This window comes from Lotus japonicus, chromosome 6 (genome assembly GCF_012489685.1).
Source record: "Lotus japonicus ecotype B-129 chromosome 6, LjGifu_v1.2".
NCBI lineage: Eukaryota > Viridiplantae > Streptophyta > Magnoliopsida > Fabales > Fabaceae > Lotus > Lotus japonicus.
In genome coordinates this window covers 17,068,900-17,140,988 of record NC_080046.1, presented here as the reverse complement: position 1 = coordinate 17,140,988, position 72,089 = coordinate 17,068,900, and the positions used below count along the sequence as shown (strand labels likewise).

The 72,089-nt window shown below is 38.1% G+C and overlaps 2 protein-coding genes and 2 long non-coding RNA genes across 10 annotated transcripts; 3 read left to right on the top strand and 1 right to left on the bottom strand.

Annotated features, from left to right (window-relative positions):
- Nucleotides 1–35,201: 35,201 nt before the first annotated feature.
- LOC130726235 (uncharacterized) lies at nt 35,202–38,314 on the bottom strand. Of its 7 annotated transcripts, none has more exons than XR_009014754.1 (7): nt 38,225–38,314; nt 37,961–38,043; nt 37,111–37,145; nt 36,925–36,992; nt 36,660–36,799; nt 36,226–36,352; nt 35,202–35,589 (listed from the first exon to the last, which is right to left on the bottom strand). It is a non-coding gene; the product is annotated as an uncharacterized LOC130726235 (long non-coding RNA). The 7 variants fall into 7 exon arrangements; XR_009014755.1 differs by having other exon boundaries at nt 36,925–36,978; XR_009014751.1 differs by having other exon boundaries at nt 37,111–38,043.
- Nucleotides 38,315–39,990: 1,676 nt separating this feature from the next.
- Nucleotides 39,991–42,562, top strand: LOC130725017 (uncharacterized). Its single transcript, XM_057576281.1, has 3 exons — nt 39,991–41,174; nt 41,286–42,065; nt 42,152–42,562. Exons 1-3 carry the CDS (start codon nt 40,161–40,163, stop codon nt 42,560–42,562), a joined length of 2,205 nt encoding a protein of 734 aa, XP_057432264.1. The 5' UTR covers nt 39,991–40,160.
- On the top strand, nt 42,559–44,282 carry LOC130726230 (uncharacterized). The gene is made up of 2 exons (XM_057577464.1): nt 42,559–42,826; nt 42,904–44,282. The coding sequence occupies exons 1-2, from the start codon at nt 42,579–42,581 to the stop codon at nt 43,169–43,171; spliced, it is 516 nt and encodes a 171-aa protein (XP_057433447.1). The 5' UTR covers nt 42,559–42,578; the 3' UTR covers nt 43,172–44,282.
- A 3,227-nt stretch (nt 44,283–47,509) lies between these two features.
- LOC130722783 (uncharacterized) lies at nt 47,510–48,423 on the top strand. Its single transcript, XR_009014100.1, has 3 exons — nt 47,510–47,547; nt 48,103–48,194; nt 48,309–48,423. It is a non-coding gene; the product is annotated as an uncharacterized LOC130722783 (long non-coding RNA).
- The last annotated feature ends 23,666 nt before the right edge of the window (nt 48,424–72,089 follow it).

Here is a 72,089-nt window from a genome sequence, read left to right as displayed (position 1 = left end):
ATTAGAGGCTTGTTGGTTTCTGAATTTTTTGCTGCAGTATTTATATTTTTAAACTTGGTGCTTTCATTGAGTCTTGAACATGGAAGAAAACACTCGTTTGAAGGAATTGGCTTTCGATTTGAAACGAGCTTCCGAGACGCTGGAGGTTCATGAAAATCCGCACAAGGCGACCCAACAACATTTGGCTCGTGTTGAGAATACGCTATCTTCTGTTCAACACACCCTTGATTCTCTCACCCGTGCTATTGACCGTCCTTCCGTCTCTTTGCCGATGGGAACATCGAACCCACTGCACAGGCCTTCGGTGAAATTGGATTTTCTGCGATTTAACGACACAGAACCTCTCAATTGGTTATTTCGAGCGGAACAATTTTTCTCATATTATGGAACTCCTGATTCGCAGCGACTCACCATTGTTGCGGTACACTTCGAAGGATCGATGGTGCCATGGTTTCAGATGTTGCAAAAGTCCAACCAGCTATCTACTTAGGCTGACCTTGTACATGTTGTGGAGGAGCAATTCAGACCATCTCAATTTGATTGTCCTCGGGCTCGTCTTTACAAGCTCACGCAAACTAATACCGTCGCCGCTTTCTACAGTGAGTTCATGATATTGGCTAATCGTGTGGACGGCTTGAGTGATGATGCTTTATTGGATTGTTTTATTAGCGGGTTGAAAGAGCTAATTCGTCGGGATGTGATCGAACAGTCTCTGAAATCGTTGTTGCGGGCAGTCTCGTTGGCTAGACTCTATGATGTGAAAGTTAGTTTGGGTTCTTCCACACGGGTTTCCCGTCCAGCCTCGCTTGTTTCTGGTAAACCTTCCTCATTTGTTTCATCTACCTCGCATTCTTCCATCGCTGGTTCAACCTCATCGTCTACACCACTTTTCCCGACACCAGTTACCAAACCGTTGAGTTCGATCAAACGGATATCTTCTGCAGAGATGCAAATTCATCGTGAAAAGGGCCTTTGCTTCACATGTGATGAGAAGTACACTTGGAATCATAAATGTCCTAACAAGCATCTTATGTTGCTCTTTACAGATTCTGATGATTGTGCCCAAGACTCTTCTTTAGAGTTTGTACCTCATATTGAGCTCGAAGCTTCAGGGGAACCTCCGCCATCGCTGTTAGATCAAGTTTTGATCTAGTAGTACAACTCTATGTTTTGATGATTACATGTTAACTATTGTGTATGAACAATTGTGGTACTCTAACGTTGTTTTCTGGGTGTTCTAATGACAGGCTATGACTCTGGTCTTATTTCACATAATTTAGAAGCACTTTGCTAAAAGAGTAACCTCCGCAACGCTTTCGCACTTACTATGTTCAATCTGAACAGTAGATTAAGCTTCAGAAGATCTGAAGATTATAAAGCTCTGATATGGATTCAGCTCACTAGAAGCTCTAAAGGATCAGAAGCTCTGAAGGATCAGAAGCTCTGAAGGTCCAGAAGTTGAGTAGTGAAGATTCTGAAGTCCAAGAGTAAGCTGGCTCTGAAGAGCAAGTACTTCTCCTCTGAGTCCAGAAGCAGAAGGTACAAAGGTCAGAGGATCCAAGCTTCCTTCTGACTCTGATCACCAAGCTTCACAAGTTCCAATATGAAGCATCACTCTAATCAGAAGTCAACTAGGATAAAGGTCATGTCACTATCCAAAGTACAAAAGCAATCGTACCATTCCTGACGACCTTACCTAACTTATTCAGCCACAGCAGAACCTGGAAAACCCAGATCTGCCCTCCAACAGTAGCATTCCATGCAAACTTCCAAACCTAATTCCTTGGAGTATATAAAGAGGCTGAAGATGAAAGATGCCGCCTGAAGAAACTTTGTCGAAGCTCACGCGAAATTCAAATATTCTCTCAAGCAATCTTTCTTCACATTGTACTAATTGTGTTTACTATTAGCTTTCTAAGAAGCATTTCCTTGTAAACCAAAACTTTCAAACAGTTGTTTGTTTTTCCTTAAGGAGACCAAGGTTGGTCGGTGTAACACCCCGATTTCGGTGGCGTCACTTTAGTAACCAAAAGAAAATACTTTAAGCGGAAAAACGTGAATTATTTTTTTTCGACAACATAACTAAAGACAAAAAGCAATAAAACTCCCCAACAAAAGATAAAAGGAACTACTATACAACTATATATACATGCCTCGTGTCGGGTGACAGAAAAGAGTAACGCCCGAAGGCAATATGTACAGTCCAAGATGAAGATACTGTGTCCGCAACACTAACCTACAAAAACTGAGAGCAAGTTGGCCCAGCGGCCTAAGAAAAGACCCCCTAAATCCAACCAGCTCTCTGTGATCTCCATAGGAAACCACACAAAAGCTACCGGTAGGAAAACTACCCTGTCCCCAAAACGGAAGCATGACGGTCAGAGCATCGACACAACTCCTACACTATCCCTACCCGAGGAGCCCACACTAGCACTCGATCCTACATGCTAGCGCGGTCGTCATCCGAATCTGCATCCAGGACGACTAGGTCGACGTACTCAACACTGCCCTCTCTGTCCACCCTAATGCGCTCCCGCACTGGACTCTCGGGCTCGGGGCCCGGAACGAGATCCGCAACGACAGCAGCAGCAGTAGACGGACTAGACTCCGTCGAAGCCCCACCTACTGGCAACTCCTCAGAAGGGTCCTCATCATCTGAAGGAGATGGTGGCGGTGGAGGTACTCCCAAGCCGGGTCCACAGTGTACTCCTGGAGGCAGGTTGAAGCTCACTATGTGCCTCCTCATCACTCCCTCCGTCAAGCGTCCGAATCGATCGACACGGTCCTCCATGATCCGACCGGTGTAGGTCGCACGGTGGCCCTCGGGATCGACCACCCATGCACCTGGGTCGTCTTGGTCAAGCATCTCGTACCTGGTCCCCCCTGACGGGCTGACCATGGTAAACCAATCCCCCATACTCATCTGACAAATGGCGTAGTCCGCCCAAACACACACAGCAGACGCGAGGGTCAACTCCAAAGAATTATATAATTAATAAAACCAGATATAATTATAGGATAATAAATACTAGCCTCTCAGGCTTATAAGTTTTGGGATAGCTTCCTAGGGTTGCATGTATCACAATAAATATAAAGAGCCATAAAAACAAGTAGCATGCCTCAAAAATAGGATAAACAGTTACCAATCACACTCAGCAACTAAGTTAGCATGTATGTTGCATGAAATGCAATGCTGGGTAACAAAATGCATTCCGGAAGAAGGATGGACATCAACGAGACGGCCCTAACACCAGCCACGGTGGGTACCTTCCTGCTCGCGTGTCTCTTACACCACACAAAAGTAGTCAGATCAGCAGTGAACCCGTAGGTCTGCCATTCCGTCTGCTACTGAGGACCACCGTAGTGTCCTAAATATGGAAATCCGGGTCTTATGACCATTTTGGAATCCACCGAGGTCCGGTATCACGCCGTGTATTAACCTCAAAATGAGTGCATGAATGCAAGTGATTAGCCAAACAACGTCTCCGACCTCACCCGACACGTCGCCACGTGTTCTAGATTAACTTAAAGTCTCTAAAAGAATACCCTAAGGTAAATGTCGATTCTGCGACAAAATACAATTAATCATAAACAAAAGAGTGCAACCACTCACGACAACTCTTCGAGTCATCAATGCTCTCACGAAGTCTCACGCTTCTGTGGAGTCTCACACATTCACAAAGTCTCACGCTTCAGTGAAGTTTTATGCTTTCACAAGGTCTCACGCCTCAGTGAATTTACACACTTGCACGAAGTCTCACGCTTCAATGAAGTATCATGCTGTTCACGAGGTCTCACGCCTCAGTGAAGATCCATGCTTTCCACAAGGTCTCACGCCTCAGTGGAGTATCACGCATTCACAAGGTCTCACACCTCCGTGAAGCTTCTCGGCTCATCCCTTGGATGGCTAAACAAACTGCTCCCAGAGCGAATGAGTATCAACATACCCAAAACTCGAAATCTTCCCAACACTTGGATCCGACGACACTTCTCATTTTCCAAAACTAAACTTCAATCCAAAGCTTGCATCCGAGATTGTTATCTTTATTTAAAGGTTTAGAGGTTGTTTAATATCTTATGAATTTCTTTATAAAAATAGCTCTTTTTAGTCTTATCGTATTCCCTATGAGTTCAAAGTTCCCATAAACCCAAGTAATTCCCTGAGAAGGTCTCGATCCATTGGAGCATGACAAGGTCCGAACTCCGTTCGTCCTTTTAAAACTCTCTCAAAATCTCATAAAAATTCGGCATGACCTGCCCGTAATCCTCACTTTTCAGAATCTCAGGTACAAGTGGAATAGCATCATTGAAACAGCTCAACCAAAAGACATAAACAGCATATTCCAACACATCCTAAGTTAACCATGTAGCACATAGCATGTGAATCATTTAGCACACAATATCATGGCATCAAGTACTCAACAAGTTCGGCCGAAGCCTCAGAAATCATTTCAGACATTTAGCAATTAGGTGCATAACACATAAATCAAGTCGAATTTCATCGACACCTAAAGCATTATCTAGTAATTCAGAGAGTAGCCCTCACCGGTGGGTCTTCCAGCTTCCTCCTCCAAATGTTCTTCAAGCTCTTCTCCTTGGTTTCTTGGAATCTCCTCAAACGAACCTTAAGCAAAAATCACAGAAATCAACACCAAGAGTCAGAAACTCAGCAATCAAAGAGTCCTAGGGTTACACAGTACACTACTACCTCCGTGGTACGACAATCTAACGCGTTAAGACAAGTTTTCGAAAAATCGGATTCTCCTCCCCCCTTGATATAGCTCTCGGCCACTTTCCTTAATTGGGAGGGTCGATTTTTCTTCGATCAAACTTGGTTCCTAGGTTAACATAAGCCGTAACTAAGACGGTTCTAGGCTCGGAAAAATTTTCGGATCGAAAACTGATATAGGGGTAGTTTGGTCATTATTTTTAGCTCAGAATTTCAAAATTGGATTTTTGAAAAACAAATTGGATGGGGACGTCCACAACGACGTTTATGACGACAAATCCTACTAGCACTAAGCCAAGTCGATAGATTAGAGCGTAAAGGTTGCGACTTTGGCGAAAAATGGGTATTTAGGGTAGAAATTGATCCCGGCGGCATTTCGTCGACATTTGACAAAATCTAATCCGCAGAACACGCTCAGGAGCATGCAGGGAAGAAGTTTAGACGCTGAAATCAACTGATTTGAACAGTTTTTCAAAAACCTCAAAATTTTGAACTCAGAAAGTCGCAGGAGAAATGGACAGAAACGACGATTCGAAGGAGAGTATAGATTACCTACCTCGAGGTCTTCGATTAGTGACGAACGGTGAAGCAAACGGGCAAGAATCGACGAAGATCCGGATCTCTCTCTCTCTCTAGAAACTCGCGGCTTTGGGGGGTGGGGAAAATGGGTTTTGTGAAAAAAATCTAATTTTTCAACTATTTATAGGTTTTGGAAAAAACGGAAAAATGATTTTTTTGCGATTCCGATTTTTCCTGCGCGTTCCTTTGCGCATTCTAAGATAGGTTCTGGCGACAGAATTCCAGAACTCAAAATAGAATTCTTGGAATTAAACCAAAAGATCCAAAATCGGCATAAGTCGGTGTAAGTCGGTTTATCCCGAAAAACTACTTTTTGCAGTGATCGTCGGATGAGAAAACTTCCTTCTGAAGAAAGATTAGGAATGATGAGAGATGTAGGAGAACGCGGGTGGAATCTTCGTTTGAGTTTCCGGATAGAAAAAGTCTTCATCGTCTGTCGATCTTAGGTTTTCCGAACTATCAGGGATTCCGTTTCGGCAAACTTCCGAGAATTGGAATTTGACGTTCGTACATTCCAGGATTTCGCATCGAAATGGTTGTTTAAGGACGGAAAAGAGAAGTTCTAACATTTCTCTGAGGATTTTTGGAATTAGTTTCCATCGTGTCCTAAAGCGTAAATTAACTATTCACTAATACCTTCGACCTAGGATTAAGCGTATGTTAGTCGTGCTATAACTCTTTCGGTTTTTCGATACATTCTTGGACTTTTCCTGAACCTCTTTCCTTCCCAAATTTATCTTAATCAAATAACTTATTTATTTTATTCACTTATCCAAAGCGTTAAAACTTGGGCCTTACATTACTACCCTCCAAAAAGAAAGTTTCGACCTCGAAACTTAAGGGTCAGTAAAAAGTTCTGGATACTGTTCCTTGATCTTTTCCTTCAGCTCCCACGTTGCATCACCGGTGTCCTTGTTCCAAATAACCTTCACTAACTCGATCTCTTTACCCCTCAACTGCTTTACCCTTGTGTCACCAATGCTGATTGGCGGTGTCTCGAAAGACAAGTTATCCTTCAACTCAATGTCATCCAGCTCGATGACGTGCATCGGATCAGCAATATACTTCCGCAGTTGTGACACATGGAATACATCGTGAACGTTTGATAGAAAAGGCGGTAGTGCGATCTGATAAGCTACCGGTCCTACACGACGAGTAATCTGATAAGGTCCAATGAACTTTGGCGTCAGCTTTCTTGACTTGATTGCTCGACCAACTCCTGTAGTCTGGGTAACTCGCAAAAACACATGATCCCCTTCTTCAAATTCCAGGGTTCTGCGCCTTTGATCTGCATAGCTCTTCTGTCTACTCTGAGAAGCCTTCATCTTTTCCCTGATCTGTTTAATCTTCTCAGTTGTCTGTTGCAGAAGTTCCGGTCCTACTAACAAATTCTCTCCATCTTGATACCAACATAAAGGTGTTCTACACTTGCGGCCATACAATGCCTCATACGGTGCCATACCTATGGTCGTATGAAAACTGTTGTTATATGTGAATTCAATCAGTGGCAATAGGGTGTCCCAACTGCCCTTATTGTCTAACACGCAAGCTCGTAGCAAATCCTCCAATGATTGGATAGTTCTCTCAGTTTGCCCATCAGTCTGTGGATGATAAGCAGAGCTTAATCTCAGCCTCGTTCCCAAAGCCTCATGAAGAGCTCCCCACAGATGTGAAGTAAACTTCGGGTCTCTATCGGAAACGATACTTGTTGGCACTCCATGAAGTCGCACAATCTCAGCTATATAAATCTCTGATAGCTTATCCACGTTGTACGTAGTTCTCACCGGTATGAAATGAGCCGACTTAGTCAGTCGATCCACGATTACCCAAATCGAGTCATATCCTCTTTGAGTTCTTGGTAATGCCACGACAAAATCCATCGATATGCTATCCCATTTCCATTGAGGTACATCCAAGCTTTGTAGCATACCCGCAGATTTCTGATGTTCCACCTTCGCCTTTTGACAGGTCAAACATGCAGCTACATATTCTGCCACTTGTCTTTTCATTCCTGGCCACCAAAAATTCACCTTCAAGTCCTGGTGCATCTTTTTCATTCCAGGGTGAATGCTCAGCTTACTTTTATGACCTTCGTCCAGTATCAACCTCCTTAGGTCAGGGTTGTTGGGTACGCAAACTCTACCCTTACACCGTAGGATATTGTCACTTCCTACCTTGAATTCCGGGTCCTTACCCTGAATTACCAAATTCCTTTTTCCGAGTAAAAATTCATCTTGTAACTGTTGGTCTCGGATTTCTTCCATCAATCCATTGGTAATCCTGATCATCCCGAACCTCAGTTCTCCCTCGGATAATCTTACGTCCAAACTCAAATCTCGGAATTGTTCCAGCAGTTGTAGCTCCTTCACCATCATTGACGAGATATGCATTTTCCTGCTCAATGCATCAGCAACAACATTAGCTTTTCCAGGATGGTATTGTAAGGTAAAATCGTAATCCTTGAGAAACTCCATCCAACGTCGTTGTCTCATGTTCAACTCCTTCTGGTCAAACAAGTACTTCAAGCTCTTGTGATCGCTAAATATGGTGAAATTGCATCCATATAAGTGATGTCTCCAGATCTTCAACGAAAACACAATGGCAGCAAGTTCTAAGTCATGAGTCGGATAGTTCTTCTCATGAGTCTTCAGTTGTCGTGAAGCATAAGCCACCACTTTCCGATGCTGCATCAGCACACATCCCAAACCTTGATGCGAAGCATCACAGTACACTTCATACGGTTCCTCTGGTTGCGGTAAGACGAGTACAGGTGACGTCGTCAAACGTTCCTTCATTGTCTGAAAACTAGTTTCGCACGCTTCGGTCCATGCAAAAGGTTGATCCTTTCTCGTGAGTTGAGTCAAGGGTCCAACGATCTTGGCGAAATTCTCAATGAAGCGACGATAGTATCCCGCCAAACCGACAAAACTCCTGATCTCAGTCACGGTCTTTGGCCGTTCCCATGACAACACCGTCTCTACCTTTGCTGGATCCACAGCTATACCTTCTTTAGAAATCACATGGCCCAAGAATTTTACCTCTTCGAGCCAAAATTCACACTTAGAAGGGTTGGCGTACAACTTTGTCTCTCTCAACACTTGTAAAACCTGACGCAAGTGCCCTTCATGATCTTCAGCGTTCTTTGAGTAGATCAGAATGTCGTCGATAAACACCACGACGAATCGATCCAAGAACGGATGGAATGTCCTGTTCATGTAATCCATGAAGATAGCAGGTGCGTTTGTCACCCCAAATGGCATCACTAGATACTCATAGTGTCCATAACGAGTCCGGAATGCCGTCTTCTGGATATCCTCAGTCTTTACTCTAATTTGATGGTAACCCGACTTCAGGTCTATCTTTGAGAATATCGCAGCTCCTCGTAGTTGATCCATCAAATCATCAATTCTGGGTAGCGGATACCTATTCTTGACGGTTACTTTGTTCAGTTGTCGATAGTCGACACAAAGTCTAGATTTCCCATCCTTCTTCTTCACCAATAAGACGGGTGCTCCCCAAGGTGAAACGCTTGGTCGGATGAATCCTTTCGACAGAAGATCCTCAAGTTGAGACTTCAACTCCACCAATTCCGCAGGTGCCATCCGATATGGTGCAATCGAAATCGGTCCTGTTCCCGGTACGATGTCAATAGCAAACTCAATGTCGCGTACAGGCGGCAAACCAGGTACATCGACAGGAAAAACATCCGCGAAGTCCCTCACAACTGGAATATTACTCACTTCCGAATTTCCTTTACTCTCCAAGCTCAACAAAACTGAATACTCTTGAGATCCTTCATTCAGAGAGACATTAATATGATTGGCGGATAGATACTCGGAAAGGTCCGAGTCAGGAAATACCACTCTCTTTCGGCTACAGTCCAGAAGACAATGGTAGTGAGACAACCAGTCCATCCCTAGGATAACATCTAGGTTCTTGAGAGTTAGGCACACTAGGTTAGCATGGTAAACTTTATCCCTATAGGTTACTGGGCAATACATGCATGCAGTATTGGCAAGCAGAGTTTTGGCAGGTGTGGTAACTATAAGATCGAAACTCAAAGCAGTAACGGGAAGTTTTAATCTAGTAGCACATTCCCTAGAGATAAAAGAGTGCGTTGCTCCGGAATCAAAAAGTACAGTTAGGAGATTACCGTCAATCTCGCAATCTCCCCTGATCAGACCATCAACATCTTCAGCTTCTTCACCATCCATGGTGTAGACTCTTGCCTTGGCAGCAGGACGCTTCCCACGAGCAGTGTTTACAGCTGGTTCTGTCTTAGGTGCTCTGCATTGAGCAGCAGTATGCCCCAACTTGTTACAGTTAAAGCATTTGGGCCTCATGTCAGTACAAGCATTGGCATAGTGCCCAGGCTGCCCACATCTGTAACAGGTCATCTCCCTGTTCACAGTCTGACCTCCAGAACCTCCAGCAGTACCCACCATGGGCCTATAAGATCCTGAAGCAATTCCTCTACCTGCAGGACGTTGATACGGCTTCCTACTCTGAAATCTCCCTCTGCCTTGAAAATTTTGAGAGCCCGACCTCATCGGCCCTCCTGTCCCAACACGGTTCAGTCTCCTGTTCTTCATTATCTCCACCTCAGTGGCTTTCTCAACCAAAGTCTGAAAACGAGTGATCCCCAACGGTTTCACCGAGTCTTCAATATCGGGCCTCAGCCCATTCACAAAGCGCTTGCACATGTAGGGTTCATCGACCCCATTGCGGAAGAATCGAAAGTGCTTGGCCAACGATTCCAGCTTGGCAGCATATTCCGGGATGGACATGCTACCCTGACGAAGTGTCAGGAATTGCGACTCACGCTCGTCCCGCGCACTATCTGGAAAATACTTTTCCAGAAAAGCAGCACGAAACGAAGTCCAGTTCACTTCCAGGTTGTTTGCTTCCATCATTCCTCTGGCGCCTCTCCACCAGTACTCAGCATCACCCAACAGTAGAAAGGTTGCCATTCCCACCTTGGCCCCCTCAGCAGTCTGCAATACACCGAAGATCTTTTCAATCTCCTGGATCCAGAGATCCGCTTTGTCCGGGTCCGTACCCCCCGAGAACTTAGGTGGATCCTGTCTCCTAAAATCATTCAGGCCTCTGTTCTGATCCATTGTCACTTCCCTCTGGCGTTGGTGCTGATCACGTGCCTCCTCAGCAGCACGCCTCATAGCATTATCGTTTGCCTGTGCAGTCACAGCTTGGGCCATAGTGGCCATCATCTCAGCTAGTTGGTTAGCGTTCACCATGTTCTGCTAAATTAACAAACAGTTAGTGCTCATCATAAGATAGCATCCAAAATCACTATACAATATGATTAAGCAATAACTTCAAACAATTCTAAGCGAAAAATCGCTTGGCAGACAATCAATTTTTACTCTTTGCAGAGTCACACAACCTAGCACAGAAGACCTATTCCCCAAAGACTCCCGAAAGACTCGACTAAGCTCTGATACCACAAATGTAACACCCCGATTTCGGTGGCGTCACTTTAGTAACCAAAAGAAAATACTTTAAGCGGAAAAACGTGAATTATTTTTTTTCGACAACATAACTAAAGACAAAAAGCAATAAAACTCCCCAACAAAAGATAAAAGGAACTACTATACAACTATATATACATGCCTCGTGTCGGGTGACAGAAAAGAGTAACGCCCGAAGGCAATATGTACAGTCCAAGATGAAGATACTGTGTCCGCAACACTAACCTACAAAAACTGAGAGCAAGTTGGCCCAGCGGCCTAAGAAAAGACCCCCTAAATCCAACCAGCTCTCTGTGATCTCCATAGGAAACCACACAAAAGCTACCGGTAGGAAAACTACCCTGTCCCCAAAACGGAAGCATGACGGTCAGAGCATCGACACAACTCCTACACTATCCCTACCCGAGGAGCCCACACTAGCACTCGATCCTACATGCTAGCGCGGTCGTCATCCGAATCTGCATCCAGGACGACTAGGTCGACGTACTCAACACTGCCCTCTCTGTCCACCCTAATGCGCTCCCGCACTGGACTCTCGGGCTCGGGGCCCGGAACGAGATCCGCAACGACAGCAGCAGCAGTAGACGGACTAGACTCCGTCGAAGCCCCACCTACTGGCAACTCCTCAGAAGGGTCCTCATCATCTGAAGGAGATGGTGGCGGTGGAGGTACTCCCAAGCCGGGTCCACAGTGTACTCCTGGAGGCAGGTTGAAGCTCACTATGTGCCTCCTCATCACTCCCTCCGTCAAGCGTCCGAATCGATCGACACGGTCCTCCATGATCCGACCGGTGTAGGTCGCACGGTGGCCCTCGGGATCGACCACCCATGCACCTGGGTCGTCTTGGTCAAGCATCTCGTACCTGGTCCCCCCTGACGGGCTGACCATGGTAAACCAATCCCCCATACTCATCTGACAAATGGCGTAGTCCGCCCAAACACACACAGCAGACGCGAGGGTCAACTCCAAAGAATTATATAATTAATAAAACCAGATATAATTATAGGATAATAAATACTAGCCTCTCAGGCTTATAAGTTTTGGGATAGCTTCCTAGGGTTGCATGTATCACAATAAATATAAAGAGCCATAAAAACAAGTAGCATGCCTCAAAAATAGGATAAACAGTTACCAATCACACTCAGCAACTAAGTTAGCATGTATGTTGCATGAAATGCAATGCTGGGTAACAAAATGCATTCCGGAAGAAGGATGGACATCAACGAGACGGCCCTAACACCAGCCACGGTGGGTACCTTCCTGCTCGCGTGTCTCTTACACCACACAAAAGTAGTCAGATCAGCAGTGAACCCGTAGGTCTGCCATTCCGTCTGCTACTGAGGACCACCGTAGTGTCCTAAATATGGAAATCCGGGTCTTATGACCATTTTGGAATCCACCGAGGTCCGGTATCACGCCGTGTATTAACCTCAAAATGAGTGCATGAATGCAAGTGATTAGCCAAACAACGTCTCCGACCTCACCCGACACGTCGCCACGTGTTCTAGATTAACTTAAAGTCTCTAAAAGAATACCCTAAGGTAAATGTCGATTCTGCGACAAAATACAATTAATCATAAACAAAAGAGTGCAACCACTCACGACAACTCTTCGAGTCATCAATGCTCTCACGAAGTCTCACGCTTCTGTGGAGTCTCACACATTCACAAAGTCTCACGCTTCAGTGAAGTTTTATGCTTTCACAAGGTCTCACGCCTCAGTGAATTTACACACTTGCACGAAGTCTCACGCTTCAATGAAGTATCATGCTGTTCACGAGGTCTCACGCCTCAGTGAAGATCCATGCTTTCCACAAGGTCTCACGCCTCAGTGGAGTATCACGCATTCACAAGGTCTCACACCTCCGTGAAGCTTCTCGGCTCATCCCTTGGATGGCTAAACAAACTGCTCCCAGAGCGAATGAGTATCAACATACCCAAAACTCGAAATCTTCCCAACACTTGGATCCGACGACACTTCTCATTTTCCAAAACTAAACTTCAATCCAAAGCTTGCATCCGAGATTGTTATCTTTATTTAAAGGTTTAGAGGTTGTTTAATATCTTATGAATTTCTTTATAAAAATAGCTCTTTTTAGTCTTATCGTATTCCCTATGAGTTCAAAGTTCCCATAAACCCAAGTAATTCCCTGAGAAGGTCTCGATCCATTGGAGCATGACAAGGTCCGAACTCCGTTCGTCCTTTTAAAACTCTCTCAAAATCTCATAAAAATTCGGCATGACCTGCCCGTAATCCTCACTTTTCAGAATCTCAGGTACAAGTGGAATAGCATCATTGAAACAGCTCAACCAAAAGACATAAACAGCATATTCCAACACATCCTAAGTTAACCATGTAGCACATAGCATGTGAATCATTTAGCACACAATATCATGGCATCAAGTACTCAACAAGTTCGGCCGAAGCCTCAGAAATCATTTCAGACATTTAGCAATTAGGTGCATAACACATAAATCAAGTCGAATTTCATCGACACCTAAAGCATTATCTAGTAATTCAGAGAGTAGCCCTCACCGGTGGGTCTTCCAGCTTCCTCCTCCAAATGTTCTTCAAGCTCTTCTCCTTGGTTTCTTGGAATCTCCTCAAACGAACCTTAAGCAAAAATCACAGAAATCAACACCAAGAGTCAGAAACTCAGCAATCAAAGAGTCCTAGGGTTACACAGTACACTACTACCTCCGTGGTACGACAATCTAACGCGTTAAGACAAGTTTTCGAAAAATTGGATTCTCCTCCCCCCTTGATATAGCTCTCGGCCACTTTCCTTAATTGGGAGGGTCGATTTTTCTTCGATCAAACTTGGTTCCTAGGTTAACATAAGCCGTAACTAAGACGGTTCTAGGCTCGGAAAAATTTTCGGATCGAAAACTGATATAGGGGTAGTTTGGTCATTATTTTTAGCTCAGAATTTCAAAATTGGATTTTTGAAAAACAAATTGGATGGGGACGTCCACAACGACGTTTATGACGACAAATCCTACTAGCACTAAGCCAAGTCGATAGATTAGAGCGTAAAGGTTGCGACTTTGGCGAAAAATGGGTATTTAGGGTAGAAATTGATCCCGGCGGCATTTCGTCGACATTTGACAAAATCTAATCCGCAGAACACGCTCAGGAGCATGCAGGGAAGAAGTTTAGACGCTGAAATCAACTGATTTGAACAGTTTTTCAAAAACCTCAAAATTTTGAACTCAGAAAGTCGCAGGAGAAATGGACAGAAACGACGATTCGAAGGAGAGTATAGATTACCTACCTCGAGGTCTTCGATTAGTGACGAACGGTGAAGCAAACGGGCAAGAATCGACGAAGATCCGGATCTCTCTCTCTCTCTAGAAACTCGCGGCTTTGGGGGGTGGGGAAAATGGGTTTTGTGAAAAAAATCTAATTTTTCAACTATTTATAGGTTTTGGAAAAAACGGAAAAATGATTTTTTTGCGATTCCGATTTTTCCTGCGCGTTCCTTTGCGCATTCTAAGATAGGTTCTGGCGACAGAATTCCAGAACTCAAAATAGAATTCTTGGAATTAAACCAAAAGATCCAAAATCGGCATAAGTCGGTGTAAGTCGGTTTATCCCGAAAAACTACTTTTTGCAGTGATCGTCGGATGAGAAAACTTCCTTCTGAAGAAAGATTAGGAATGATGAGAGATGTAGGAGAACGCGGGTGGAATCTTCGTTTGAGTTTCCGGATAGAAAAAGTCTTCATCGTCTGTCGATCTTAGGTTTTCCGAACTATCAGGGATTCCGTTTCGGCAAACTTCCGAGAATTGGAATTTGACGTTCGTACATTCCAGGATTTCGCATCGAAATGGTTGTTTAAGGACGGAAAAGAGAAGTTCTAACATTTCTCTGAGGATTTTTGGAATTAGTTTCCATCGTGTCCTAAAGCGTAAATTAACTATTCACTAATACCTTCGACCTAGGATTAAGCGTATGTTAGTCGTGCTATAACTCTTTCGGTTTTTCGATACATTCTTGGACTTTTCCTGAACCTCTTTCCTTCCCAAATTTATCTTAATCAAATAACTTATTTATTTTATTCACTTATCCAAAGCGTTAAAACTTGGGCCTTACAGTCGGATCCTTGAGAAGACTAAGAGAGTGAATCTTAGTGATAGCTAAGTCAGTGTATTGTTAGTCACTTTGCAGGTAGCAAGTGCAGTTGTAACAAACTCTGATTAGTGGATTGCCTTCATTCTAATAAGGAAGAAATCACCTTAATGGGTGGACTGGATTAGCTTGAGGGATTTATCAAGTGAACCAGGATAAAATCATTGTGTGCTTTCCTTAACTCTTATCTGAGCACTTTTATCTTTGGTGTTTGAAGAGATTTTTAAAATCTCAAGTGAGAAAGGTTTTAGATTGAAAACGCTATTCAAACCCCCCCCTTTCTATCGTTTTTCATACCTTCAATCGCTTCATCATCTTTCTCTACAATCTTACCATGGTTCTCCGAGTAGTGCCACTATTCGCTTTCAGGGTACTTTTTCTGGCAAACCAGTTCAAGTGCTTCTTGATGGTGGCAGCTCTGACAGTTTTATCCAACCTCGACTTGCTCACCTTTTGCAGCTTCCTATTAAGGCAGCTCCAGGAGTAAAAGTCATGGTGGGAAATAGACATTTCTTATATGTTGAGGGTGTGGTGCGTGAATTGCCGTTGTACATCAATGGTCATTTGATACGTCTTCCAGCTTATGTCCTACCTGTATCGGGTACTGAAGTGGTCATCAGAGCATCCTGGCTTGCTACACTAGGAGCTCACATTGCAGACTATAGCACCAGCACTGTTAAATTTGAATGTATGAAAAACACTAGAAAGAGGGGGTTTGAATAGGGTTTTTAGCTTTTAGAAATATCCCTCTAAGATTAAGAATAATCTTTTCGAACTAAAGATCACAAGGTGCACGAGATAAGGGAAAGAGAAAAGCACACAATGATTTTATCCTGGTTCACTTGATAAATCACTCAAGCTAATCCAATCCACCCGTTAAGGTGATTTCTTCCTTCTTAGAATGAAAGCAATTCACTATTCAATGATTGTTACAATTGCACTAGTAACCTTGCTCAGTCACTAACAATACAATGTACTAGCAACACTAAGACAACCTTGCCTTAGTCTTCTCAAGAATCCTGACCTCACTGGTCTCTCAAGGAACTACAAACAAAGTCTGTGAAAGAGTTTGTTTTACAAAGAGATGCTTCTAAACAAGCAGACGTAAACACAATAAGAACAATGAAGAAATATTGCTAAGGTATTCGCTGAAGGTATTTCACGTGTATGCACAAAGTTTCTTAGCTTCTTTCTTCTATCTTCAGCCTTTAAATACTCCAAGGTTTAGAGTGTGTATCTGTTGGATGAATCTGTCCGTTGGAGGGCAGTTCTGAAATTTCCAGAGCCTGTTGTGGCTGAACGTCATAGGTAAGGCAGTCAGAATAGTACAATAGCTTTTGTACGAAAGACAGTGACAATGCCTTAGCCTAGTTGACTCTTGATCTTGGGCGCCGCTTCGTGTTGGAACTTGTGAAGCTTGTGAGATCAGAGTCAGAGTAAAGCTTGGATCTTCAGATCATCAGAACTTCTGCTTCTGGACAGTTCATCAGAATGCCTGGTCTTCAGAGCATGAAGTGCTTCTGGTCTTGAGAGCCAGCTTACTCTTGGACTTCAGAGCTTCCGAGACTTCAGCTTTTGGACCGTTCATCAGAACGTCTGGTCTTCAGAACTTCAGAGCTTGGATCGTTCGGAGTCCACATTAGAGCTTATAGTCTTCAGATCGTCTGAAGCGTTTGCTACCGTTCAGAAGAACGTAGTTAAGTGCAGAAGCGTTGTGCTGGTTACTCTTGGTCTTCAACCTCTGAATAATATATTATCTTTGAATTAGAGTCAGAGCCTGTTTGTTACAACTTAAACAGACAAACGTTAGAGTACCACAATTGTTCATACATAATAATAAACTTGTTATCATCAAAACATAAAGTTGTACCACTCGACCAAATCTTGGTCTTACAATCTCCCCTTTTTGATGATGACAAAACCAAGTACTTTGATGAACAATTCTTAAACAGTAAACTGAATACACTCAGAGTTTAAGGTATCAGAGTTAAACTTATCCTGATATGTATAGTTTATTTAGCTCCTTCTGAATCCAAGTAATGAGCTTGATTCTGAGCTGAGCTCCCCCTGAATCTATGACTTAATGAAAACGTTAGAGTAGTCTAGATTCTGAGCTTAAAAGTATAAATGATCAGAGTGATGTATCAATCAGAGTCAATCATTTAGTGAATAGTATGACATAGTATATTAAAGCATAGAGGAAATCAGAGCATATGATCACCTCAGAAGAAGTGAAATGTATTCCTTGCTAGTGTCTCATGAAAGATCTATAGTCATAACGATATGTAACTTCAAATTCTCCAAGAGAAAAAAATAACACATCAAAAACTGTGGTTGTACTCCCCCTTTTTGTCATAAGCAAAAAGATCTGGGGTGTGAAAAACTTAGCATTGAAGTGCATAGACTCCCCCTCAAAGGACTAAGTTCATAAATGAAAAAAGTAAGGAGAATAAGATAATTAATACACACAGAAAGTAAGAAAAAATAAATGAGATGAAGAACACCGGCCAGAGGAAGAGAAACAACGTTTACCCTCGGTCAAAAGACTTTAAGATATTCAAAGATCAACTTGGTAACGGTGTCTTGGGAAGGTGTTTCAGTGATAAATGCTAGCAAGCGTTCAAGGAGTATAAATAGAAAGACTTTCTGAGTGAGGAGAGCATACTCGAAAAGAATCACCATGGCAAACTATGAGAGAGCTCTTAACGAGTTGAGAGAGAGATCATTCGAGCAGAACCTATATGCTGCTTTGTACTACCAGAGGACGACGGTGGGTAGCATCCGCCAGCTTGTCTGCCGGTTGCTTGCAATGGAGCTGGATTCTGTCCTTGATGCGACACTTCGCATCTTTCTGGAGTACGTGGAGGAGCTGGGCGAGCTCTTCCGAGAGGAGGCTAAAATCACCATGATGATTGGTGGTTGGGAGATGGAATTGGAGCTCCGAGAAAAGGACACGGAGGAGCGACAGGAAGAGTGCAAGAATGAGATGGCACAACTGATTCGTCGGAGGCAGCCCGTTGATAGGCAACTAGCAGTAATGCTAGAGCGTCATCATGTAATGAGGATAAATCCTCCATTCTAGATGTACTCATCCGTTTTTAATGAATAAAGAAGTTTTGTTAATATGTGTGTATGTGTGAAGTTAGAGGATGATGAATATCAGAGAATGAGAACAATAACAGAAAACAATAAGTAAAACTAATAACAAGTAATAAATAAAGAAAATTGACAAGAAATATATAAAAGAGTATATAAAAGAAGTTAAGAAAGAAAAAAGAAAAAGAAAACAAGAGGGAAATGAGAAATCCTAAGGGACTAAGGTTTGGGATCTGGGAGCCTTTGCAGAATAACTGCAAACATCTCTTCAACACTCTTGTTAAACACTTCTTGCTTGTCAAAGCGCTCTTGAAAACTAGCCAGCTGTTGTGCAATAGCAGAAAGATCAGGTGAATCTGATGCAGAGGGAGGAATCTGAGAAGAAATCTGAGCAGGTGCAGAGCCACTGGGTTCAGAATCCATCTGAGGGGCTTTTCCTTTCTTAAGCATAGCTGCAAGGCGAGTGCCTTCTCCACATGCAGCATCTTCATAGACATTCTCAGCTTGAATCCATTCAGCCATTTCATCTTCATGTGCAACCTAGAGAGCTGCATTTTCTTCTTCTTCTCTGCGACGAATTCCAGCCAGAGCTAACTCTTGCAATCTGAGAAGACCTTGATATTCAGCACGCGCTTTCAGAGAGGCTTCTCTTGCTTCATCATTCTTGATTCTATTATCCTTATCATAATCAGCATATGCGAGCAAGTCTTCAAGTTGCATTCTCAGCCAATGCTCAAAACTTTCCCAACAGGTCTTTCCCAATCTTGGTTTAGGACAATTATCAGGGGCAAAGTACAAATTGCGGATCACTATGTTTGCCTCAATAGTCATGCAGTTCAGAAATTCAAGAAGGTTATGGGGCTCAGGTGAACTGAAGGAAATCAGAGCTTGGTTGGAAGGGGTGCGTTTGAGAGTGGAGGTTGGAGCTTCAGAGGTAACTGGAGCATAAGTTTCTGCTTCAGAGTGGAGCTGTTCAGATGCTTGGTCTACAATCATCTGATCTTGAATGGGTGGATCAGATGGGGATTGGATTGCTGGGTTTTATGGTTGAGAGAAGGCAAAATCTTTGGAAGTGGTTGGGGAGTAGTTTCTGAGAGTGACATCAGAGGGTTCTGAGGTTGTTGTTGGGACAATCTCTGTTGGAAAGGCAACAGAAAGAGGAACAAGATTGGATGGTTCAGATTCATTGAGGGTGAGTCTTGGATAGGTGAGATGTATGATTGGTGGAGTTGGAGCAGTGGAGGTTTGACGAATTTGATCTAACAAATCTTGGTTAGGTTGTTGAGGAGTTTGTTGGTCAGAGGTTGTGGTGACGCTGGTGATGGTAGTGTGAATAGGTTGAGTGGAAAGAGGTATGGTCAGAGGTGGGATTGAGGTGGTGCTGGAAGAAGGAGGTGGCAGGGGTAGAGTTTCATCAATTGACTTGAGAGCAAATGAAACAGATGCAGATGTGGATTTACTTACACGCAGGGCAGAACCTCTGGCTGATCTTGGAGCAGGATTCTGACTCAGAGCAGTTGAAGCATAGTCCTTCTTGGTCTTCTTCTTCTTAGCCTTCTGATCACCTTTAGAAGATTCCACTTCAGACTTCCTTTTCTTAAGAGGCTCACCAGTTGAAGTTTCAGGAAGATTCCTGATGAAAACTTCAGGATCGACATCAACGCCTTCATCCTTCAAACTGTTCAGATACTCCACAATGGCTTCTGGATAATCCTCCTTGGACCATAGCGGGTAACCATTCACGTAGATGCGTCTCAGAGCCAACTCGTTAGGTGATTCCTTGACTGGTACCACAATGACTTTCTTAATGAGCTTCATGTTGGAGAGGGTATTGGCATTAATGGCTTCTCCAGTGGCCACAGTCAGATCATCCATGCAATTTGAGTCCTTCAGAAATTTGACCAACCCATTCTCAATGAAGATGTCTGAAAGCATGCTTCCAAAGGGAATGTATTTGATTGAAGCTTTGTCAGAGGTGGTTGTGGTCCTTGATTTCTTTACAGCATCCTTCAAATACTGAAAGAGAAAGTAGGGAAGACAGAGCTTGAACTTCATATCCAGACAGAAAAAGCATACACTTCTGGGTAGCGTTCATGTAATCTGGAGAATTGGAGGTGGGTCTTGGATTGATGCAAGTCAGAAGAATCTTGTGCCAAACCTTCATTTTGGCAGAGAGATCCTTAGTCTTACAATCAGACTTTGGAACATTGTTCCGATGAGGATTCACATACTTCTGAACCAACCGAATCTGGTTATCAACATTAGTGAAGCGTTTCCCTCTCTTGTTTTCCATTCTCAGAAGCTTGGCGATGGAGATTTCTGAAATAACAATCTTCAGCCCCATAATGTAAGAAGTAATCTGAATATCATTGCAGGTGGCCATTCTCAAGAATTCCTTGACCAATTTCACATAGACGGGCCCAGGAAGACGGTTGAAGTAGCTTTCCCAGCCCTGAGCGGCAACCTCATCCTTCAAATTAACCCCATGTTGCTCGAGGTTATCGAAATCAACCATTGGTTCACAGAGAGCTGTCAATTCTTCAAAGGAAAGAACACATTCAACTGGAGCATCCTTCATTTCAGTAGCCTTTTCCTTTTCTGGTTCAGGTTTTCTAGGTTGTGCCTGAGAGGATGAAGATGATCCTCCAACGTGAAGATGAGGAACAACCGGTCCGTCAAAGGTTTCTTCCAAACCTTTGCTTTGACTCTCCTGAGAAAAGGAGTTGAGATATTCCAGAGTCGCTGCTTGCTTGTGGCTAATTGAGGAATCCATGGACGATGATGAAGGTTTTGGGTGAAGAGAGAGAGAAAATCTTCAAGATTTTGAAAATCAATGTGAATGAGTGAAGTGATGGGAACGTGTGTGAGATCGTGGGTAAATAGTTATTTTTCAAAAGTAACCGCTGAGTAGTTGAGAAATCAAAGGTAAAGATAAAAATCAACGGTTGAAAATTAAAGTTGTAATAAGCAGCATTAAATACTAATAACACGCGGTGGAGAATCAAGTGGTATATATCATTACAACAGAAATTCCCAAGAGGCACAAAGAACAAGGTATCAGAATAAATCTGACACGCGTTTGATGACTTATCACAGAAGTAATACCAATGGGTACTAGCCTCTGATTAAGTAACCTTCTGAGCTAGACAACTTATGATAAAGAAGCATCATAGTCAGAGGTTCTGATCCATCTTCATATAGGACAAAAGTCCATATTCAGATTTTTCAGAATAAATTTAAATCTATCCTTTGCTAAGGGCTTTGTGAAGATATCTGCCCATTGATGGTCAGTATCCACAAACTTCAGAAGAAGTACGCCCTTCTGAACATAATCTCTAATAAAGTGATACTTTACCTCGATGTGTTTGGCCCTTGAGTGTAAGATATGATTTTTACTTAGAGAAATAGCAGCAGTGTTGTCATAATAGATTGAAATATTGCTCTCAAAGATCTGATAATCTTCTAGCTGATGTTTCATCCAGAGCATCTGAGTGCTACAGATAGCAGCTGATATATACTCTGCTTCTGCAGTAGATAGAGAAATTGTAGATTGCCTCTTGCTTGCCCATGAGACTAAGTTGCTTCCTAGAAATTGACAATTTTCAGAAGTGCTTTTCCTTTCAGTTTTGTCTCCAGCATAATCAGCATCACAGTAACCTGAAAGCTTATACTCTGATGTTTTCTTATACATCAAGCCTAGGTTAGTAGAGCCTTTCAGATATTTGAGAATTCTCTTAACAGCAGTTAAGTGAGTTTCTCTAGGATCTGGTTGGAAACGAGCACATAAATGAACACTGAAAAGAATATCTGGCCTAGATGCAGTAAGATAAAGAAGAGAGCCTATCATACCACGATAGAGCTTTTGACAAACCTTTGAGCTTGTGTCTTCTACTTCCAGAATGCACGTAGGATGCATTGGAGTCTTAGCAGGAGTACATTCTGACATGTTGAACTTCTTCAGAAGTTCTTTGGTATATTTGCTTTGGTGAATGTACGTTGCTTCTAGTTGTTGATCTACTTGAATCCCCAAAAAGTACTTGAGTTCTCCCATTAAACTCATTTCAAATTCAGTCTGCATTAACTTAGAAAATTCCTTACACAGAGAAGGATTAGCAGAGCTGAATATGATATCATCAACATAAATTTGAACTATAAGAATATCATTTTTATAAGTTTTGCAAAAGAGAGTTGTATCTACTTTACCCTTTACGAACCCATTTTCCAGAAGGAAAGTACTGAGTCTCTCATACCAAGCTCTTGGAGCTTATTTTAGACCATATAGAGATTTCTTGAGCTTGAAGACATGATCGAGATGTTGAGCATCTTCAAACCCAGGGGTTTGATGAACGTATACTTCTTTAAAGATATATTCGTTGAGGAAAGCACTCTTGACATCCATTTGATGAAGCACTATAGCTTCTAACCTTGCTACAGGAGCAAAGGTTTCAGTGTAATCAATGCCTTCTTGTTGACTGTAGCCTTGTGCAACAAGCCTGGCTTTGTTTCTGACTACTTCTCCCTTCTCGTTGAGTTTGTTTCTGAAAACCCACTTGGTTCCAATTATGTGTATGTCCTTAGGTGACTTGACAAGATTCTAAACATCATTCTTGGTGAATTGATTCAGTTCTTCTTCCATAGCCAGAACCCAATCTTTGTCTTGAAGAGCTTGATCAATAGAGGTTGGCTCAATCAGAGAGACTAAGCCCTTTAAACTTAGAAGAGTCTCTTCAGAATGCTTGAAAGCGGATCTGGTTCTGACTGGTTCATCTTTGTCTCCCAGAATCAATTCTTCAGGACGAGAGGCTATAACTCTGCTCTTCTTCTGACGTGAAGGTTCATAAGTTGTGGCATCTTCTTCTGATGCATTTGCGTCTGAATTAGCATCCTCTTAATCTTTGTCTTCCTCTGAAATAGTTATGCTCATATCTGCAAACTTTTCAGCTAGCTTTGACTTGTCAAAATCAAGCTTATCATTAAATCTAACATGTATAGATTCTTCAATAGTTCTAGATTCAATATTGTAAACTCTAAAACCTTTAGAATGTTCAGAGTATCCTAGCAAATAACACTTCACAGATTTGGAATCAAACTTATGCAATCTATTTTTAGTATTTAACATATAACACACACACCCAAAGGGATGAAAGTAGGAAATGTTGGGTTTTATATTCTTCCACAATTCATAAGGAGTCTTATTCAGAATTGGTCTTATGGAGATTCTGTTCTGAATATAACACGTTGTGTTTACTGCCTCGGCCCAGAAGTACTTTGCCATATTAGTTTCTTGCATCATGGTTCTAGCCATCTCTTGAAGAGTTCTGTTCTTTCTTTCTACAACACCGTTCTGCTGAGGAGTTCTAGGACAAGAGAAATCATGAGATATCTCATAGGAATCAAAGATTTTCTCAAACTTCTCATTCTCAAACTCTCCACCATGATCACTTCTCACGTAGACAATCCTACTGGATTTCTCATTCTGCACTTGGGCAACAAAGGTAGAGAACACAGAATGCGACTCATCCTTGCGTCTTAAGAATTTTACCCATGTCCAGCGGCTATAGTCGTCAACAATGACCATCCCATATTTCTTGCCACCTATAGACTCAGTTTTCACCGGTCCAAATAGGTCAATATGCAGAAGTTCCAACGGCCTTGAGGTGGAAACAACATTCTTAGCCTTGAAAGGGACTTTTGTAAATTTGCCTTTCTGACATGCTTCATAAAGAGCATCTGAAGAAAACTTCAGAGTGGGTAAGCCCCTGACAAGGTCAAGCTTACTTAGCTGAGAAATCTTTCTCATACTAGCATGCCCTAACCGTCTATGTCATACCCATTGCTCTTCGTTAACAGAAAGAAGGCACTTTACTTTCTGTATTTCTAACTCAGATAATCTGATCTTATAGATGTTGTTCTGCCTCTTGCTGTTAAACAGAACAGAGCCATCAATCTGACTTACAGCCCTGCAAGACTTTTGATTGAAAATAATGTCATAACCCTTGTCAGCTAATTGACTTATTGACAATAAATTATGCATTAAACCGTCCACTAATAAAACATTGTCAATGCATGGACCCTGACCAACACCTATGGTTCCAGAGCCAACAATCTTACCCTTCTCATTGCCTCCAAAACCAACTTCACCTCCAGGTCTAAGTTTCAGGTCTTGGAACATAAGCTTTTCTCCCATCATGTGACGCGAGCATCCACTGTCCAGATACCATGATTGGAGTCTTAGTGGAGCTATCAAGGATATCTGCAACATATACAATCTTTTCCTTAGGTACCCACTTTTTGGGTCCTTTCTTGTTAGTTACCCCAGAAGTTCTGACAACTTTGGGTCTTTCAACAAGATAATGCAAAGGAATTTGAGCATGATATCTTGACATAGAAAATGTTCCTTTCTTAATGGGTAAAGCAACTTTAGAAGGTGCAGGTTCAGGTATAATAGTGCCAGAGGGAACAAAATGTTCATAAAGAGATTTAGGTTTAGGCATGAGAGGCTCATTTCTACTGGGTCTAGAATAGCCAATGCCATTCATTCCATTTTTGCTAACGCCATAGATCATTGAAGCCATTAAACTTCTATCTACGCTTTTAGCTAGGAACCTCTGAAGTACTGGATAAAATAATATCTTCCAACTTGGAAATTTGATTTTTAAGAACAGAGTTGGAATTAGCTAAAGAGAAATTGTTTTCACTTAACTCCGAAATTGTTTTCACATGTTTAGAAAATATATCAGAGGCATTAAGAAAATCCCTTTTCAACCTTTTATGCTTAGTCAGAAGCAGATCATGTTTACTCATAATTTCAGCTAAGGCAGATTTTAGTTCAGACACAGAGAAGGATGCGAATACCTCACTTTCATCTTCAGAGTCTGACTCAGCCTCTGATGCTAGATCTGATTCTGCTTTTGACTCTGCCTCTTTGTCTTTGACAATAGCCATGAGTCCTTCAACAACTTCACCATCAGAGTCTACTTCTTCTGCGTCTGAATCATCAAGAGTTACCATAAGACCTTTCCTAACCTTGACATACTTCTTAGGCTTCTTGTCTTTCTTCAGCTTAGGACAATCGCTCTTGTAATGTCCTGGCTCCTTGCATTCAAAGCATGTAACTTCTTTGGATGATGACTTGCGTTGACCAGACGAAGACTCTTGTTTTCTTTTGGATCTTGATGAACCTTTGTATTTGTTTTGCCTGTGCTTCCATAGGTGATTGAGTCTCTTTGAAAGAAGTGAAAGCTCATCTTCATCAGAGTCCTCAGACGATTCTTCTAAAACTTGTTTAGCTTGAAGTGCCTTGGTCTTCTCAGACTTCATCTTCAGAGCTATGGATCTTTGCTTCCTCTGAGCAACATGATCAACACGATCTATCTCAAGGCTCTTCAGAATGCTGATGAGTTCTTCTAAGCTCATCTTTTTGATGTCTTTAGACAGCTTCAGGGAAGTCATCAAAGGCATCCACTTCTCAGGAAGACCTCTGAGAATTCTCTTGACATGATCAGTATTGGTATAGCCTTTGTCAAGTATTCTGATTCCAGAGATGATCATCTGAAATCTGGAGAATATGGCGTCTACTGTTTCATCAGGTTCCATCATGAAGGCTTCATACTTTTTTATCAAGGACAGCGCCTTTGTCTCCTTGACATCTTCATTTCCTTCATGAGACATCTTCAGGGAGTCGAAGATCGCCTAGGCAGAATCACGGTCTGTGATCTTCTCATATTCTTCATATGAGATAGCACTCAGCAAGATGGTTCTTGCTCTGTGATGATCTTTGTACATTTTCTTCCGAGCATCAGTCATCTTGTCTCTTGGAATCTTTGCTCCATCTTCATCAACAGGGCGAGTGTTTATTAGAGCATTTGCGCCTTAGGAATAAGGGCAACGACTAGTAGTTGATGGCCTGAACATGAAATGAAGTTAATCTTCAATTAGACTGCTCATAGGTGAATGAATCGGTGAAGTCCATTGAAAGCTCTTTTTGAATTCGAGGAATCAACATTTAGACACTTAGGCTAGATCAACAATAGAAAGCATAGGAACTATCTTTTATTCCATAAGCATTCAGACTCTTTAAGGCATCACTTGTTTTGGTGAAACTAACCCAAATGATAAGTTTTCAAACATTGTTTATACCTCTTACTTTAGATTGCTAATTTCACAACCAACCACTCAAATTATTATTTGTCATTTTACTTTTACTTCTGATTTAAGCAACCATTGCTCTTGTAAATCGACTATTCACCAATCTTTGTGGTTCGACAATCTTTTATATTACTTCGGGCATTCTGTATACTTGTAGAACGCGTATCACCTACCACCGGCACGCACTCAAGATCACTCTATCTCTCTCTGTGAGAGTGTCTCTGCAGTCCAAGTCAAGCCTCATCGGTATCCGTTCTCTTAGAAATCTCTGATTGAGAAAATGGTGGCTGAAATGCTAGAAAATGACCTTATTCAACCTAGTACCTGCCTCTTTTCAGCTCCTGTTCTTTTGGTTCGAAAGAAGGATGGCTCTTTGCATTGTTGTTCCGATTATCGAGCCTTAAACACAGTCACTATAAAGGATTCATTTCCAATTCCTACTGTTGATGAATTATTGGATGAACTCTGTGGGTCTCGGTTCTTTTCTAATCTGGACTTACGATCCGGTTACCACCAGATTTTAGTTCGTCCCGAGGATTGCCATAAAACTGAATTTCGTACCCACCATGACTATTATGAGTGGTTGGCCTTGCCCTTTGGCTTGACGAATGCTCCTGCCACATTTCAAGCACAGATGAATGATGTTTTCAGTTTTCCATTTCAAATTTGTTTAGGTATTTTTCGATGATATTTTGGTCTATAGTCCAACTTGGGAATTTCATCTTGATCATTTACACACTGTGCTTGGGTGTTTGCAACAACAACAGCTCTATGCCAATCTCTCAAAGTGTTCTTTTGGCCAAACCCGACTTGAGTATTTGGGTCATTTTGTCTCAGATCAAGGGGTTGAAATGGATCCTTCAAAAGTACAAGCTATGCGTGATTGGTGAAGGTATGAAAAACGTTAGAAAGAGGGGGTTTGAATAGCGTTTTAAGATATAAAAAAAATCCCTCTTGAAGATTACAGAGAATCTTTTCCAGAAATGAAAGCACAAAGTGCAGAGATAATAGATGGAGAGAAACACACAGGTATTTTATCCTGGTTCACTTGAAAATCGCTCAAGCTAATCCAGTCCACCCGTTAAGGTGATTTCTTCCTTCTTAGAATGAAGGCAATCCACTATTCAATGTTTGTTACAACTGCACTAGCAACCTGCTCAGTGACTAACAATACAATGAACTAGCAAACACTAAGATTCACTCTCTTAGTCTTCTCAAGGATCTGACCAACCTTGTTCCCTTAAGGAAATATAAACTAACTGTTTGAAGGATTTGGTTTACAATGAAGTGCTTCTAAGAAAGCTAAGGTAAACACAATAAGAACAAATGAAGAAAGATTGCTAAGATAATCGGTTGAATATTTGCTTGAGTTTTGCACAAAGTTTCTTAGCTTTTTCTTCCATCTTCAGCCTCTATTTATACTCCAAGGTTTAGGGTTGTATCCGTTGCATGGAATGCTACCGTTGGAGGGAAAATTTGGTAATTCCAGATTCTGCTATGGCTGAACATCTTAGGTAAGGCCGTCAGAATAGTACACTTGCTTTTGTACTTGGATAGCGACGTGAGCCTTAGCCTAGTTGACTTCTGATTTGGTGACGCTTCGTGTTGGGAAGTGTGAAGCTTATGAGATCAGAGTCAAAGGGAAGTTTGGGTCCTCTGACCTTCGTAGCTTCTGCTTCTGGACTGTTCATCAAAACTTCTGGTCATCAGAGTTAGAAGTATTTGGTCTTCAGAGCCAGCTTACTCTTGGACTTCAGAATCATCACTTCTTGGCTTCTGGACCTTCAGAGCTTCTGATCATCAGAGCTTCTAGTCTTCAAAACTTGAAGTGATCTGAATCCACATCAGAGCTTATAATCTTCAGAACTTCTGAAGCATTTACTACTATTCAATCATAACATAGTGAGAGCGAAGGCGCTGCGTTGGCTACTCTTTTTGCTTTGTGCTTCTGATAAATGTGTTTTCAGATCAGTGTCAGAGCCTGTCAATTAAACACTCAGAGAACAACGTTAGAGTACCATAATTGTTCATACACAGTAATGAACTTGTAATCATCAAAACATAGAGTTGTACTACATGACCAAATCTTGGTCTTACAATTGGCCCCCTCCTACTACTGTTACTCAATTATGTGCGTTCCTCGGCTTGACTGGCTATTATCGCCGGTTTATTAAAGGGTACGCATCGATTGTTAGCCCTCTTACTGATCTATTACAAAAGGATAACTTTCATTGGTGTATCGCTGCTGATTCAACATTTGTAGCATTAAAACAGGCTTTGACCACTACACTTGTATTGTCTCTGCCTGACTTTTCAAAGCCTTTTATTGTGGAGACGGATTCTTCTGGCTTAGGAATTGGTGCTTTTCTTTCTCAAGAAAACCACCCAATTGCCTATTTCTCTAAGAAGCTCGCTACAAACAATCGGCTTATGTTCGAGAGCTCTATACTATTACAGAGGCAGTCGCTAAGTTTCGCCATTATTTGCTTGGGCATTTCTTCATTATTCGCACTGATCAGTGTAGTCTCAAACACATTGCTTCCCAGGTGATACAGACACTGGAACAAGAATCCTTGCTTCCTAAGCTCTTGAGGTTCAATTACTCCATTGAATATAAACCAGGCCCAACTAATCAGGCTGTTGATGCTTTATCACGCTCCTTCCATATGGCTGTTTCGGTTCCCATCTCATTTCTCCTAGATGACATCAAGCGTGCAGTATCCTCTTATCCTTCTCTACAAGCTCTAATTCAGGAATTTAGGACTGATCGTGCAGCGCTGCCACAACATACTATGACAGATGGCTTACTTTTTGGCGTCATCATTTGTTAATCCCTTCTGATGCCCCTGAGCTTATTACTTAAATATTACAAGAGTTTCATTCATCTTCCATTGGTGGTCATGCTGGTTTCCTCCGAACACATGCTCGCATTGCCACTTATTTCTCTTGGCCAGGTATGCGTCATGATATTCGTGAATATATTTGGAATTGCCAAGTCTATCAACGTGCCAAGACCTCTCAAACACGGTCGGCAGGTTTGTTAAGCCCTTTGACAATTCCTAACCAGGTTTGGGAAGACATTGCTATGGATTTCATCATCGGTCTTCTATTATCTAAGGGTTATTCAATTATCTTCGTTGTCATTGTCTGTCTATCTAAGTTTGCTCATTTTGCCCCGTTACAGTCCAATTTTACAACACCACAGGTTGCAGAAGTTTTCCTTGACATTGTCGTTAAATTGCATGAGTTACCCACTTCTATTGTGTCTGATCATGACAAGGTGTTTACTAGTTCTTTTTGGAAACATATGTTCAAACTCCAAGGAACTTCGTTGAAGATGATTTGCGTATCATCCCCAAACTGATGGCCAATCTAAAGCTCTCAATAAATGTTTGGACATGTATTTGCGTTGCTTTGTTGCTGAGAATCCTCGTTTGTGGGTCTCGTTTCTGCCTTGGGCAGAATTCTGGTATAATAGCTCATTTCAAACATCAGCGGGTATGAATCCTTTCAAGATTTTATACGGCCGAGATCCTCCAACAATTATTCCTTGCTATACCCGCGACGACACTCCCTTTGATGTTCATGCTCAATTGGTTGCAAGGGACCAACTCCTAGCTCAATTGAAGCTTAACTTGTCTCGCGCACAGACTCGTATGAAGCTGAATACCGATAAAAAACACGTTGAGGTTGAGTTCAATGTTGGTGATTTTGTGTTTGTCAAACTGCAACCTTACCGTCAACACTCCTTGCGACTTCAGCGCAACTAGAAGTTGTCCATGCGTTACTTTGGCCCTTTTAAGATCCTGAAGCTCATTGGTACTGTGGCCTATCAATTGGAGCTCCATTCAAAGGCCAAAATTCATCCATTTTTCCATGTTTTCGTGCTGAAACCTTGCAGGACAGATCCAGGATCTCAGCGTATTCTCTTTCCCCTTATTACAACTCCAGAAGGCCCGCTAATTCAACCTATGACAGCCTTGGATGCTCATCAAGTTCGGCTCCATAATAGTTGGGTTCCTCAAGTTCTGGTCTAGTGGGATGGTACTGGTGATTGCACTTAGGAACTTTTGTCTTATGTTCAGGATCATTTTCCTCAACTTGACCTTGCGGACAAGGTCCTTTTCGATGAGGAGGGTAATGTGATACGCGCATAATTGATGCACTTTATGTGTGTTTTTCTAAGCTTTATTACATATATTTTTGTGCTTAATTGTTATGTCTTAGCCATGTTCTGACCATTAATGCTTATTTGGATTATTCATAGAAATGTGCTTAATTCTACACTTTTAGTTTCTGTAATTGTTTTGCTAGAACAGGTTGAATGTGGAGCTATAGTGATCCGAATGAGGCGTGTAATATGTCGTTGGAAAGCTAACGCGAAGCCCTACAACTTTCAAGTTCAGACAAATTCGAGAATCAGCCTCTAACTGGGTCATAAATGTCTTGCAAAGTTGCTGTCCTTAATGCTGCGAGTCTGGAACAGTCTGCACTTAAATGATCATATCTTGGGCTACAGAACTCCAAATTAAGATCCTATTAAAGGCCCGCGAAGCTGATTTAAAGAGCTACAACGTAACTCTCATGTTGACCTCAATTGAAGATTCGGCCTTCGTGTAGGTCCCGCAAAAACCTGAGTCTTCAGCAGCTTACTCCTCTCTTGGGCCCGATTTTGTGAAGATTTAGAGAAGATTTAGGAAAGATTTAAATAACAAGTATTGTTACTTGATGAATAAGTTTATTTACTAGTATAAATAGGATAGTTGAGGCTCTTGTTAGGACCTAACCTCATCTTCCCTTTTCTTTTACAATCCTTATTTTATTTATGGCTTGCTAAACTTTTCAGTTAGTCCTAGGGTTTTTAATTTTCATGTGTTTGTATACCTGAGGTTCAGTTCTTAATAATAATTCGTCTTTTTATTCAAAGTTGATTTATGATCTTTTCTCATGCTTGAATATGCTTTATGTTCATGACGTCTGAATTTGAAGTCATATTCCGTTCTAATTTCTTTATCTAAGCGAGTGAATCAGTTGAAGCGATTGTGTACGTAAATCTCTAACACCGATTGGTTGTTAGCTTTGAGGATCCTGACTCTTTAGATTGTTCTTGTACTTTGAGGGGGCGATGTTTCTTTCTTAACTTGAACAAATCAAATTCTGGGCGATCGTCCGGTAGAGGATCTAGGATTCCATCTCACGATTGTGAGTTGAGTTTCTAGTCAGAGACTTGAATAATTAATTGAATTAATCTTTTGTGATCGATGAAGGTATGCTGCACTTGACTATTATAACCTGAAGGCTAACGTTTTTCTCATTTGAAAATTCAATCTTTTATTTTCCTGCTTGATAATCAATCAACCAACCTCTTTTACTTGCTTTTGTCTCTAAATTCAGTTTATAATTCACTTTAGTCCTGGTAAGAACGATCCTGGTGTTACACCTTGTACTGCACTAATCAGTTTTGTTGCAGGATTACTTTGACACGCACCCGCGACAGTGCGTTCGTCATAATGCTATGATTAAGAAAGCATTAGGTGCCACCTCACAGAGCCACCTGGCAGCTGATATGCCCAAAGTAGGATATGGGCCTAATTCGGTTAGGCGGAGCAACCGAGCCCACAAACTGCCCGCACGTTTTAGGGTTTGAGTGAGTATTTTAAGAGGGGAAAAAGCATGTGTGAGGATTAGGATTTATCTGACTAGGTTCTGTTCTCTACTGGTTCCCTTCTCTCTGTTTTCTTTTCTTGCTAGTGAGATTTTCTTCTTCCTGTACTGTTTTGGAACAATTTCTTCAGTTCAATAAAATTACTACTGTTTTCTTCATCTCATTGTTGAATATGTGATTAGAGGCTTGCTGGTTTCTGAATTTTTTGCTGGTTTCTGAATTTTTGTTGGGAGTTATGAATTATCCTCATGATTATCTTCTCCTTTTATACAGAGGATAGTTTTGAACTTATTTAACTTATTTTCTATTTGTTGTATATTAGTAAATGAATATTTTCAGCTATTATTTAAAACGAACTGCCATACTCTTTATCAGGAATGAAGTTCTACAAGGAAGGCCTTTTTCATATATACCATAGCAACTTTTGAAATAATTCTTATAAAGAACAAATACCATGTCAGTTGAAAGAATGATGTATTTCAAAAAAATATTGAAAGAATGATAAAAGCAATACGCGATTAATATATACATGCAAATGTATGAAAATTAAATTATGCAAAGTTGGCTTACTCCTACTTGGGTTGTTTTCATAGCTTCTTCTCATTTATTAATAATATATATTCGGTTTTTTATATAAAAAAAACACACACAAGGGCAGTAACTCTAGAAGTTAACATACGCCTATACGCCTGTTCTTAAATTGCTTTTTCCAATTAGCTAGAAGAAGAAGAACCATAATTTAAAGTGACCCATATAAAAAAATTCATAGTTTTTAGTCCTATAAAATTATTGTATATGTTTTTGTCCCTAAGAAGAAGAACCATAATTTAAAGTGACCCATACAAAAAAATTCATAGTTTTTAGTCCTTTAAAATTATTGTATATGTTTTTGTCCCTAACTTATACACCATAATTTAAAGTGACCCATATAAAAAAATTCATAGTTTTTAGTCCTATAAAATTATTGTATATGTTTTTGTCCCTAACTTATACACCATAAGAAGAAGAAGAAGAAGAACCATAATTTAAAGTAACCCGTATAAAAAAATTCATAGTTTTTAGTCCTATAAAATTATTGTATATGTTCTTGTCCCTAACTTATACACCATAATTTAAAGTGACCCATATAAAAAAATTCATAGTTTTTAGTCCTATAAAATTATTGTTTGGTTGGAAATAATGCTTATGACATCATAAAGTATTTTTTTTACCTAGTCATCAGCTCACGTGGCAATCATAGTCGCATATAAAGTGTCCAAATGTAATTTTCACATAAGTTTTAATCCTTTCAAAATTCTCTTTCGGATAATTTGGTCCTTTCAAATTTTCCGATTATTAAATTTAGTCCTCCAAAATTCTCTTTTATCAAATTCAATCATTTTTTGTTTTCCACTTCTTCATCTTCCTTCTCCCGCCTCTCCCGCCATTTTTCCGGCGAACGGGCGAAACACCACATTCAAACCTTCTCTTCTCCATCTTCCCTCCAACCTCCACCTCTCCAGCTTTGTTTCCTTTCCTTCAAAAACTCCTGCAACTTGGTGATTAGAAAATGATAATTCATTCGAAGCTACCAAGGTTTGAGTGGGGTGATTCGCTGGAAAAAATGATGGGAGAAAGGGTGATCGGTGAGAGGAGGAAGAGGAAGAGGAAAAAGTAGAAAATGGGGAAGGACTGAATTTCATAAAAAGAATTTTGGAAGGACTAAATTTGGTGAAAAAGAATTTTAAAATGACTAAATTTGATGAAAAAGAATTTTGGAAGGACTAAAACTGATGTGAAAATTACACATAGATACCTTTTTTGACAATAGAAGATATATTGAAAAGAAATAGGGGCTGAGAACAGACTCTCTCAGCTAAGAAAGATAACGAAAAACAACATAAAAGTACAGTGCAGAATAAAAGAACATAAAAAAAAAACACACAGCTAAAAACCCCAATCAGCTATGAAAACATAGCAAGTGCTACCGTGGAGAAGGGAACCTCCACCAAAGCACGTACCAAAAGCGATAATCCAGCGCGCAAAGCATGTATCTTACTTCCAGTCCCAGCTCTAAGACCCATCCAAACTGTATATATCCCTTCAATCAAACAAGCCATAGAAAGACCAAATTGTGTTTTCTTTGCGGCTTCCCCTTTTCGCTAGATAATCTGCAATAGGATTTGACTCCCTGAAGATATGCTGAATTCCAATACAATCTACCTTTTCACAAAGAACGTCTATTAAGTTCAGGTCTTGTACCAATTTCCAGGGGCGATTATCATGAGAGGATACCCACCCGACTGCAAGCATCGAATCGCTTTCGATGGTAATGTGGCGAAGCATATGCTGTTTGCAAAAAATCAGAGCATATAGAATAGCCTTGACTTCAGCTTCGTGCGCCCACAATTCACCCATGGCCTTTGAAAACACCCCAAGCACCATTCTTCTTGAGTTCTTGAGTACCACCCACACCGCTCGAGCCTGGAGATCTAAAAGCTGATCCATCGACGTTTTGGATTGCCACATGGAATAGTCACCGGGTAAAAAATATTTCAAAAATATTTTATGATGTCATATGAACTAATTCCAATCAAACAAAAAATTTCAGAGACTAAATACTATGAAACTTTTTCATAAGGACCATTTTAGATCATGGTGTATAAGTCAGGGACCAAAAACATATTTAACCCTAATAAGAATCATAAGAAAAAAGTGCAATTCACATAAAAAAACTGCAAATAAAATAGATTCAAGCATGCAAGTTACTATGTTAAATTTTCGTGTTTGGGGAAAAATATGATTTTCAAAGAGGTTCTATAGCCAACTTGGGTTGACATTGATCACATGTTCCGAGTTTAATTCTTATTTTCTCTTAGGTCGAATGTCATTGGCATCCTACCGGTAGTCTGAATGTGTTTAAAAGAAGTCACTCACTACTAGAAATTCGGCTATTTCCTGCGCATTTTCCTGCGAATTTAGCTCAAAAATTCGCAGGAAACACGTTTCCTGCGAAAATTTTCTCGAATTTTCAATACCCAGCTAATACCTTCGTGGATAATTATTGCTGCGATTTCCCCAGAAATCGCAGGAAATACCTGCGACATTTTCTGCGATTTTCCCTTCCAAATGCGCTGCAAAAATCGCAGGAAATACCTGCGACATTTTCTGCGATTTTCACCTCAAAATGCGCCGCAAATATCGCAGGAAAATTCGCAGGTAAGAGAATATTCCCTAATAAATTCGTAGGAAATTTCTAGAGGTAATTTTGTTTAAAAGCCCAGATTTTACGTTGAAAATAGATTTAAAAAAAAATTGAAACAAGCAAACAAGTGTGGAATAATGGGACATAATAATAGTAATCAAAACTTAAAAGCAAAGTAAATAAGATTGAAGTTCCATTTTTCATAAGCCAAATGAATATTGAAATGAAGTACAACTCAATACAAACAAAAGAGTCAAGTTAAAACCAGAAAAAATCTGTCAAAAGCATGAAACAGATAATTGCTTCAGCAGACAGTCAAAAGCTACATAAAAACCTCACACCCAACCCCACTAAAAATCATTAACTGATACTATAGCTAATATGCACCCTACACTTAATTACTATGAGAAAAGCTCACAAATGTTAATTTAATTAATCTCAGTTCTAGCCATTATACAAAACAGCCGCTGCTAGGATTTTCCTTGCCAAAGCATACTCCTGCATTAGCCATTACTTGATGTAGTTACTGTGAAACTCAACATTCTCTCTCCCTCTCGGCATATTGCTTCTGCCATCATAGAAGAACAAGGAAAATTCAAGTGAGTATCGAGCGTAGATGAATTCAGACGCACCACAGTACTAAGTTTCAAATACAAATCAAAGAGGGATCGCATATCCTGAAATCAAGTTGGAAAAAATATAATTCAAAAGATCAACATATCTACAACAGAAACTGTCAAAAGTATCCTACCAGAGCTCTTTTCCCCCTTTATCTAAATCCATGTTATGCATATAAAAGGTACCTTTAATGTTCAGTTTTAGAATGAGTGTTTAAACTAACTTCATGCATTTATGCATATCACTCAATCAAGTTCCTCAAAATAAAAAATAAGCCTTGAGCAGAATATTGGGTTGAGATTTAAAATAAGTTTAATGAAGAAAATCATACTATCAGATCAAAGTATCGCCTTTCCCTAAGGAGAAGATAATCTTAGTCAAATATACCATCAAGGAGATTCAGAAAATTGTCTGTTTGTCCCTAGAATCCTATTCAAACTAGCAAACTTGAAGGTTTCATACTTTAGAAGCATGTGACATATTCACTGTTCAACTTATGAGCAAAATGAACCTTCAGAACCAAGGGTTGGTTATATGCATGAATTTACATGTTCATGAAAAATCAGCAAATGGTGCAGTGAGGTACCTGTTGCCAAGCAAGCCATGAAGTTGAATAGTAGTACTTTCTTCATCAGTAAATGGGCCACGCTTGATGCCAGGCCGAAGATAGTTAATCCACCGAAGTCGACAACTGTTTCCACATCGTAGGAGACCTAGTTGTAATTATACATTCATTAAATGAGTTAGATTTAGGGCCTGTTTGTCATTGAGTTTCAATAGATAAAATCAGTAATCCACCAATCCTTTGGGTTAAGTTAGATTCATGTCTTCTTCACCTTTCTTCTTAACAGTGTGTCAACTTTTCCCTTTTTTCATTGCATTTCAAATCCCTCATCCAACAAGGTTTTGCAGTTGTAAATTGTAAGAAAACAACAACACAAACGTTTGCTCTATTCTCACCTATCTTGCAAATTTCCAAAAAACTTATAGCAAAGGAAAAAAGGATGGGGTAATTAATACCTTTAGCTGCTCATGAAGACCAAAAACCTTCTCTAATTCTCTGAAGTCAACAACAAGAATGTCCCTTTAGCTGCTCATGAAGACACCTTTGACTATACTATAATTGTAGCTGAAGTGCCTCCTATCTAATTTGCATGCCACTGCAAATCAAAAGTACTATAAATATAGTAGTTTTGTAGTGTTTCCGCATCTGAGTTCAATACGAAATGAACACAGAAACTTAACGAAAGTGCTCTAGAAATATAAGCAAAAGAAATAGCATTACGTTTTGACATCAAGATGATGCACATCTTCTGGATGGACTCTTTTCTCAGATATCCTTGAATCATGACACTTTTTAAGTTTAAGTATGAGGAGTGAAAGGGATTATTATGACATGAATGATAGTAAATAGAAAATTCAAACACCAAAAGAAACTGCACTTCAATTCTGCTAAGATGAAAGAAATTACCTTGAGCTCACTCTGGCATGAACTTCAAAAGGTACCTGAATGGGAATGAAAGGTATACAGATGAAGCAACCAAAAACCTGATATACTATAGTATCTAATTTAAGTCAAGTGAGGAGGATGAAGAAGGACAACATGATGCAGTAGCTGATTTTGAGTCAAGTGTTTTAGTAAACTAATGTCATCCTGTAGCTGCTGATAAAAACTTGAAAGGCAGGAAAGCATCTAATGGAAACACCAGAAAGCATCTAATAAAAATTTGATATAGTAAATGCTCTACTCTTCAACTGTACCATTGTTGATATTAGTGCAGAATTCAATAGTCAGATCACCTTTAGAGCTGGAAAAGCGCACTCTACAAGATAAGTACATAAAAGGAAAACACTAGAAGTATCACGAAGCCTAAGGACAAATGCAAACAACATCTTTACTTAGTCACATGTTTTTGTTTCAGTTAGAGAAATGAGGGCCACCTAATTGAGCTCATTTCTTTGTTATAGTCCTCTAGTTAGTAGGTAGTTTGCATTTTATGCAGATTTCCAATCACTTTTATATGTCTACAAAGATGTCCTCACTAGACCCAATTTAAGGCTACATTACTATTTGTTCACTAATTTTGTTATATTTAAAATGCTTCCTTTTTAGCACTGTTGAAGTTCCACTTCCAGACTCTGCTTTCTCTTTCCATTAAGAACCCTTCAAGCACAAGATACAACATTTAACTCATAAAGCCAGGTTAATTTTCAATGTAATAAATACAAGGTAAGGTTTTCTGGTTTTGTGTTTTCAGGAATGAGATAAGAGTGACTAGTGTTGCCAAAGAAACATGAATGCTGAAAAAGAGAAGAAAAACCTGACATTAGGCTTCAATTGAAAACCCAACCTTTGCATTACTGCAACATTAAAGCTTTTGAAGCATTGAATTTATATGTAGAGCTACACACAAACACATAAGATTGCATGAAACGGTGGATAATCAAAAGCAACATAAAAACCTTTCACACCTAACATTAACTGATACTATAGCTAATATGTACCCTACACTTGATTACCATGAAATTCCCCAAGTATATGAAACCCTAAACCAAGCCACAATAGATGTCAAGAAGAAAATTACCTTGGGATGGAAGAGTATGAACGAAGAGCTTCAAAGAGGAAATCCACGAATCAGAGAACTAGAGAACTTCAAGAGAGAATAGTTTCTGAAATTACAATCGTAGCATCAAATCACAACGTTAAACCCTAATCAACAATAGAATGATAAAAGGAATCAACACCCTGCGAACTTGCCTGAATGGAAATGGAAGTAGAGCCGCAGCCTTGCGCCGCCGTGGAAGAGGTAACCGCGCCGCTGTGGACGCCATGGATTAGCTTTGCTCTCCAAGGACAGAGTCACGAACAAGAACAGATGAAGAGGTGCGAGCGATGGCGGCTGGAAGAGGCGCGCGATGAAGCGGTGGCGGTGTCGGTGGCGGTGGTGGAGGCCGAGCGGCGGCAGAGTAGTTGTACGACGCAGGGACTCAGGAACCTTAGCAGAGAAGTTTCAAAACTCCTATTGCTAAAATGAAAATGAAATTGAACTAAAGACGAAAATCTAAAATGATTTAAATTTTACACTCTTTACATTTTAATTTTAATTTTATTTAAAATGTTTTCCTGCGAAATTTGCGTAGAATTTATCCTGCCATATTTCCTGCGCATTTTCCACAGCAAAATCCCTATGAAATTTCAGGTTTGCTGCGAAGTCTTTAGCGAATAGTTGCCCGTTGGTAAATTCGCAAGAAATCCTATAGTTACCTACGAATATTTCCTTGAAAAATATATTCGCAGGAAAAGACACCGTAAATGCAGCAAAATTCGCAGGAAATGCCTGTGAAAAAAATTGACGAAAAATGCGCAGGTAATTAGCACATTTCTAGTAGTGACTATAGATTATATGAAAATGAGAAGAGAACCAGCTGCGCGCCATAGTCAACAAATTAAAAGGAATAGGTAAAATGTCCAAGACTCAAGTGCGGATCAGAATAAAAAACAAAAAAAATATTGTTTAAACTAGTGTTAGCAAAGGTCCAAAGGCCCCGGACCACTACTGAAGACTACAGCAATGATATATACATACCTCATTTTTTAAAGGCTTAAATGCATTTGGTGCCCCTGATGTTTCATGGGAGTGCAAATGATACCCCTCTTCTAATTTTGTCAACGTTTGTACCCTCCATAAAACAAAACAGTGTAGCGTTTGCCCTTCTGTCAGTTCAACGTTAGTTTACTAACGGAGGGGCTGATGTGGAATTTTATTTTGCTTTTCCTATTTGCCACGTGGATTTTAATTACTGAATAACAAAAAAAAAAAAGAGGGGCACGTGCTAATCACGTGCCTGTTAACCCTAAATCCCCAATTTGGGGATAAATCCCCAAATTAGAAACACAGAGGGAGGAACGGTCGAGGAACAAGGTGCAAGCGTTAGCCCTGAGGAAATCCTTGAGCACGTTGTTGGCCCCTTTTCTTGATCCTTGAGCACGTTGTCGTCGCACATGGCTAGTGGGTCTCCAAATCGTGGACGTAGTCGAGGTCGAGGTAGGAGAACAGGAGGGACCCCGACGAAGGATAAGGGGAAAAATGTGGTCCAAGAAGAACCCACTTGTGAAAAGCAGGGATACGACCCTTTTCGAGATTCCTGGTTTGGGGAGGATATTCCCGACCATTATCGTTTCAGGTATCCCTTTTCAAGATTCATGTCTATTTTTGAATACTTTTTCATGAGACCCACATGTGCATCTATGTTGAAAGTGACTTGGTTATGTTATTTTATGTTTGATTGATACTTCACATGCCAGTGTCCTTTGTCTTAATCTATTGCATGTTGAAAGATTATTGTTTTTAATACTTCACATGCCAGAGTGTTTTCTCTTAATCTATTGCATGTTGTTCTCACTGCAGGCCCACTAGTAGTCAATTTGCAACAGTTAAAGTGTGGCATGGTGGGAAATTTGTGTGTGAACCGAGGGTAGATTATATAAATGGGGTTTGTCTTACTCTACCAAACTGGGATATGGATGAGATTAATTCAATTGATGTAGGCAAGGTTGTCAGAGGCTTAGGATATTTGAACTTTAATGTGTGGTACAAAGACCCTGGCCTTGGGTTTGAGATAGGCTGCAAGCCTTTCAAAGATGATAGAGATGTATGTGCCTTTCTGAATGATGTGAGTGGCTATGATGTTGTCAACTTCTATGTTGAGCATATAGTAGAGGAAGAGCCTGAGTTTGTTGAACCTCCACCATTTCTTGAATTTACACAGCCTACTGTTGAGGGGGAGAAAGATAGTGAAGTCTTGTGTGAAGGGCAGCCTACTGTTGAGGGACATGCTACTGGCATAGACATTGATGTTGACATAATACAAGTGGGACAGTGTAGTGTTGAGAGGGAGAAACAGGGTGATACAAGTGTTGTTGGTGGGGAGAGTGATAAGGAGGGTGAAGCATTTAATGCAGGACAGGGCAGTGGGGAGGGTAATAAAGATGGTGATGCAGTTATTGTTGAGGAAGAGGAGGTAGTTGCTGGAGACAAGGAAGGGGAGAAAAAGAAGAGTAAAAAGAAGGAAAAGAAGAAGGGTAAAAAGAAGGACAAGAATAAGAGTAAAAAGAAGGACAACAATAAGGGTAAAAAGAAGGAAAAGAAGAAGGGTAAAAAGAAGGAGGGTAAAAAGAAGGACAAAAAGACAGAGCAGGAGGGGGGTGTTGAGAGTTTAGTGAGTGAGAGTCAAAGTGAATCTGAATCTGAGAGTGCAGTGAGTGATGTGAGTCTAGATGACAGTGATTTTGATGAGAGGTGGGACTGGAGGACAGTTTTAGAGGTTGAAGGAGATGAGAGGCATCCAGATAGTACCTCAGAGGAAGATGATGATGCATTTGTCAATGAAGTAGATTTTGACAATGAAGATGGTTCATCTGATGAGTTGGAATCTCCACCAGACACAGATGATGAGCATTACCAACCACAGAAGAAGTACCCAAGATTCAAGTTGGGTCCAGAAGGCACAGAAGTAAAATTTGAAGTTGGTCAGGTACCTAATTTATGTTATTATTTTTCAGATCTGCTAATTGTTTAGACATTAATATGCTCTGGATATTTATGTTCTTATCATTCATGTTTATTGCATGAACTGTTTTCCCAGAAATTTGAAGCATCTCAAGTATTTAAGACAGCCATCAGAGAATATGCTCTTCAGAGGAGGAAGAATTTGATAATTGAGAAGAGTGATAGTAAGAGAGTGGTTGTCAAGTGTGAGGGAGAGTGCACATTCTACTGCAGGTTGTCCAAGTATAAGCAGAATAACTTCTGGCAGATTGTGAGTCTTGTAGATGAACACACATGCTATAGGACAGCAAAGAATAGACATGCCAGGCCACAAATCCTTGCTAAGAAGCTGCTTCCAACTATAAGACATAATCCTGGATTGAAATGCAAGTCAGTGATAGCTGAGGGGCAGATAAGGTGGGGTGTTGTCCTTAATAGGTTTCAAGCATCCAGAGTTAAGGCAGCTGCAAAGAAGATGATTGATGGGGCAGAAAAGGACCAATACACTAATCTCAGGAGCTATGCTGATGAGCTTCTTAGAAGCAATCCACAAAGCACAGTCATCATCAAGAGCTCTCTTGGAGCAAATGGTCCTGTTTTTGAAAGGATGTATGTTTGTTTTGCTGCTTGCAGGCTGGCATTTGCACATCATTGTAGGCCACTGATTGGACTGGATGGCTGTTTTCTGAAAGGTGTGTATGGAGGGCAGCTCCTTTCAGCTGTTGGAAAGGATGGGAACAACCAGATGTTCCCCATTGCATTTGCCATTGTTGAAGCTGAGACCAGAGACTCCTGGGAGTGGTTTGTAGCTTTATTGCTTGAAGACCTGAACTTGGTAAAGCAACAGAGATGGGCATTTATTTCAGATCAACAGAAGGTGATTTATCATTTTTGTTTATTTGTAATTTTTTGTTCACTTATGTCCTAAACATGAACTGATTTCTTGATTGTTTTCACACTTAGGGTCTAGTTCCCACTTTACAGTCATTAGCAGGTGATGTGGAGCATAGGGTTTGTGTGAAACATGTGTATGGTAATTGGAGGAAGAAATACCCAGGAATGGAAATGAAAGGTGCTTTGTGGGCTGCTGCAAGATCATGCACTGTTCCACAATTTGATAGGGCTATGGAGAAGCTGAAGGAGATGAATGAACAAGCATGGATGGACCTCTGTCAGATACCTGCCAAGCAATGGTCAAGGGCCCATTTCAGCACTAATTCTCTGTGTGACCTACAAGTGAACAATATGTGTGAGGCTTTCAACATGGCCATTCTAGAACATAGAGACAAGCCAATCATTTCACTGGTTGAAGGATTGAAGCGCTATATCACCTCTAGGATTGTGAAGCAAAGACAATTTAATGATGAAATATAGAGGGAATATAGCTCCTATGATTCAACAAAAATTAGAGGATAACAAGAGAGAAGCAGAAAGTTGGCATCCTGAATGGAATGGGGACACCGAATACTCTAAATTTGAGGTTTCAAGTGGTCCATTTTTGAAGTATGGTGTGGAGATCAAAGACAGCCATTGTGCTTGCAGAAAATGGGACTTGACAGGTATCCCATGCTGTCATGCAATTGCTTGTATGTGGTATAATCGCACCTACCCTGAAAACTTTGTGCACAACTACTACAAGTAAGTACTCATGATCATAAACTCTTATGGGGTCCTCTCATTTATTTACACTTAATCTGTGTGTTTGCATATTGCAGGAGGGATACATTTCTAGCAACATATTCCTACATCATTTTACCTAACAATGGCCCAAAATTGTGGACAAATTACTCAAATTCATTTATCAATTTCAAGTTCCATACATATGCACTAAAGGCACACACAGTACAAATAAACCCCACAACCTCTCCTACTTCTACTACATCATCCTCTCACCCTAATTCTACTTCATCATTTTCACCATTAGAATTGCACATACAATCAACAGGAACACAGCTACAGACCATCCCAGCACACAACACTTGATCAACATTGCTTGGTTCTTCTTCATCTCATCTACTCTACGCAACAAGCCTGCAATTATTTTCTTGTCACGCGGGTTACCCTCCAACTCATCATACCACTGGAAGAAATCACAGTGCCTCCTGTTCTGTTCCTGAGAATAAATAAATTTTCCCAACAATTTCAGTTCAAGCAAAACCAAATTCACAACAATTAATCAACCTTAAACAATTAATCCAAAACATTACCTTAAACCTGCCACATCCATAGAACCGCCTACCAATATTTCCGTTCTTGTTCGTCCAAGTAGTCACAACCGGGGCAACTTCTCCACACTTGCACAAAACAACGTTCCTCCTTCGACCGTAGCCACTGGAAACAGAGCTCCCTCCAGAGAAATGGCTTTCCCCACCCATGTATGCCTCTTCTTCGTCTCGAGCCCTTAGCCTTCTCCCTTTCCCTTTCGCGATTTGTTGAGCTCTCGTGCTCGTGTTCTTCGTCGCTCCTCTTCTTCGTCTTTCCCTTTCCCTTTCGCGATTTGTTGAGGTCCCTTTCCCTCTGTGTTTCTAATTTGGGGATTTATCCCCAAATTGGGGATTTAGGGTTAACAGGCACGTGATTAGCACGTGCCCCTCTTTTTTCTTTTTTTTTTGTTATTCAGTAATTAAAATCCACGTGGCAAATAGGAAAAGCAAAATAAAATTCCACGTCAGCCCCTCCGTTAGTAAACTAACGTTGAACTGACAGAAGGGCAAACGCTACACTGTTTTGTTTCATGGAGGGTACAAACGTTGACAAAATTAGAAGAGGGGTATCATTTGCACTCCCATGAAACATCAGGGGCACCAAATGCATTTAAGCCTTTTTTAAACACTTCATTTCCACCTATTTTTGTTTCTATCTCTCTCATCTTATCATCTATCACATCTCATACTTTCTCTCTCTTACTTTTTATTTTCTTCCTATCTCTCTCATCCTCCACCTCTCTCCACCTCATTTTTGAGGTGTCAACATATAATCAATATACTCTAAGAAAAGAAACCCCTCCTGGGCCACGTGTCACGTTTTCCTTTTTTCTCTTTTACTAAAACTTTTTTCTTTTTCCTCTGAAGTTCCCGCTCTATTTTCAGTCCAATTCCTTTTGTTGTTTTAAAACCATTTCAAAAACTTGACATTAAAAAGAACTCTGCAAAAGTCAGATCAATTGGAAAGAGAAATGTTAAAAAGTAATATTTGTTTCCTTTTCCAACACTCATTTGCAGAACAAAAACGCACCTTCTCTCCTCTGTTTTTAAAATTTCAGATTCAACTTGTAACACCCCATTTTCTGTTATTAGGTTATTTATTATTTTATTTTAATTAGTATTATGGTATATGGTAATTAAGTGATTTTATTAGATAATTAAGTGATTATGTGATATAGATAAATAAGGTTTTAGGGTTTAGTGTGAGTAATTGAGAGTGGGGCCCATTGTATGGCTATTTAAGGGTTAGGAGTGAAATAGAAAGAAAGAAAAGAAAAAAAAATAAGAATTAGAAGAGAAGCAGAACAAGAAACACGTGAAAACAGAGAAGGAGAGGAGAAAAGAGGAGAAAACTTAGAACTGATCTACAAGAGGTAAGGGTTTGAATTCATGTTTTATGGATTGGTATGATAGTGGATAATGATAGAAAGCATGATTTAGGATCCCTAGGTTGCAAAAATTCCCAAATTGAAATAGTTAGGGTTTGGTTTTTAGATGATTTTGGGGGTAGATGATAGGCTTGCATGATGCGCAGAAATTTACGTTCTCTTGCACCCTTTTTCGTGCTATGTTAATGGCCGAATTTGAAGAAGTAGTCTTCATAAAAGTTGTAGGTTTTTCTGTTACGAAACTTTTGCCACTGGTTTCACGTCATTCCGACGTCTGTAGCTCGAGTTATGTGTATTTTAGTGAGTATAGGTTAAGCTGTCTAGTTTCTCACGAACTGCGGTTAGTGTACGATTTTTCCTGATTTTTGTACTTCGAATTGTGACTTGAAAATTTATAGAGGTTTACAAAACGTGTATACGGAACCATGATAAAAATATTAGATTTTTCTGAGAATATTTGATAATTTACATCTGTTTAATAGTTCATTAGATGTGTGGTGCGCGCACATGGCGAGTTGCGCAGGAAGATGTCGCAAGATGTCGCGACATGGCGAGTTGCGTAGGGAGATGTCGTGAGATGTCGCGACATGACGAGTTATTCAGCGACATGGCGAGTTGCGTAGGGAGATGTCGTGAGATGTCGCGACATGGCGAGTTGTGCAGTGAGATGTCGCGAGATGGCGAGCATGAGCATGTCGTGAGTTTTTGGGAAAATTTAGAGAGAAATCCAGCCTTTAGGAAATAGTTGCAGAACCTGTTATATATGAATTATATTTAATTTACATCTATTTTTAATAATCATTATATGATGTTGTTTCTGAATTGATGTTATGTTTGAGATGCTAAGTTGTTGTGATTGCAAGTTGTATAATTGATAACATGTAATATGTGTTTTGTTCAACTGATGATGAATATGCTAAAATAATTAGGACTTGGAGATGGTCTGAATATGCATATGTTAGTTGAGTTTTGCACAATACACTGCATAGTTGTCAAGAGGCAATGTTTGCTAGTTCTCGTGGAGGCTAGTGACTTGTCCCAAAACTGGAGTGTTTTTGAAGCCTAGAGCGAGGGCTTTATTGGTGGTTATCTGTCTGAAGTGGACGCGGTGATACCGCTAAGGATAACAACTTTGGTACCAAAGGCATTTGCACGGGTCTCACTTGAGTCATATGTGTTATGGTGATATTTTTGGAGAGATTTGATGTGGTGGTAATTAGAGACTATTATATATGTTCTAATTGAGCTATAATTTATGGAGTATTTGCCATAACTGTGAACTTGATTAATTATGTTAAAATTATATAATTTATTATTTGTTAGTGAATGTGAGTAATTTATGTGGAGCATAGATAAGCTTTTACATTATTTATTATTATGCTTATCCATATGATATGAGTTCTCACCCTTCTGTTGGAATGATGTTCTATGCGACATCGCTCAGGTACCGAAGATAGTGGAACTTCTCGCGAGGGTTAGTTGGAGGAGCTAGTCTTTCATTTACGGTTTAGTTAGGGGAGTCATGCTTTGTTATGTAACACCGGGAAACGTTTAGTTTTGTACCTTGATGTTAAGAGTTACCTATGAACTCTCTTTATGTTAAATTTTGGAGTTGAAATAAATCCGCTGTGCTATGCATATGATGTTGCGACATTAAAGTTGGAAAATTTATATATTTATTATGAGCATGACAGGTGTTTTGATTTATGTTTCTGGAGAATAAGTGTGACACCCTCTGTGTTATGCATTTTACTCTGATTTATGATATATTATTATGCAGGGTTTAGAGGGTGTTACACAACTCAAAATCATCTTCTTCTCTCCACCTTTAATTTTTTCGTCTCTTCTCTTCCTAAAGCTGTGTTTCTTCTTCTCCTCAAACCATTTGCTCAGTTTTTATTTTTTTCCCTTCTCTTCCTGAGCTCTATTGGTTAAACTTAACCGAGTGTTTCGTCTTCTCCTGAAACCATCATCAAATGCTTTCACACATCAAATTAGTTTGAAAATATGCTTCTCTCTTCCTTCTCCCTAAACTCTGTCATGCTGAATCTTCGATCTCTTTTTTCTTCCCCTTTCCGGTTACTATGTTGTTACTGATGTTTACTCTGCTTCTTTTGCTTAATGTCGTTTTCCTTTACTTGCAGGAGGGACAATTTCTTAGAGGTATTTTTATTTCTAAATTTCAACTTGTCTTAGGTAGTGCACAGTATCAATTGAACTCTTTTTGCAGGTTAGGTTGCTGTATTTTGAAGATTTATTTTTATTTTTAAAATTTTGGTTTTGTTCTAAAGCTATATATGTTTTTCAATGGCAGGTATTGATCTTGCTGGTCAGATTGCTTTGGTTCTAATAGCTGTGTTTTTTCTTTAGCAGGTCTTAATTTTAATGGTCAAAGTTTTTCTGACACCTTTCAGAAGCTTTCATTGCTATTTATATTAATACTTAAATTGGTTTGATTTAGTTGGTGCATTGTTATTTGCTCCCTCTACGAATATTTGCATCCTTTTAGTGTGCAAATGGTGAACCCCTTCATTTAGATGTGTTCTTAGGACAAACTCATTTTGACTATGACTTGGGTGTCTTTAACTGATCTCTCTAATGTTGCATTTTCTTTTCATTTCAGTTTTTAGTGTCAAAATTTAGTAGCACAGATTTATTCCAAAAAAGAAGTGATGAAAAACCTAATGTTCCTTCATGTATCTAATTCATTGCTTGAAAACCTCTAGCTACCTGCTTCTTGCTAGATCATCCTCACGCACTATAGTAGGTAAGCAAGTTCAAGACGCTACTTGAAATCTACAATTATATCTCTTTTTTCCGCAATTAGTTATCTTTGTTTGTTTTTATTTCTTTTTGTTCCTTAACCTGAATTTGTTTCACTTGCTAAAGCATGATGAAAAATGAGGTTCCATTTCTTTCTAATTTCTCTCTTTATTAGTTCAGTTTGTTCACTCTATTTTCACTACGATTTAAGGTTTGATTCTTTTTCCTAAGCCTATAAATTAGTATTTTTTAGCTTTTGTTTATGATTATTGCTGGACCAGTTTTATATTCAATGTGCTACTTTGGTCCAAAAGGAACAATTGTTACGAACTGCTGTTTTGGTAATTAGGACTTGATTTTTTGTGTTGTCATGACTAGCCTCATGTAGTTTCTAATGTTCTCTCTAATTGGATAAGTACCTTATTGACTGATAATTGCTTAGTGATATATGCAACTTAATTGGATGCTGCATTTTTGAGATTTTGAAGCCTTCATCTTTGAGCTTATTTGTGTTATATTAATGGATAATGCTTTACTCTTTCTCTCACTGTTTTGAAAGAGCCATGGGAAGTACCATCTGAATGCTTGCTTTTTGAAAGAGTCATGGGAAGTACCATCTGGCTTGCTTCTGAAATCTGGAATGCCATGTTGGTTGTACTAATCATTCTAATTCCTCAATTATTCAGGCCTCTTAGTTTGCTTACTAAAAAAAAATTCAGGCCTCTTAGTGAAAACTTATTGTCTTATGCTCTACGAATTTTACAGGGGCCGGCTTCACTGCTTCATTTTTTTTATCTTCTCCATAGACTACATTGCAAACACCATCCTTGAGTATAATAGGTTCATGCTCTTGCTTTATTGTTTTATAGCCAGTGTTGCGTTTCCCGTCCTAATTATTGGTTCTATTTTATAGGTGCTAACTTATTATGCTTTAATGTCAACTTTGTGATGCTACTTTCTTATTCTTAGTTATTTTGATCAGTGTTATACTACTCCATAATCAGGATTTCATAGTTTAACTATCATATTGTTGATCTATTTGTGGAGATGATTTTAGTTTTCACTATAATGTTTGATTGTGTTATTGCAGAAAGAAGGAGAGCATGTGGAACAAGATTGTTAGGCATGATGATGAAGATAATGGTCTGTTATGGTAGAGCCATTAATAGGAGTAGATGGCTCTTCAAGTACAACATTGATTTATGGAAAATATTGGCTCACTCCAAAGAATGCTTTCTATTTGGTCATTATTAGTATATACTTATAATTGGATTTCTCATGTTTGTTCTTAGTTGTCGCTATAATTTATATTAATCTTACAATTTCATTTTTTAGCTATTCTTCTCCCTTACTTTTTTTAGAAATAACTTATTTAAAATCTGACTTGAGTTTAACAAAAATACTTACATGGTTATATTGTCAAATAACGATTCTTATATGGTTTATTATTAAATTTTTAAATATAAAATTTTCCAACCAGAATCTCAAATAAACATAGAATTACTTCAAAAATTTATTTGATCAACTTAAGTGTGCGATACAAATAGGATTTCTTAAAAAAAACTCCTATACTAATAAATCATTTTGGTTAACTAATAAATCATTTAAATAAATTATTCTTCAATGTTTAAGTATATAATTTCACTTTTAAAAAAAGAAATTCATTAATTAACGGGAAAAATATCAATGCTAACTAAAATAATAATTTTTTAAAAATTCTTACATAATGGATTTTTATATTATATATGGATTGACATATCTTCCTTTATATATAGTTAATTTACACTAAGTTTTATTATAAAATTATTTTTTCAAAGTTTAAATAACAATTTCAGTACAATTTAAATTATTTTGGTTAACTAATAAATTATTTAAATAAATTATCCTTCAACGTTTTAATAAATAATTTCATTAATCAACGGGGAACATGTCCTTGCTAATAATTTTTAAAAATAATTCTTACACAATGAATATTTATATTACATACACCTGGGAGGTGTTGTTTCCACTTTTTTGATTGGGTTGACCTCCTATCTTATCCTTTATAAAGGATTTCCCAGCTTTTCTAGCCAAAATATATATATATATATATATATATATATATATTTATATATATAAACTTTTTAATTCTCAAAAAATATATTCATTTATACATACTTAATTTAAAATAACTTTTACGATAAATTAATTTTTAACTTTACTAAATAATTTTATTATTTTTTAAAGTATTTGTTAATGAATAAATTATTTAACGAAATTATTTTTTAAGGTTTAAATGAATAATTTCATAAATCAACGGGGAAAATGTTCGTGCTAACAAGAATTATATTTTTTTAGAAATTCTTACATCATGAATTTTTATATTATATACAGATTATTTATATCTTCTTTTACAGAGTTAATTTACATTAACTTTTAAAATAAAAATATTTTTTTCGTTTTTAAATAAATATTTTGATTTATATTGAACTATTTTGGTTAACTAATAAATGATAAATTATTTAAATAATTTATCTTATAATTTTTAAATAAATAATTTCATGAATCAACGGGAAAAATATATATGCTACTAAAATTTATATATTTTGAAAAATTCCTAAATAATGAATTTTTATATTATATAGAGATTAGTTATTTCTTTATTTTTTTCAATGAATACATAAATAATTTTACCATAATTTACATTATTTTTTAAATACATAATTTCATCAATCAACGGGGAAAATGTCTATGCTAACAAAATTAATAACTTTTAAGAATCTTACTTAATAATTTTTTATATTACATAGAAATTAGTAATAATAAAACTCAGAAAATATTGGCGCACCATAAATTTCCCATAAATTTAATCAAACCTTTACTATATACTATAAAATAAATTCAAATATTATGCAACTTTTCAGACTCACATATATTACAATTGCTTTATCTCAAAAATTTTAATTTATATTTTATTTTAAATAAAAATTGTTAAGTAAAATCGATCGCGGTAGACGACCGTGACCCGTGCAGTTGCACGGGTAACTTACTAGTTATTCCTGAAGACTAACATGCACGGTTTAGCCAACTCCAAACCCAACAACCCAGTCCACACAAAAAAGAAAAAGGAATTTTGATTTCATTAAGGCCACTCGATTATTTAACCAGTATGTGCCAAAAACAAAATCTTTAATTAACCATCCAATAGAACAGACCACAGAACCATTAACTAGTTAGATCATTTCGCCAAAAAAAGAAAACACTAGTTAGATGTGTCAAATTTCATCCATTCGAAATCACATCAGTGTGACAGTGACACTTCTTTGACCCCATGTACACATAAGCTTATAATCCATTATTTATATTCATTCATAATTTCAGGTATAATCACGTGGCTCGCTGAAATCCACTGGGACCTGGACTAAAATAGTGTTTCTTTTTGTTGAATAAAATTAAGTACACGCCTTATTATAATTAATATAATTTTGTGGAGGAAGAGAACAAGTAATACTTTAAAAAAAAATGAGAGATAAAAATAAAATTAAGTGAAAATTGAATGAATTTTTTTAAAATGTGAATGAATCAGCATTATTGTTTTTTTTGTTACACCTATAAATCAGATAAATAAGATTGAAATAGGGTTTGATTTAGAGATGGCAACGAGACGGTAAAAAAACCGTGTCTACAGGTAAAAATCCGTCACTAATATAACGACATGCGAGTTGAAAAACAGATATTTCAAATACTCGTTGGCAAACGGGACGAGCCGGATATCAACATATTCGTACTTGTAGTGAAATTATTAGAAAAAGAGATTTTATTATTAACAATCACATATTCTCTTTTTATAGCAAACATATAATTATATTATATTTCTTATTACGGTAATCAGTTTTTTAGTGTTTTTTAATGCTTTATTTTCGTAATTAAAATTTTTAAATTACATTTGAGATTTTGCTTATGTACGTTGAGTTTTTTTATTAATTGTTCACCAATAAGAAGAGGTACACGTATATAAGAAAACTTGTAGACATTGATTTTAATTATGAAAGTTAAATCACTAAAAATATTGCTTTCGTAACAAGAGATAAATTGAAGTAAAAGACAGATAAGATAATCAAGTGGGTAGTGGTTCAGCACTTCATCCTTTAAGCAAGTGGTTGGGGGTTCGAATCTTAACTCTTGCGAATAGAAAAAACTTCTTGGCCAGCCCCCTACCGCTTAGTGCGCTGACCGTGGGGCGAGGAATTAGTCTCATGGCTGTCGGCTGTGTGGATACCTTGGTCAAGACAAAAAAAAGACAGATATAATCATGATGGAATATGTTCCTCGATTTATTTTTGATGTTTAAGGAGCCCCATACTTTTGAAATGTAATCAAACAAAAAAGATTTGTTCTCGTAGGATAGCTCAAGTGGTAGGAGCTGGGGGACTTATGAGTTGGGTACAAGGTCTAAGAATCGATTCCTGACGAATGCAATTTATTTTTCCGATGTAAAAAAAAAAACAAAAAAGATTTACAACTTAAAAATAATGAACCTCGTTAAAAAATTAAAAGTACCTATGTTTTCTTTTTCTTTTTTCGGGTGATAAAAAACATATACGAATTATCTGCGGGGTGACCTTAGGTATCCAAACCCGTTTAGTATTTATTAAAAGGGTATTTGTTTGACACGAAACAGACACAAGCACAGGTAAATAACCCGCGAGTAGCAGGCTGAGTACGGGTACAAATACTCGTCCTGTTGCCATCCCTAGTTTGATTCGCCTTGGGCATGAAATTAATATTTAAATTAAGGCTATACTTTTTTTTTTTTGAGAAAATAGGAGGTGCTAACAGTGTAAACTTGTTTTACACATGCACCCAATTGATTTCCGCCACATCAATAATTCATTAATTTACTAATTTAAATTAAAAAGATTTGTAACCACTTAATCCTATATGGCATAATGTGATTGGACGTCAGTGTAAAACTCCATCTCACTTTTTTTAGGAAATGGTTAATGTATCAGTGTAATTTTTTTATATGCAATTTTAGCCATAGAATTTATTTTTATTTTACTTAAAATTAAAAACAAATATAAACCCCTAATTTGACGTGGTATAATGTGATTGATTATTAGTATGCATATTCATTAATAGAAACAAAAGATGAGATAAATAATTCAATCTCATAAAAAAAATGCATGTCTCTCAATCTCGTCTCACTACTAAAAAAAAGCAATTTAGCGAGGGACAAAATCCGTCGCTAAAGAAGGAAAATTCCGTCGCTAAATATTTAGCGACGGAACACCGTCCGTCGTGCAGACTGGCGTCGATAAATATTTAACGAGGGATTTTCAAATCCGTCGCTATCAGCGACGGAAATATGCCGTCGCTAATTTATATATTTCCGTCGCTAAATTGTTTGCTGGATTATCCCATGAATCCGTCGCTAATTCCGACGGGACAGTCCGTCGCTATTTACGGCGGAACATAGCAATCCGTCGCTATTTGCGACGGAACACCTCGTCGCTATTTAAGACGGACCAGAGCAGTCCGTCGCTGTTTGCGACAAAAGCGACAGACACTTCCGTCGCTAACCGCCTGACATTTTTATTTCCAATCCATCGCTAATTCCCTCGCTAAGTAAGTGATGAATTTTATTTTTTGAGCATATTTTATTTTTCTTGTACAATAACAATTCAGTTTGATCATTTTCCCCAAATCCTAAATGAAGTAATTCAAAATCTACTATTAGTTTGAAGTTTCACATTCATATTTAAGATCATGTTGATTAACCATACATAATCATAGTAATGAAGCCATATACATAGTCATGGTAAAATGTCAAAAGCATAATTATAAACATTAGTGTCAAATACATAAATATTCATCTAAATACAAGGTCATCAAACTCAGCATCTAATTCATCATAGTGAGAACCCATTAAGTTAAGTCCCAACAACGATTTTACCCACAAGCACATGTGTCAAACCCTTCAGTAGCATCAAACTTAGACAGATAGGGATGTACCTCTTGATTCAAGCAGCTTCACATCCACAGAAGGGAAACACAAAGCAGATTGTTCCCTCTATCCTGAGATGTCGGGGCTTATAGAGGAGATGAAACCGCAAGTTCCAACCCAAAGCACTTTGGCGCACGGCATCTTAATAAGATGGCTGCCATGCAAAATATTATGCACACAATTATTTACCGCACATTTAAATGCTAAAAAACAGAGAACTGAACAAAACTAAATACATCTTAATCATAGGCAATAATCAAACAGAGTAAAATTGAACCAGGAATATGGGCTGGAAATAGAACTATAAGAAGGGAACTAGTTGAAATTAAACTAATAATGAATGAAACTACTGTGAAAAAACTAGCTCACCAGCATGGTAAACTTGACACTTCAGTGTTCTAAGAAACCATGAAATTTGTATTATCCTTCTTCAGGATATCGGGTTCATGTTCGCCAAGAAAAAATAACCAATAAGATCAAAAAATTCAGATAATAAATGTAAAATGCTATCAAAGATAATAAAGTCCATTTAAAAATTGAGACACAGATTAACCATGAAATAAGTTAGCAAGTCCTATATTATCAAAACTTAAAAAACCAAATAATATCAAGATTCATGGGTTCTGAGCAGCTGAAAACTTGGGTAGTTTACCTGAAAGGTCCATTAGAATGGATAGCTGATACATGAACCTGAAATAGTTAAATTAATCACCATTTAGGTCCTCCTATGTACTTGGTCTAACTAGTTCTTAAATAAGGAAACCATGAAGCACGAAGTATGAGGTAGGTATAGATTTTAATATAATAACCAAAGGTGAAACAACTGATAATCAAACAGAAGATAAACACCAATAGTTCAATATGCATAAAAGTGTCATTTACATACTCTGGGAAAACTTAATGCAAAGAGCATTAGGCCAGTCAAAGTGACAAGGGTCGGACTAAGAGAGCTGAGAAACTTGCCATATCAACCATTAATAAAACCGAGTTCTTGAACTACATGAAAACTTAAGCATTTATGTTGTCTAGGTGCCTATTTTCAAAGAATTCTCAGTTCATCTTTGCATATAGAGAAAATGGGAATCTAAGTTGTCTTTGAGTAAGGAATTTGCAATTACACATAATAATTTCTGCTTTCCATCATACTTCATAACTTTTTCATCTTAAGAGTATTAATCTAACAGGATGATTGGACCTTACTCAAGAATTTAAAATTTTAATATGCTTCTGGTACTAAAATTTACAAAGAACATGATTCCAAGTAGGATTGAACCCTATTCAATTCAGTGTCAATAGAATTATTTAGAGACCAGCATTAAGAAACTAAGATACAATTCTTAGTTCATGTTTTAAATAGAAAAGGTAAACAGACAAGTCAAGCTAAGGTTGCAAACTCCCATACAAAAGTTACTGATAAGTAGCTATTCTCACTCTCAATATAAACCAGTCCTCTCACTTTATATGCTAACACACACACGCGTACATACAAAACTATTTTGTCAATTGTCAAACAACAAAATGTTTCTCTAACCTGTAAGAGTCGAGTGAGTTTGCTATCCCGATAAGGGACGTGTACACCCTCTTTTCGCTTTTTCTCATCCCCTAGTGCACTTATGACATTACCTAGTGCAAGAAGGCCTTTATTGATGTGTACACTTATTTGACAAAAAGATAAGATAATGTCACTAAATCCTTGTCATTATAATTTTCAACAACAACACAGTAATTTGAAGCAAAAGTATACTGGGAATTAAGGCTAATAAAGTATTATGACCTTTGAAACGAAGACCATCGGAACCAGTTCTTTTAGCTCTCTCTGATCCAGCTAGATCTACCAAATGGAACTTTGCTAAAAGGTATTCTTAACCCATATCCTCATCCGAAGTATCACTACTGGAAGAAACTGGATGGAGTTTGTGCATATGTTCTAATGTAATTGTGAAGATGGCATGTGACCGACTAATCCAAGCAAAAGGAGAACCACAACTTATTAGATTATATAAATATTGAATGTAGTGGAACTGGAAACCATTATGTAAGAACCCAAATTTGTTGAGAATCTAATGTATATTACAGTTACAATAAAAAGCTAAACTGACCCCTATTAGGGAAAGATAAAAAAAACACAGTAGAAAAGCCATTTTCAAGAAAAATCAGTACTTAGAAGCAATCCAAACCAAAGGTAAAATTCGAATAGAGAGAGCGTGATCCAGAAATACGAAAATTAGGGTTTCATGTTTTGAAATCGTATCAAGCAAAAGTAAAATCGAATAGAGAGAACATGAAATCTAAGAATAGAAATGGAAGATGAAGCTCACCGTCATGATCGACTCCGGAGCAGGCTCCACTTCCTGTGGTTCAGCCACCGTCGGGGTTCGGCCACTCCGCCTCCGGCTCCACTTCTCCGCTTCTCTCACCATTGCAAACAGCTTCACGCGAACGGTGGAGTAGGAGCGCCGGGAAGGACAACGGTGGCGACACTGGAGCGGGACACGGTGGCGGCCATGAGAGTGTGAGAGTCGAGAGGAAGTTTCTGAGTGTGTTAGGGTTTTTCTTACAGAGTATGAGTGAATGGATTGTTTTAGTGTTTGGACTTGAAAACTTTTAACTTACTAGTGTTTGTATAGTGAAAATTAAATATTTTGGAACATAATACAATAAATGTAATCTAGTTCATTGGCTAAAGCCTTCTCTTTTGGAGACAAGCCCCAGGTTCGAATCTGGGAGAACAATTGTTCATTTTTAAAAATAATATTTTTAGCGACGGAATTCCTGTTAGTTTCCGTCGCTAACGTTTTAGAAAATTTACCGAGGGATTTAGCGACGGGAGGACATCAGCGACGGTCAAAATCCGTCGCTAAATTGCAAGATAAAATATTAAAATAATATTAGCGAGGGAATTAGCGACGGATCAATAGCGAGGTTTCAAATCCGTCGCTAAATCCGTCGCTAAATTATAAAATAACATTTTATTTCCAATACCATGAATCCGTCGCTGATTTCGTCGCATTCCGTCGCTAATAGCGACGGATTTGTTTCCCTCGCTAAAATCCCTCGCTAAATCGTGTTTTTTTAGTAGTGTCTATGACTCACACCACTTTAAGACAATCTAATTCCACACAGAGACTAGAGAGTTCTTTATCAATAGGCAGCTTCAAACCTTTCTTTATTCTCACAACTTCAGCGAATTCGACCCTAAAGTCCACACAAGCACTAGAAATTCCAACAGTCATTACTTCTCCATCCTGGTCGTCGAATGCTACACCATAACCCAACCACATAAACTTTGGTTGTGTCAACATTGAGCTTAAGGAAATCTGCAGGTGGAGGACATCAAACATGCTTCAAGAGCTGGTGCACCAACTGAGAAATCCCAACAGAATGCAACTGCTATTGTTGGTACTCGCACAATTCTTTGGAAGCAGACAAGGTAGTGGTAAATGCGTTCGAAGCCTTATTCTCATGTGGACGGCATCTGCTTCACTATTAGTGGCTCGAAAGAACATAATGCTATCATCAACAAAAAGAGGTGAGATATTTCTGGAGCTTGCTTAGTAATTTTGACACCATGGATGACTTGATGCTATTGAGCCTGCATTAGGAGTCCAAAAAAAAAAACTTATGCTCATAAAATAAAAAGTTAAGGAGATAGTGGATCACCCTACCTCAAGCCTTTGGATGACATAAAGGATCTCCTAGGAAAACCATTCAAAAGAACATATAAACTTGTAGAAGATAGACAACTCATAATCACTAGAATCAATCTCTTTAGGAAGTAGTCGGGAACCCCGTATAAACCAAAACAGATAGGAGAACACTCCACTCGATGTGATCATACACCTTTTCCATATCCAGTTTAAGATCCACCATCCCATGCTTCTCGATTCTTCACTTCCTCATATAGTGGAAGGTGTCAAATGCAATTAGGGCTTGATTTGTGATTAGACGACCAGGAACAAAAGCGCTTTGATAAGGCATGACAATCTGGGGGAGAATTAGCTTGATCATATTGGTCACTATCTTTGTAATTATTTGAAAAAAGGCATTACAATGAGAAATAGGTCTAAACTACCTTGAATGCTTTGGTTTCTCCTCCTTCAGAATCAAACACAATAAAGTGAGTATTCTCTTTCGAAAACCATTCAAAAGATTGTACCGGTTAGGATCTTCTCCATGATTAAGCACCACAAGAACAACATTAGAAATCTCATCTCCAATTATCGGTCACTATCTCTGATAGAACAAAGCTGGGAGACCATATAGACCTGGGGCAACAGTGGGCTTCATCTATTTCAAAGCAACCCATACTTCTTCCCTAGTGAAATCTAACATCAAAAGCTCTTGCATCTCCTCTGTAAGTCTGTAACTATATTCTTCACCACTAATAGCATAAAGTTGAAAAGAAGAGATCCTACGAAACCTCGCCAAATAAAAAGAATCAAATAAAATATCTAACTGTTAATTTTATATGTCATTAATTAACCAACTCTAGACTACTTTAAACTGTTGGGTAAATGACTCTGAATGATTTTATATTATATTTCAAATGGTATATATGTATATATTATTACGATATTCATTGTTATTTTAAATAAATTTTAAAATATTTTTAATTTTTAAATAAAATATTTACTTATGAAAATATTTTTTGAGGAAAAAATGTGCACTTTTATGTTCTAGGAGAAAGCTGCAGCTTTTAAGTAGAAAAAGATCTTCGTTTAGAAAATTTTATTTATATGTTATTTTTCTCTTCACTCATTATTTTTTACGGGATTTTTAAAATCATGTTCGACTTAACTTTTGCTTAAAGTAGCTTTTAAGTCTAAGCATCTAGTTTAGTGTTCATTCCTGATGATAGTATGAGAAAAAAATTATTGGGAGAGGTCTACATACTTAATGTGAAGTTAGAGTCTCAAAGAATTAATCTCATAGTTATCATCCGTGAATATACGTAGAAAAAAATAGCTTTTAAGTTAAAAATCAAGCCAAACAGTATCTAAGTTATATTAGTCATAGAAGATTTGATACCATATCAAACAACCAATTATCTCAAAACTTAACAAGTTACTCATTTACCAATACTAATCTTCAACCATAAAATGATAATTAATTTTATTTCTCTTCTTGTTCAATTTCATCTCTTTTTCTTCATTTCTTCTTTTTCATTACATAATCTCTTATATATCTATTTTATCTTTTTTTTCTGTATCTCTTTTTATAGAGATGAAAATGGGTGACAAATAAAAAGTGAGATTAATTTCTATTCATTGACCGTGTAAAAATTTTACATAGTCATTTAATCACAACCTTCAATTTTCTATTTTAAATATTATTAAATTTAAAATAAATTATGTGCGAGTTAAATAAAGGAATGCGATTAAGTATTTGTGTAAAACTTATTTACAGTATCAATACATAGAAATTAATCTCGTTAGTAAAAAAATAACAATACTGAATCATCCCAAGTCCCCAACAATACAATATATCTCCTAGTTCCGCATCCATTTCCATAGATTCTCCTCTCAAGTGAGAGCACCCGACCATATATCTTGAGAATAAAGTGTAAAAATAATTAATAATAAAAGCTTGAAATATATATATATATATATGTATATATATATATATTCGTAAAAAAGTTATAAATTTCATCCGTTAATTTTTTTAACTAATTAACTTATTTTAAAACAATTTTTAACTAATAATTATTACAATTATAACATTTGTCCTTTAAAACATATTCATCACTTTAACTAAACAAATCTCATGTTTATATTATCTTATTACTCAAATTGACCGACAAGAGTATAATTCAGGCATGCATTTGGAGCCTCTCTTTTCAAATTTGTCGTATCATGATAAGAACAAATTAAATATGACACCTCGAGTGATCCGCTCTTGCTAACATAAATTTGAATGTGAGATTATATTAATTGGATTGTATAAATGATTTATGAGAAAGTTTAAATTAAATAACTCATCATTTAATTATATTGAAGATGAGTTAGTTACTTTAAAAAAAAAGTGAGATAGAAAAATTATATATATTTTTGTTAATTTATTTATAAAAAATCATATTAATTTACTGAGTTGTATTTGAATCATTTAAACAACTCCTACACCTGAATACTATAAAATTTACTTGTGATACGGGGATAAATTTTAACTTTTCAATTAATATCTTAAATGACATGAAATCGCATTTAAATTTAAAACAATACCAACTTGCACTTGTTTGGGTTTGATGCCCTCACGAGAATACAAGCACATAGTTGAAGCTTGCCTTGCCTATAAAAGGAAATGCCAAAAGAGGTTCAGCATGGTATCATAAAAATTCAATCCACACTTTTGTATTCATTATTATTTTTATAGAAAAGAGAATAAGAGAGATCAAATTGCAGTTGCTCTTTCCGTAAAATAGCGATTACAATGGAGGAGGACCAGCTAATATAGTTAGCTCTTTTGATTTGCTTTGCTGGATCCTTCTCATAGATTCCGAACTTTTACCGCTTGCTGAGTCACTGGTTAAGCATTGCTTGTGTAACACAGGTGCCAATTTCTTCATAAAAGTAGTAATGATTTAGAACTTGTTATTATTTCTTAATGAGTTAAACTTTTTTCTATTAAATCCTAAAAGTTTATCTTTATATTGTTTTCGAATATTCCTTCTTAACTTATAGAATAAAATAATAGTTTTTTTTTATATCAATATTGATTGTGTCTGAGACATATAAAAATAACGATTCCTAATTATTTATAACATGATCTCCTACTATTGGATAATATTTGTTGTATATCGACAACATATTTTCACTTGATTCTCTCCCAATAGGTTAAACTTGTGCGTATAATCACATGCTAAAGGAACTCTCTCAAGTACACACAACCTTTTATCCATAATCCTTATTTTCTTTCAGCTTTGATGACTTGAGCGTCAACATGTCCTGCAGATACTCACATGATCGCTAGATACGAGAAGGAGGCCCTTCTATGGAGGAGAAGTCCAACAAAGCAAACCTTCCACCTTGCAATCTCCATATACCTAAGTTTGGAAATTGGCGCCGTCAGTGAGAATGATAAACTGTACTCCCTTCCACCTCTGTAAAGCCCTAACGATCACTTGGCCATTCATATGAAGCTAAGAGGGACCTATCCAAAGATGGTTCAGTACTTGGATCTCAAAGTTCATAAAAGGAAGATCAACATCAAGTGCATTAAACATATAATCGTAAAAGTAGAGAAAATGGCTCTGGTCGGATCATTGGCCGCACACTAATTGTATGGATCCATAATTTTGACAATAAGCTCTTTATCTCGACTGCCTCCAGTATAAAAATATAAGCAAGTTTGGAGCAACGAATCATCCCTCTCTGCCAAAATGGATCAAATGCACAGCACCAACAGACCAATCCAATTTGAAAGAAGATAGAAATTGTCCCAGTCGACTGTTCTCAGGTCTGAACAGAAACCCTTCCTAGGGAATGATGTGGAGTGAAATGCCTAATGCACAATTTAGAGGAAGAACTTTTTGACCCATACTGCAAGCAAACTTACACGAGGAGAGGTTAGAACCCAATATTTTAAAGGAAGAATCCTTACCCAACGAAGAAGGCCAAGCATGAAAGACAACACCTTTACCTAGTCACACTCTATGTTAGAGAGCCCAAGTCTCAAACGCCTTATTAAGCATATTATTGTATTTTTACTTAGTTATACGGGATGGGAACCAGTAGAGTAGAGACTTTGATTACCATCCCCAATGCCAAATTTCTATTGAGGGGATTTTGGTCCCTATCTTCATCCTCACGAGGGAAAAACTCCAAGTTCGGAAGCTCCAAATGGGAAAATCCTCGTGATGATCCACATGTGCAGTGGAAACTATCATCTGAAATAGCTAGTTATAGTTTCGACTATCTCCAATGTATGTTTTGACCAAGGCTGCGTATAATACAAGGTCATATAAACAATTTCTTTAGGCCTTAAAAAAATATTAGTACCTATGTAATATACTACTACTCAGACTTAAGAGAGGTAATGAAACAATAAAAGATCATGACTCAAATATTACACATTCAACTGAAAAATCTTTTGTATTGAGATTTTTTTATACATATTAGATCAATCAATTAATTTTATTGAGACAGGATTTGAACAATTTTTCCAACACGAGACTATTTTTTATTTGATTCGAAAAAATTCAAAGCTTTACATGATGATGAATATAAAAACTATTGTTTTAATCTTAAAAAGTTTTTAAAGTTTAATCAATATAGTTTTGATTTGTTTTTAGAATGAAAGGTCTAAGAAAAGTGTTAATACAAATATTAACACTCCATATTGAGTGTCCCCGAAGGTTAACACAAGTGATAAGAGTTATGGACATAAGGGTTGGGTGGGATGAAGGTGAAGGGTCCAGGGTTCGAACCCTGAGGATGATTAATTTACTAATTAACATTACTAACAACTAACATTTGCCTATAAAAAAACACTTCATATTGAGTTATTTTAAAGGTCTAAGAAAAGTGTTAATACAAATATTAACACTCCATATTGAGTGTCCCCGGAGGTTAGCACAAGTGGTAAGAGTTAAAGACATAAGGGTTGGGTTGGGATGAAGGGTGAAGGGTGAATGGTTCAAACCCTGAGATGACCAATTTACTAACATTATTAACAACTAACATTTGCCTATAAAAAAAAACACTCCATATTGAGTTATATTAAAATTTTAATTATTTTTCAAATGTATATATTGTTTATAGAATTTTATTGACAATCCATGCAACGATTGCTACTGTTAAAATAAGTTTTTTAAAATTAAAATTGTTGAAATCATATCTAAGGACAACAATGTTATAAGATAGATTAAATGAGTTAACTATTTTATCTCAAAAACTAATTTTAATATTAAAATTTAATAATTTATATTATAAATTAAGTCTTTTTAAGATTTTTATTTGTTAAAAGAAAGTCATTTTGACATTTTTACTTTTCTCTCAAAATGCTATACATCATACATGGACTTGATTTCAACTTGGTTAAAAATTGTTCAATATAAAATTATAACTATTGATTAAAAATTAAAATGATTTCTCTTTCTAATTTTAATGCATATTTAAACTATTTTAAAAATAAAAATTTCTTACATTTGTTTTATTAGCAAAAATTTCTTATATTACTCAGTGGAATCATTTTCGTCCCTGTATAGCCATTCAGAAAAGTTTCCTTTTACGTACACATGTAATCTGAACCAATCCGTGTTACGAGGTCCCACGGTGGAGGTCCTGTCTCTAGCGGCTTCAGCTCACCGCTCATTTCACCTAGTCACATTCACACGCCTTTATTATAGTCGCACCACGTGTCAGGTAAGTGTATAAATAACCAACAGTTTTGGAGCGTGCGCGCACGTGAATGTGATTGGAGCGTGGGACTTCAGAACTTAACGAGTTTTACTTTTACTGAATCACGAACTACACACACGAGTCACCATCACTGCTTCTAGAGTTCTAGTTGGTCCCATTTAACATTCGAGTGTGTTCCACACGTGATTGTGAAATTTAGGCTTAGTACTCTTGTGCTAATTTTGAATATTCTTTGGCTTATCATAACAAAAACTTCTTCCTAGCAAATGTCACCTTGTACACAAATGAATTTTAAACTTTTAATTCAACTACATTCTACTTTTCTTTCATCTTATGTACACGAGTAATGTTACTTACACACCTCTCTTTTGAGGTGGAAGAGGTGGAATGATGAGAGAGATAGGAAGAAAAGAAAAAGTAAGATAGAGAAAGTATGAGATGTGATAGATAGTAAGAGGAGAGAGATAGAAACAAAAAGAGGTGGAAATGAAGTGTTTTAAAAATGAGGTGTGTATATATCATTACTGTATGTACACCAGTTTTTCTTTTTATTTCACTCATTTTCTCCAATACAACACTTATTATGTTTTCATTTTTCTCTATTCTTTTCATATTTAAATGGGTTGATTAAAGCACTAAATATTTCTCTTGGTAAAAGTCACCTTATATTAAGTGGTCAAATAATATTTCCACATGTGTTAGGAGTTTTGAGTGATTCAGAGCACCTTAAATTTAGAATGTAAATATAGTATTTTACACACATAAATTGCAATCGACAATTTCTAGGGAGCGGAATATGGTTGAAGATACGCTGGCTAGTGGCACATCTTGGGAGGGACCTATGTTTCGGGTTTGGAGACTCCCCCATTGGGATGATCGCGCTTCTGTGTATAGGGATGTTTTAGCTTTGTTGTTTGTTTTTCCGCTCTTACATCACATTTAAACCAAAAATAATTACGGAGTGTAAGTTTGGTTTAGAGGAAAAAGTTGAAGAAGAATATGGATAAAGTGTAAATAATGAGAAGGCTTAAAAGCACTTTTGGTCTGCCACAAATTCGAATTGTGTAAGATGAGTCCCTAAAGAATTTTATTAGCATTTTCAAACCCACACATTATCCTCCTTCAATATTTTTGGTCCTCATCATTTTTCTGTAAAAACTCTAACAATTTATGGAAAATCCAAAAACATTCATGCACTATTTTATCTTCTTCATACATCATTTCATATTCTTATATGTTCTTCAACATTTTTTCCAAGGGAAAAATGGAAAGAAAAAGAACAAAATCAAAAAACTTCAAATCCAAAAACCATAACCAACCCAAAATCCCCAACAATATCAAAACCCAAAACCCAAAATCACTTTCTCAAGAGCCACCACCTCATCTCTAGATCCCAAATCTGAGCCGTCAACCTCAACCACCACACCACGTCCTCTTCTCCTTCCTCCCATAGCAGCCTTTTAACATCCAACCTTCGAAGCTCATGCTCCTCTTCTCACAGGAACCGCCACCAATTCTCTCTCCCCGTAATCACCGCATCACTACCACAACCACTTCCTCTGTCCAAATCACATTGACGTCGCTCTATATTGCCCTTTCCGGCACTGTCGAGACCTCACCCAGCCACCTCTGACCCAACTCGCTACTTTCTTACTTCCCCAAATCACGCCGCCAACCACCATTCCTCTTCCCGCGCAAAGCCATTGGTTTTGTTTTCATAGGAAGTGATGGTGAGATCAGGGGTGAAAACTTGGTATATGACAGCAGAGTTGACAGAGCAAGAAGGGTATGAGAAGGAATGTGAAAGGTGTGTCCTTTTTGTTGTTAGGTATTGTTGCAACTAAGGAAAAACTAGTGTTTTTTACCCGTGCGTTGCACGGGGAATATGTCTATTGTATTTGATAACATAACCATAAATGCACAGAGTACAATAAATATAAAAAGAAGAAATCAACATGTTAGGCTATAAATAGTTTCGAAAACCCTAGGGAATTAATGGAGCCGTCTAGAGTTTCCCATGAGAGTTTGCTTGAGGAGAATTGAGGGATAGACACGTGGCATTGGAAGGAGAAGAACTGTGATGAAGCCACCTGTGTAAAGAGAATGGAAGAATTAATTTGGTAATGGAATGCACTAGTAATTGACACATCAGCATGCCTTTTTTTTCATTTAAAAATATAAATAGTTTAGGCCAACAAACAAAAGAAATCAACATGTTAAGCTATAAATTTAGAGCATCACATAATTTTTAACTTTTCTATGATCCTCACGTCATTTTTTGTTCATTTTAGAGCATTCTGGACCTTCTATAGAAAAGCTGTTTTCCTTGGAAAAAAGCAAATAGAATCAAATCTGATGAATTTTTATCATCTTTTGTCTGTTATAGATTTTCGTTGGAACAAAGCAAATAGAAACAAAAGAAAATGGATTTTTTTAGATAGAAATGTTAAAGATTCTCTGTTAAGTACTTTTATTCAATAAAAAAGATAAATTCAAAGACAATTCAAGAAACAATTATTTTATAAAAATTCAAAAAAAAATGCTCTAATTTATTCTTGGAATCAGTACAAATACAAATGGGAACCTTAACATGCTGGTTGGGATAAAGGACATATTTAATGAGAGATACAATTAAAAGTAAAGATATTTAGCAAAGATTGGAAGGGGAAAGCAATCGCTGAAGTGAAGTGCTGCAGCAAAGATTGGTAGGGGAAAGCAATCGCTGCAGCTGATTCAACTTCAGGTTTGGCTTGACATTCCTTAAACTAGCTCCAAATTCAGATTCTATCATCCAACAAAGATACTTCTTTAATACAAAAAATATTTCATCACTGTAAAACAAATAAAATGCATGTGTGTGTATAGACCAAGAACTAACCAAGTGCAAGGAAAAGTATATTAAAATATAGACTGGAATTCTAGTTCTCGTATGGCAGATGTTCTACGCGATGCTTAGGCAATTGCTTTGACAATCGAATAACAATGAACAATAAAAGCATAAAATAAACAAAGTACAACACCAAAGTTGTTAACCCAAATCGGTGAAAATTCACCTACGTCTGGAGGGTTTGCACCCAAAGAAAGAAAATCCACTATCTCAAGATTTAGGAACTACAAACACTCATGAACACCATAGCTCATAGTTATCTTCCTAATCTACCCAGTGTATTTGTACTTAGTATATCGACCTAAGTATGAGAGCCCTTCTCACTTTCTCTCAACCACTGCCATAGTGATTGGTAAGAACAACAACAATCAAAGTTTTAATACTCAAGAACACAAAACACAACCTTGCCTTATAGAATCAATGAGCATGGTTTGTTCACAATGAACACAAGGACTAACACCAATAACAACCCTAAAACACTTGATATATTTCTCTCAATAGCTTCAGTAGTCTTCACGTTTTAGGTCTTCAAATATATAAGTTTCAGCAGCCACACTAGGGTTTCCGGAGGCTGAAGCAGTAGTCCAACAACAACAAATCAAAACACAATCTTCCATAAATGATGATTCCGTTTACAAGTCAATCACCATTAGCACAATAGAGACATATCCTCAATCAGAGATTGCCTCAACAAATAAACCAGCCCACAATAAACAATCAGTATACAGCTACTTAAACTGTAAGACCCAGATAGATTACGCGTTTATTTAACTAGTTATACCGGCTTAAGGGCGATAAGCGCTATTAAGCCTAAGTTGATGTGTTCTTTGTACCTTGTGTGTTTATATAAAAATGATTGTAATATTAATATTATTAATATTTTCTTCCTAAATCAAAAAAAGAAAAAAAATAAAGGGAAAACAAGTTAAAAAGAAAAAGAAAAGTAAATTTCAAAGTTGAAGAAAGAAATAATGTCACGTAAGTGACCAAAGATTAACTTGAAATGATTTTTAAAAATGTAAAAAAAAAAAAAAAAAACAAAGAGAAGAAGAAGAATGCTATACGGAAGTTTAAACAAATATATGTATACATATCTAACTTAATAACACTTTTACATTTGATCACTTAAACTTGCTCAAAGTGATCTTAAATTATATTATAGAGTTCCTCATAATTTTTAGGATATTGTTTCATCTTCATAATATTTTTCTATAGCTTTATGAATTAAATTCTACACTACCTAAAGCAAGTTATTATATTCTTATTCACGACACCTCCACACAATCTGGTAATTTGGTTTCCAAATTCCTCATGAATAATGAGAAAGCTCCACCTCCATCTTGTTCATGTACACCACCAGCTTTGTAATATATGACATGGCAAATTGCATGTCTTCCACCACATGCTTCATGGCACCTCATGCTTATATTTTACACCTCCTCCTTTCTTCAAGTTCAACGTGGCACATGCTGGCTGTCTTCCTTCACTCTTAAGCTATTGGATGGAGGCTATAAATAGGCAGCAATATGAATGGTAGGAAAAAAAAACACAAGCAATTGATTCTCACACAAAAATTTACAATAGCATTAGTTTTTGAGTGAGTTAGTTTTATGTGAAAATTCTTGAGTTTTTGTCTTGAGTGTGAGGAAAATTCTTGAGTTTTGGGAGCGGAAGCTAGGATCTTGAAGTTTAGCATTTTCAAAAGAGATTAATTTTCTAAGGTAAGGGCACTCGGTAGAGACTTGTCTGCATGTGATTGTGCTATGATACTTGTTTATATGATATTTGTTGGTTTAAACTAGATGATGCAAGTATTGCTATATGATGTATTAAAATCATGTTATTATGCTTTGGAGTATGAATTGAATATTGTGATTTATGATAAATTTGAGATGTGAGCGTTGGCAAGATATGTCTTTGCCAGTGGGCAACCAGATGCTCAATAAGGAGTTATTTTTTATAAGTTCGGATTGTGAGAATGACAGTTCCGATGTTGTGTTGACTAACCGCATGGCATTATGCATGTTTTGTTGTGGTTCGGAACCGGTTAGGTTGACCCACGATATGAAAATCTGCCGAGGGATAGCGACATTCCCGAAGAAGTGACAAAATAAAAGCGACGATGCGTTATTAAGATTAACCCCAATTGTGGAGTCGTGCGAGTGTTTCGACGACGGTGCGTTAGTGTAGACTAACCCCAATTGTGGAGTCGTATTTTGTCTCGCCTTCCTATAAGTCGTTGCCGGCATTAAAATTAGCATTTGCATGAGCATGTAGTCTAACCGGACTCTAGGTGGACTTGTTTATGCTTTTGGGTTTGTTACTCTATGAGCTAGTTGTTAAACTGTATAACATGAGCCTGGAATTTCAAATGAAGTATTAGGGTAGATGACCTTATTACTATGATGTTATGTCAGTCTTGCTACATGTTGTAAGTGTTGTTTGAAATTTTACCCTTGCTTATTTGACTGTGTGCTGCATGGGCGCCTAACGCCAGAGAATGATAGACCGCGCCGGGATAAAGTACTATATGACTGAGGACGTGTTCAAGGGACGGGCGGATGTCAGGCGTAGAACTATGTATATGTCTTAGTATTATTATGGTTTTAGGTTAGTACTTCGGGGTGAGCTGAATATTCTTGTAGGGCTCGAACTTAACCTGGAGACCTTCTTTTTGTGTTGGCTCAGAAGCGGTCGAACATTAGTTTACCCTTATGTCTTTATATTTGAAGGGTTTATCTGTAATCAAGGTTATATTAATAAAATGGAATTATTCAGTCCATTTACTCCTTCAGTTGTCAAGCTATGTTTTAAAAAGTTTTTTTTTTCGGCAAAATTCACCCACTTTTTTTGGAAAGGTTACTAAAGTGACCCTCGAGAAATCGGGGTGTTACATAAACCGTAAGTAACCACAGTAAAATCTTCACCAGATTTTCAGGTCACACATAAGCATTCCAAGTCATGGACTGATGTCTTGTGCTACACTTAGGCGGATGTCACAATATCTGCTTCGACATCAGGTTGTTTTGGTCAAAATGCAAGACAACCAAAAGCAACAACAATCTCCCCATTTGTCAAATTTTGTCTAAAACAACTTGAGTAACTAAGAAGATACACATACCTCCCCCTTAGCAGCAGAACTCCCCCTCAAATAGTGCAACCCACAACACACAAACAAATAGCACATCCTTGACAGCTTCCTGATGCACACATCACAGTAAAGTAACTAGCAAGTAACTAGTAACAAACACAAGCTAACTAACTAACAGTAGCAACAACTTGGAGAACAACACAAACACACTTGGAGAACTTGCACAAACACACTTGTCTTCCACAGAAACAAACAATACACAACTTAGTCTTGAATTCTTGAGTGTAGGCTTCAGATTAGTACATACCAAATCATACTAGTAGCTACTCCCCCTTTTTAACACAAATTTGACAAAGGGTGCTCAAATACAGTCAAACAAAAAAAATAGCAGTAAGATGCAACAATTCCTAATCATCAGAACTAGATTCCTCTCCAGTTTCATCTCCATTCTCATCAGATTCTCCCTCTTCATCAGTGCTTGCATTTGCAACAGCAGCATTGGCAGCACTTGGCTCACCCTCTTGGTCTTCTTCCTCTTGAAGCTTAAGCAACAACTCATCCACCTTGAGTTTCCTTGCAGTGCTTGCAGTAATAGTCTCCTGAAGAGCCTTAGAAACAACCTGCAATTCATCAATAATAGCCCTCCTTCCAGACTTACTTACTAGAGCATAAGCATATGTCCTGCTGGATGACACATCAATGTCTGGTACATAAGGCCCAGAAAACAAGCGATGGTCCAAGGTGATAGGAGCACCATTGGGCATAGCCTCCTCATCATCCCTGACGATCTTGTGATGCTGTTGCAGAATGATCTATGTGATAAGAGATGGAAAAGAGATAGGAAGCTTCACAGCACATGTCTCTGCATGCTTCAAGGTCTGTTCAAAAACAAAAGTACCAAAATCAATGGGAACCATAGTACCAATGTTGTAAATTAACCTAGCAAGAGTGGCAGAGGTATGTTGGGTAGGACCCAATTCACAACACCAATCCTGTTAAGGATTGCATATTTCACACTGAGATTCCCAGTGGACAACTGCTTGTTCTTTGGCCATTTCTGAGTCCTCCCAGCAGTGAGTTCCTTGGTAATCACATCCAAGGATTGCTCTTCATCAACCACATCAGTATCACTTCTTTCAAGTGCTTTGTTGATCACATCAAGAGAAAACTTCACACGTTTCCCCTGACATACACCTTCTTGTATTCATCACTCTCTGGAAGTTCCACTTCCACAGACAGATTCACCACAAATTCCTTCACAAGCCTCTCAAAACACCTTCCAACTTGTAGAACTGTTTTCATCAGCCTAGCCTTCTCAATGAATGCCATAACTTCCTTGCACTCAAGCACATCAGTACCAACTTCCCTTTTAGTGGCAAGTCTCCTTTGATAAACATACTTCCATTTGAGAACATTTTCTTCAGAATGAAAAGATACATTGTCAAGAGGGGCAGCAGGAACATTCTTGGGAATGCGCCTTCCTGCAAACTTCTTCTTCTCAACAGGCACGATGTTTGGGACATCTGCTTCAACATCTGACTCAGACTCAGAAACAATAACAGGAGTCTTCTTCTCACTCTTGCTTTTCTCAGCCTTTGCTTTGTCTTTACCTTTCACATCCTTTCTCTTGGACTTAGGAGTAGCAGGAGAGCACTTGGTCTTCTTCTGAGGAACAGAAGGGGCTTCACTTGCAGTGGTCCTTCTTTTCCTTTTCAATCATGCAGCAACACTTTTTGGAAGAGTTTCAAACAGAGGAACTTCATCATCATCATCATCAGAATCATCGCCATTGGAGATGTTCTGAACAGGAACCTGATTTGGACCATCAGAGTGGGTTTCTACAGAGGATTTAAACCCTTTATCACCCTTCTTTGAAGATGAAGGAGATGTAGCAGTCTCAGTGGGAACAGTCTCTTCAGCGATCACATCCTCATCATCAGGACTTTCTGGAATTGGGGTTTCTTGAGGAACATCTGTGTCCTGAGGAGCAAATGCCTCGACATCGGGCACAACATCACGATCATAACCCATGGGAGTTTCTTCCTCATTGATGCTTGCGGGAGAATCATGAAAGAGTTCTTCTTCAACAGAGGGAACATCTTCAATAACTGCATGTGAGGAACCATCTCCATGAAGTCGTTATTTGTACTGCTTCCTTGATGGTGTTCTCGCCTTCTTCCTTGATTGAGATAGGAATTTCTCAGTCTTGGATGAAGTGGATTTTGAAGACCCACTTTTCAGACCCATGAACCTAACACCATACTTGTTAGTAACAGCCTTAGCATCAACAGAATCAACCTTTCCTGAGGATTGAGACATTTTGAAAGAGACAAGAACTGAACAAGACAAACAGAGAACAATTGAGAGAGAAATAAGGATTTCAGAAAACAAAAACACAAGCGGTTGAGAAGTGAAGACAAATTGCCCGTTGGGGGGTAGTTATAGGGCAGTTGCTTGATGATGCAATGCTCTCTCTGCTGACATCTCAATGGCAGTTAATCATGATTAATGAAAAACTAGTCGTTAACAACTGCTCATGCGATGATTGCTACAATTCTTCACTTAAGCAAATCTCAAGACTTCCTCTCAATTTGTCAAATGTGCTTGCATCAAGGGGTTTTGTGAAAAATTGCATCAAGGGATTTTGTGAAAAAATCAGCCAATTGCTTGTCGGTTGTAACATGCTCCAAAGTGATGACTTTGTCTTCCACCAAATCCCTAATGAAGTGATGCCTAATGTCAATATGCTTTGTTCTGTTGTGCTGGATTGGATTCTTGGAAATATTAATAGCATTGAGATTGTCGCAGTACAATGTCATGACATCCTGCTCAACATCATACTCCTTGAGCATTTGTTTCATCCAAATTAACTGAGTACAACTACTTCCTGCTGCAATGTACTCTGCTTCTGCAGTTGACAAGGATACACAGTTTTGCTTTTTGCTAAACCATGCGATAAGATTATTTCATAGGAAGAAGCAACCTCCATATGTGCTTTTCCTATCATCAGCACTACCTGCCCAATCTGCATCACAATAACCTACCAAAGAGGTGTTAGTATCATGAGTATAGAGAATACCATAGTCACTTGTACCATTAATGTATTTGATAATCCTCTTCACTTGGAGCAGATCACTTGTCTTGGGTGCGGCTTGATATCTTGCACACACCAACAACAAACATTATATATGGCCTGCTAGTAGTAAGATACAATAAGTTACCCATC

Coding starts and splice junctions, on each gene's coding strand:
- LOC130725017 (XM_057576281.1), top strand. CDS start 40,161: ATGGATGAGATTAATTCAATTGATGTAGGCAAGGTTGTCAGAGGCTTA. Junction 41,175..41,285: donor TAAAATTTGAAGTTGGTCAG/GTACCTAATTTA, acceptor CTGTTTTCCCAG/AAATTTGAAGCATCTCAAGT. Junction 42,066..42,151: donor TTATTTCAGATCAACAGAAG/GTGATTTATCAT, acceptor TTTCACACTTAG/GGTCTAGTTCCCACTTTACA.
- LOC130726230 (XM_057577464.1), top strand. CDS start 42,579: ATGATTCAACAAAAATTAGAGGATAACAAGAGAGAAGCAGAAAGTTGG. Junction 42,827..42,903: donor TTTGTGCACAACTACTACAA/GTAAGTACTCAT, acceptor TGCATATTGCAG/GAGGGATACATTTCTAGCAA.